Source organism: Misgurnus anguillicaudatus, chromosome 8, assembly GCF_027580225.2.
Source record: "Misgurnus anguillicaudatus chromosome 8, ASM2758022v2, whole genome shotgun sequence".
NCBI classification, from domain to species: Eukaryota; Metazoa; Chordata; class Actinopteri; order Cypriniformes; family Cobitidae; genus Misgurnus; species Misgurnus anguillicaudatus.
Genome location: NC_073344.2, coordinates 45,270,803 through 45,342,891, shown reverse-complemented (window position 1 = coordinate 45,342,891; position 72,089 = coordinate 45,270,803). Strand labels below are relative to the sequence as shown.

Below are 72,089 nucleotides of genomic sequence, written 5' to 3'. Positions count from 1 at the left end.
TAAACCAAAAAGGATTTTCATAATAAAGTTATCTGAAATTCTTAGTAAATCCTATGCTTTCCTATCAGGTTGTAAGAATTTGCTTTACAATTATAAATAATATTGTCACGGTGAAATCCGTGTCATGTTTTGTGTCTGTTCCGATTGTCGTCACCTGGACTCTTGTTAATCCTCTTGTTGCCTCATCACACCTGTGTATCGTTAGTCTGTTTGTATATATACCCCTGCCTGTTGTATGTGCACTTGCCGGATGATTGTCGCTGATGTCATGTTTGTTTCCAGTGTTCCTGTCATTGTTCTTACCTGCCCGTGTTGTTCCTCGTGTTTCATTTCATGTTATTAATATTAAATGTTACCCTTTCGTGTGAACTCTGCGTTTGTGTCCTTACTCGTGTTCCCGATTGTGACAAATATATGAAATAAAAACAATGAAAATGGAGTCAAATAAACTTTAATTCAACGAACGTAAAACTTTCAAAGAGGATAATTGTTGTCGGAGGAGCCTTGAATGTTTTATTTCTTCCAGTTCACAACACCTGGAACACACACAACAACAGAATTATTAGATATTTTATATGTTCATGAAAAGGTTACACAAGTTAGCATAAGCCATCTTTCCTACAGTACTAACACTTACCATCAAGCCATGCAAAGTGTGTCCTCTGCCTGTGAGAGACAAAGTAAACATGCGGTTACAAACTCAGAAACACAAACTAATGTGACAATGGGTGACACGACCCATAAAACACTAAAGCAGTTTAACTATGGTATTTTAAAAACCGTAGTAACCACGAATTTACCATGGCCCTACAGTTTAACCATAATTTTTGTAATGAAACAGTAATTCAAATGCTAATCAAATTTCTACTTATCTTGTCTGCGGCAAGTGTACTGCTAATAAAATCACTGCGTTGATTAGTCTCTTACTTCTTTAACTTGAGTAAACGTGTTCATTTAGTTAACTAAACGCCATTTTAACACTGCCGAATGAAAAGAAAACAATAATTTACACACACCGTAGATCCAGTCGCATGTCTCTTGTCTAATTCAGCTCCACCTCAGTCTGCGTCTGCGATTCAAGCTGATGACGCAACACACGCAGGCGAGTTGTATACGCCCCCAATCCCTTGACTCCATACAATAGTTTATAATTCATAATAAAAGTTTTTAGGCATATTTAAAAACTGCAGGATACCTTAACTTAACGCTACCGTACAAGTTAAAATGGTTCAGTTACACTCGTTCTCTCTCGCCCACACTCGGTCTCTTGAGGTGCACTACTGCCACCAACTGGACCGAAGACTTCAACCAGCTTCCGTTTCAACTGAAATGCTTTCACACAACATACTGAAATTCTTTCACACAGCATACTGAAAATGCTTTTACACAACATGCTGAAATGCTTTCACACAACATACTGAAATGCTTTCACACAACATACTGAAATACTTTTCAGTTGTGTGTGTGAGAGCGTTTCAGTTGTGTGTGTGAGAGCGTTTCAGTTGTGTGTGTGAAAGCATTTCAGTTGTATGTGTGAGAGCGTTTCATTTGTGTGTGTGTGAGAGCGTTTCAGTTGTGTGTGTGAGAGCGTTTCAGTTGTGTGTGTGAGAGCATTTCAGTTGTGTGTGTGAGAGCGTTTCAGTTGTGTGTGTGAGAGCGTTTCAGTTGTGTGTGTGAAAGCGTTTCAGTTGTATGTGTGAGAGCGTTTCAGTTGTGTGTGTGAGAGCGTTTCAGTTCTGTGTGTGAGAGCGTTTCAGTTGTGTGTGTGAGAGCGTTTCAGTTGTGTGTGTGAGAGCGTTTCAGTTGTGTGTGTGAGAGTGTTTCAGTTGTGTGTGTGAGAGCGTTTCAGTTGTGTGTGTGTGAGCGTTATATTTTCAATTGTATGTATGAGAGCATCTCAGTTGTGTGTGAGAGCATTTCAGTTGTGTTTGTGAGTGTAATATTTTCAGCTGTATGTGTGAGAGCGTTTCAGTTGTGTTTCGAAAAGCATTTCACTTGTATGTGTGTGAGCATTTCATTATAGTATGTGAATGAATTTGGTTTCATATGTGTATGTGAGAGGAAAAGTACATGTATATGCATGGTGATTCTGAAAAATGTCCCTAGGGGCACCTCATACAATGGCATCAGCTCCACTTACTAAGCGACCAAAGTTTGAAACGGATCATTTGGAAACCGTGGTCGGCTTTGTCCATAACGTGACGGAGCTGAAAACTTTGCGGTTAAAAGGGACGAAGTATTTCAATGCAATTCTGCAAGTGGATCGTGAGGAGTATCACGATGTTGCTATGTTTTCTCCGGAAAGACGAGTGCATTTGTTTCTCAGAACAGTAAACAGGCGGTGAAATTGACAAACCTCTCTAAGCGAATTGGTAAATATGTTAATCTTATTTAGTCACCTTTGCTCTGTTATAGAACTTTTAATTAATGTTTTTACTTTAACTAAATTTGTTAGTTAGGACGTGGAGGCGAAGGTTACGATGTGCTCTGCGGCCGAGGAACTGATGTTCTGGTAGTGGAAGAAGTCGCTTTCCCTCGAAGAGACCCACCAGCGAAAGCCCAAAAGACAGTTGCCGAAATACAGCAGATGGGCTTTAAAAATCTGGTAAGTTTTTTTCATAATAATCACATCAATGTTGTTGCTTGTTCCTCGTGCAGATTGTTAATGGCAACGATTTAATTGACTTTTTTTCTGGCTTTTGTGTATTCCAGGTTGGCGTCTTTGTAGGACGAGCGGTCTTTATAAGCGCGGCGACAGAATCTGTCCCATACTACGGCAAACTACTGGAAACCCAGGCGTGTTTTCTTGAAGATCAAACCGGAAAGATTAAAGTTCAGTTATGGGATACACATATCGGAGCTATTCATTTTGGAAAGACATACCGGCTTTCAAACCTGTCGACGCAAGACTTTAGAGGCAACATTTACCTAACCACAACTGGGGCACTAAGGTGGAAGAAGCGGCTACTTTGGAAGGCTTGAGCCCTGTCATCGGTAGACCTGCAGAAGAACTTTGTGTTGATGCCCTGTCCGGGACAGTGACCTGGGTAGAAGTAAAAATCTCACGGCGATGTGGACACTGTAAAGGTTGGCAACAGACTTTTCAAACCAAGTGTAAAAATCATCGGTGCGAGAGATGTAATATGTTACAGAGAGCGTCGATGTACGTGCCAACCGCAGCAGCCAGTTTATGCGTATTTGCAGGTGCCGAAGAGCGAAAACTTAACGTCTCTAATTCCGTACTGAAGAAGTTCTTGGAGTCGGAGCACCTGATGGACTTGCTACAAGACGCACAAAATGTTGAGGAACATTTTCTTGACTCTGAGTCTAACGTCTTGAAATGCAGAACGACGCTGTTGTGTCTCTGACTCTCTGATGAAAATGTCTAAATCCGAATCGAATTCTCACGATGAACAAGATATATAGTAAGTTTATATCAGAGTGGTAAAACTCAAAATGTTGCTTTCTGTTGTTTTTTATTCTTCATTTTTTGGGTGTAAAAACTGTGTTCTGATGTTATGATTAAGTTCTTTATTGTTGTAGTGTTTTGTTCTGTATTTGTTTATTATATTCCCTTTGTTTTTCAGAAAAATTGTTATTGTTCATGTTGTGTTAAACCGTATGTTCATACAATAAACATGGAAAATATTTTTTGTCGGGTCTAATTGAACAATTATTTGTTAATGGCTGAATGCGTTTAATTTTGTACAGAGCATTGTTTTAGGAAAAAAATTGTGTCTTATTAATGTTGAATTTGCCTATTTCGAAGAACTTGTAGAATTTGAAGTGAAAAGATTTGCGTTGTTGTTTTGTCGTTTATAGTTGAATTTGTCAAATTGATTGGATATTTACACATTTATGTATGTCCCTTTCTATATTTATAGATGGTTTAATATATTTTTATTATTGAAACAAAAATTTAAAAAATGCGACTTGGTCTACTCGGTATTTTGATGTTGCATTGCAACGAGTTGGGTGTCATTTGCTTACTTGAAAGATTTGTATTGGAATATTCCAAGCTTATTTTATAATTATTTTAATACACAATTATTTATCATAAGCAACCAAATGCTTTTACTACAGTTCGATGGAGATAATGTCATTCATTATGAGCGGCTATTTTTGAAAAACGTTGCAATACAGTGGTAGTAGCTCGTATAACTTATGCTAATTTTAACAAATTTCATAATACAAGAATATTTTGTTTAATATCTGAATAAGGCAAAAAAAGAATTTGGTTTTAAGAAATCAGGTTTTATTTTTGGTCGTTGGATAGTTTTTAAAAGTTGAATGTTGCCTTCATAAAAAGGTAAAGGGCTTGTACACTAATAGCACACACACATAGGGGCTTAGATTTGACGCTGGTGACACATTCAATATTCAGAAGACAGAATAGTCAATAATTTCAACCAAACATTTGATGTTCATTATATAACAACTAATGTCTGTCTGTTTCTTGTGTTTTTACAGTTTTACTTATTTTATTTAACATCAATTTTTTTATGAATCGTTTCAATGAGATTAAAGCTGTTTTATAATAGCATTCTGTAAAGAGAGCGATATTTCCGATAAACAAAGGGTTAACGGATGAGTCCCGCCTACATAACTCACATCGTTAATGATTCGCTTTGTCTTTACTCTCTAAACGTGATGTAGGCGTCTGAACAATACGCACTTGTGCATCATTATGCAAATACGTTACAGGTAAAGCAGTAAAGAAGAAAGTGTTCTTATAATAACAGTGTTATGCACAAAACACGGGACACATTGTTACATAATGATTCAGGGATCGTGTTTTCCATGAAGGTCTTATTTTAACCTGAACAGTTGCAAACTTTAAACTTTAAAAGTTTTTTGTGATGGCTGTTGAAGAAGTATAAGTGGTATATATTTTTCTGCTATAGAGCAGATTCGATGGACATATGATGGTTCAGTATTTTATTTGCACAGCCAGAATTTGACAAAAAAGCTAAATATAATATAAAAATAAAGTAGGCCTCTATATTTGTTGTTTTTGACATGTGTAACCTTAGTAAATTTGATGCCTAAGATTAATATAATGACACGTACATCCCTGAGATGTCTAATTGACTTCTGCGTTTACATCTGCAAGATTGGGTATTTGTGGGGCGGTTACCCCAGCTCTATTTTTTGTGTGATTTTAATATGATTCTGAGAATGACTTAACAAAAATCAGGCCTACTTTAATCAAAAATCAATGTTAAAACATCCTTGAAGCTTAAGGAGAATGACACATTTAATATTCTACAAATGTTTTTATTTACAACTCACGAAAAACGCCTGGAAGTGTTGTGAAGCATGACACTGAAAAAATAACAAGAGACAGACAGAAATAAAAAAATATATATTTTTTTTTGCCGATGTTCGCGAAAGCTTTGTGCGACAGAGCCACTTTGTCCTCAGCCGGCGTCTGTGCAAGGTTGACGATGACGGGCCATTGTGAATGGCAGTGAGTGCTCCACCAAAGTGCCCAGAACCATTGCCTGAAAGTAAATTAAAATCATTAAAATATAACCTTGCAAACTATCATACATAGGACTAATATGATAAAACAACGTGTCTCCATACTGTATGGCTGATATGCAGTGAATATCAACATCAACATACATTTCTGTTCGATAATTATAATAAGGCATTTTATATGTAGGGCTCCTTACATTGAATAAACAATCTCAAAGTGCTAGTGTTCATAATGTAAATTCAACTAACAACACAATGTAAAGATTTCATTAACAGACTTTGATGCAAAATGTAGCCCTTTATTATACAGAAATTTGCTGTTGGTGTATTAGCCTAGGACAACACGCTCGCCAGATTGTTTTGTCTAAACAGCCCTATGTTGTTAAAAATTACTGTTTACCAGGTATACAGCCACCAGGAATGAATGGGGCTAGGCTAAATCCTAACACATTCACAACGCGATGTACAAAGATTACGTGCATGCATTGAAAAAAGATAAGTATGTATTAATTAGTTTAAGTTGAGGTAAGAACATAGTAAAATATTGAAAAACGGTGGGTTTTCCTTTAAAATTACTCTCGCATCAGCTATAGAATGCCGAAGTCATGACGTCACTTTGTAGGCCAACCCGGAAGTTAGCGGCGCATGGGTTCCCTCGATCGAAAAGCCATTCATTTTCCCCATAGACTTTTGGAAAATCGCAAAAAATAAGATCTGTGTTTAACAAAGAGTTATGCACCTTACACGTTTTGTCTATCAAGATAATCTTTATAAGTTAATTGAAAATGTATACATTTTGAAACCTAAATAAAGCCGTCAGATATAAAATGCTAACGATATGCTATAAACGGACAACAGCGCACCGGTCGCGGATCAACATCATCAAGCTTCCTCAAACTTTATTTAAAAAACATGCTCGCTCGTTATGATCTGCGCTGTTTATGGACACTTATCCACTTTTTCATGAGAAATATTGCCCATTCGTTATTTCCAAAAATATTTATTTATTAGTTTATTATTTTATTAGTTTATAAACCTTAATATTATTTTCTTTGTGATTAAGGTTATTATGCCTGATCATTGTGCCCCAAATAAACTTTAAAGATTATCTTTCACTGTATTATGTTTGATTGTTTGCATACCATTTGCTAATTCGCCAGAAAAAAAACATCTCAGAAGCACTAGCTATTGAATTGTCCAATAGCATCAATGCTTAAATACAATATACTATAACTAAACCATATATGTTCCCTAAATAAACCATATATAATAATTTTGTTCACATTTTCTATATATTTTTACCTGGTAATCCACAAGCCCCAATGTGAGAGCCTGTGTAGTAAATTTTATCTCACATTACTGTGAGCTGACTGGTGTATAGTTACAATAGTATACAATAGTTTAACATTTAATTTTTGGTATTTGTTAGATAGGTGACTTACAATGCATTTAAGCTATAGATATTAGCGTGTTCTCTGGGAATTAAACAAAAGTTAACAAAATGCTCCAATCACTGATCCACAGAAACATTGCAGCAAGTTTTGTAGTAAACATCTTTATTTTCATAAAATAATTAACCTGAAAATAAACTATATTCTATATAAGTCACATGACAAGTCTCTACAGGGAAAGAAGGTATTTTTGCAACACAATGTGAATGCCCACATGGAAAATGCATGTGCAAGTGTGTATAGTTGTGGCGAATTTTAATCAAGGTCCTCAAGGATGATTTCTTTGGGTCTCCTCCATCCATCAAAGTACTTAATGGAATCCTCAAAATGAGCAACATATTCACACACAGCACTGAAAGTATCTCTATCTGGCAATCCTGTCTCCATTCGAATCACACTTTCACTCATCTGAAAGGCTGAATACCTGTCATGACAGTTACAATTGTTGGACTTTAAGGCGTCCATCTTTACTCGTTTCCCTTTGGAGTTAGTCTTTGAGAAGCTGAATCTCTGTTATGGAATGCTCTAACTCAATCTCAAGCTGGATTATTCTTCTTCATCCAGACTGCAGCTCTTCTTTAGTTGTGCTTTTATTTGGTTGTTCCTCAGAATTGATAGTGAGGGTTTGATCAGCCGGAGATGGTTCATCATCTTTGTCAGCCATAAATTGTAGCCATTTCCTCCTCTTTATCAATGGGTGGTGGAACATTTTCAGGCACATCAGCCCTATCCTGTCTCAGGGAGTATGAATGATCTTCCAAAATTTGTCCAGTGGGAACATCATTTGTGGATATAAACAAAACGGGGACATTTTATACCCTGCAGGAAAATGACAGCAGATGCGAGAATGGACACTGGCAGGATGAATTCAAAATAAGCAATGTTAGTTTTATGGAAGTTACACCTTTAGAAATTAAAATTACAAAAATCACACAATAAAATATTTGTATTAAATTAGGATGGAGTTTTTAAAACTGCAGCGGATCTAATCTATTAAACAGCAAAGTAAACAAGCTTTAAGATATTTTAAGAGAAAGACACAGGTATTTTAGATGTTGATTTTGTTATGAAAAACGTTTATTCACGCAGTAAATACGGTGTTCACATGGAAATCATCGTTGTGTGAGCACGAAGGGGAACATCGGACGGTAAACGAGCATCTTTCATCGACGACTTGTGGTTGCATCTCCGGACAAAACAAAACATGTCAAAGTACAGTCTCTTCACAGTACAACAACATTTGGAAAAACTACAATTTGAAAAGACTAAATATATAACGTTATGTATATTAACTGACAGGTAAACTTCTGAGAATGTGAGGCTGAAAGGCTAGTGACAGATTTCCTGTCATGATGACGTCTAAACTCCCCGCCAAGGATGTAGTCCCCTTGTGAAAAAAAGTGTGCTTAAGTGTACTTTTATAAAGTGTACTTATTACATAAATAATACACTTTAAGTATATACACTTAAGTGTGAATTAAATGCAATCTTTTCGGCACACTGAATGCACATTAAGTGTGATTAATTTCACATATATCATATATTAAGTTGAAATAAAATGTAATAAGTTGCCATTAAGAGTGATTTTTTTGGAACAACTTAATTGGTACTTTATTACAACTTTATATCTACTTTCATAATTGCTTCTAGTGTTTTTACAATATACTTAAAGTGCACTACACAATATTATAACATGCAATGAATGTGATTTAAAATGCACTTTAATGTCTGTTAACAATACTCTTAAGTGTGAATTGAATGCAATGGTTTCAGCGCACTGAATGCACATTAAATGCAATTAATTTCAAATACATGATATATTAAGTTGAAATAAAATGTAATAAGTTGCCATTAAGAGTGATTTTTTGGAACAACGTAATTGGTACTTTATTACAACTTTATATCGACTTTCATAATTGCTTCTAGTGTTTTTAAAATATACTTAAAGTGCACTGTTCAATCTACTGTCAAGCAATTAATGTGAAATTAAAAATAAGTTAATGTATATTAACAGTACATTTAATTACTCATTAAATGTAATGTTTCAAATACAAGTTTGCCAAATAAATTCAAATATATAAAATTAAATTAAATCAGTTGAACTGTGGTTTCAGTGCAGTGAAGTGATTTCAATGCATCTTTCTACAGTATGTACTTTAACTACTTCTATTGTATGTGAAATATGGTTATGTACTTCTCAAAATACTGAAAAACAAATCTAGTTAATTAAATATGTATTCATTTAAGTTTAATGCATTGCAAACAAACAAAAACCACAATGCTTACACTGACAATAAAACAGTTTGGTAGTCAAATTATGAATCAGATTTTTTGTTTTGCAAAAGTACATTTAATAAATTAATTATGAGTTGTGTATGTCCAAACAAAAAAAAACTCATTTTAATATTGTTAAATTGGAATCAAACAACTATCAATATTGAATAATTACATCCCTTAGAAAAAAATTAACTCAAAGTTATCATTTTTTAACATTTTAACAGACAACTAAAAAAGAACTGCATAAACTTTAAATTAACAAGTCTTTGGTAGGTCACATCAGTCTAATGATCATTTATTAAATGTGTTTAGAAATATTGCCATGAAAGTGTACTTTCTTTATGTAGCGGGAATTAACTCACTTACTTATGGACCAGGCATAATAATAAGATCAGAAGGGTGCACAGTTCAAAGGAGGAGGTAGCAGTGATGGTGAGCAACAAGCAGAGACAGAAGGTAAGTTGATTAATAAATTATTTTACTTTGAGTATTGAGAAACCTTTCTTTCTCTTTCCTTAATCACAAAAAATAGTAAACAACAATGAAAATACAATGAACTATATATACTATGGGTGCACCCTCTAAATTACTTCTCATTTACAGAAATCATAGTCACAATCAATGTACAAAGATGGTACAAATTATATATGCAACAAACTGAAATCAGTATTCAAGTTCAAAGTTCTTATCAATTGGAGTATTGATCAGTCTTAAATTATCAGAATTGTGCTTCTGAAATGTTTCAGTTCAATAAAGTAAACAAACAAAATAAGGAAACAGTTTCTGAAATGTATCCTCTTACTTGTCTGAAGAAAAATATTTAAAATAGAAAATTGTCCTTTCCTCTAGATTCGTGATCCAATCAGGTCGAAATGGGAGGCTCGCCATCAATTAGGTAAATCCAGCTCAAGGAATGTTCATACGAAAGGAAAAAACATTCAATATTGTCTATCAATAATGATTAACAATTGTACATAATACAGGAAACAAATAAAATACATACATAAGTGCCATCATCATAATAAATGACAATTTAGACAAATACCTGTCCATTCACGTGTTTCTCTCCCTTTTTGTCTTTCACAGGCACGTGCAACCAAAATGGCGTCAGCGAACAGCAGTGAACACAACGCACCATGTGGTTTTACATAATCACACTGCAATGAACAATCCAACCCATATAACATCACAATATAACACCATTTTGTCTCGTATGGATTAAACAAATAAAATGATATGACATTTAAAGGCGGAGTCCACAATGTTTGAAAAACGCGTTGGAAAAGGAGACGGGCCGACTACCAAAACACACTTACAGCCAATAAAATCAAATCAAATGCCGGTTTGCGTATGTGTGGGGCGGGTCTATCAACAGAAGGTCCAGATTCTATTGGGGTAGGGGCGTGTTTGTTTAGGTGATTTCAAATATCAACATTGGCTTTCAAACATCATGGACTCCGCCTTTAAAGTGTTGACATTCGTTTTTATGGCTAATTATAACATTGGTAATTATAACAAACTCACCAGGTCAAAATGAAAGCTCAAAAAGTGCTCAATCCACACAATCACGCTGTATCATTGAATATATGCAAGTTAAATTCTGATTTCTTCAGTTTATATGAACTTAGGAGTCATATTTAATCAAATTAAACACTCTCGCGTTAGATCGAGTGTCTCTGTCGCTCTCCATCTCTCCTCTGAAGTGAACTGAGACGCGATCCGAAAGCAAAAAGGGGCGGAGCTTACAATTAAACACTCCGATTGGTTTAGTCATTTCAGATTTAAAATTCAGATTGAATTATTCACATGTATTTCCTCATTTATAAAATAAATGTAGATGTATGAATAGTCTCTTTATATTTAAGCACACTTTTAAAATAATAATATTTAATTATTTAACCAGGGTTACATTTAAGTAAAAGTATATTAGACAAAGTGCATTTTTAAAAAGAGTACTTAAGTATGTTAAGAAATATTGTGATGAAAGTGTACTTACTATAAGTTAAGCTTAATTAGACATTATTAAAAAGTGCATTTTTAAAAGTGCACTTAAGTGTGTTTATAAATATTATGATGAAAGTGTACTTACTATAAGTTAAAATTGATGAGATATTATTACAAAGTGCATTTTTAAAAAGTGTCCTTAAGTGTGTTAGTGAAATATTGTGATGAAAGTGTACTTACTATAAGTTCAAATTAATTAGATATTATTACAAAGTGCATTTTTAAAAGTGCACTTAAGTGTGTTTATAAATATTATGATGGCAGTGTACTTACTATAAGTTAAAATTAATTAGATATTATTACAAAGTGCATTTTTAAAAAGTGTCCTTAAGTGTGTTAGTGAAATATTATGATGAAAGTGTACTTTCTTTAAGTTAAGCTTAATTAGACATTATTAAAAAGTGCATTTTTAAAAGTGCACTTAAGTGTGTTTATAAATATTATGATGAAAGTGTACTTACTATAAGTTAAAATTGAATACATATTATTACAAAGTGCAGTTGTAAAAAGTGCACTTAAGTGTGTTAATAAATAGTGTCATTAAAGTGTATTCCATTTAAGTACGCTTAAGTGGTCTTTAATTTATATTATATTATATTATCAGCAAGTGCACTTCTCAAAAAGTATACTTTTATTATTTTAAGCACACAAAAAAGTAAGCTTTCAATACACTTAAGTACGCTAATTTTTCACAAGGGTCCCTATTAGCAACTTGTTAGCAACCACCGTTTTTAAGACACAATAATGTTTAAAAAAATCACAAGCAGATTATAACTGGTGTATTTTATGTCATAGAACAAAACGTGAAAATATTTAGAGGCTGTGTTAACCACAGACCTTATTTCAGGCGATTTAGCAAAAACCCATTAAAAAACCCATAGACTTCAGGGCGAGGGAACCGGAAGTGCTAAAATGCTAACTCGCTTAGCCTACAAAGTGACGCCATTACTTCGGCACTCTATTGTGTAAACAGTCACATTTACCTACATCACGAATGACTGCCTGCGCAAGCGCGCACCACAGCCACCGTAATGAAGTTACTCAGGGTAACGTTAGCTCAGAATTCGAGTAGTAGCCGTATATCTTGGAACTCAGAGCAGAGCACCCGAGTAACGATAAGCCTAGCTAACAATCGTCCTGCTAAGTTTGTGGGATTTGATTTTGTTTTACTAATCGTGCTGTTTATAATCTTAATTCATGTGTATTGTTACAACAATGATTTCTGTGCTGAGTACAAGAAAGTTGTGTGTGTGTGTGTGTGTGTGTGTGTGTGTGTGTGTGTGTGTGTGTGTGTGTGTGTGTGTCTCAGCAATGCTTTCACAATGCGAGGATTTGATTTCCAATACAAGGATGCACAAGATTAAAAAAAATCTAAAATTTTACATTTCACAAATCACGTTAGTGACCGCACCAGAGCAAGCACACTTTTGCAGTTTGTCCCGAAATGCATTTTCTAGTTAAGTGTGCTTGCAAAAGCACACTTATTGTTCTTCTTAAGTTTTATTAAGTGTGCTTGCAAAAGCACACTTATTGTTCTTCTTAAGTTTTATTATTATTATTAAGTGTGCTTGCAAAAGCACACTTATTGTTCTTCTTAAGTTTTATTATTAAGTGTGCTTGCAAAAGCACACTTATTGTTCTTCTTAAGTTTTATTATTATTATTATTTTTCCCGGGTAGATTTTTTTGGCCAGCTCTAGCGACCAGACCGTTTGACGCAGAGACACCGTTCAAACTTTAAAATGTTCGGGCAGTACCGGTGTAAGTTGCTTGAGAAGATGAAGTCACAGATCCATGTCGTTCGGCCACCATATTGGATAGAACACAAAACCTTAAAAAAGTTTCACAGGTCACAAATTTTGTCCAAACTTCATGAAATTCCACGTACGCGATCCTTGGACCGAGCCTCACAAAAGTTACTAGAAGGATTTTTGATTTTCGGAAGCGTTTGCGCGCCACAGCCCAAACTAAATGTGCGTCAACGCCGCCAAAACAGGAAGTAGTTCAAATCTCAATATGTCTGTAACATTTATTAACCAAAATGTTTATATGAACTCTTTACTCCAATGTGAAGATGCCCAAGATAAAAAAAACATTGCAGAAACATGTCTATATTATGTTATTTTCACTTTAAAATGTCCAATTAAAACCTGTGTAAAATTAAAAAATGTCATTAGCCTTTACCAGTAGAGGGCAGCCTTTACGTTCAAACGTGTTTTTTTAGACAGAATGTAAAGATAGCGGCAGCCATCTTTAGAAGCTAAGCTAACAGGCTATTGCTCCGTGGAAAAGTTTGAATAACAATGGCGGGATGTAGTTTTAATGTTAAAATGGCAAAATGGAATTTAAAAGAGCTGTTGAGAGAATCATGTGTTCCTTTAAGAGCCACAATACAGCGAAGAGCTGAGGAAGAGAAAGCAGAGAAGCCCGGAGAAGAGGCGACAGCCTCAGACTCTGCTGCGAGCCCTGGAGGACTCAGTAACCTCGGCTGCCACTCAAGCTTCGTATCGTATATGGACAGATTCCTGGATACATATTTTTAGAATCGTAAACTTCATCTTATTCACTATACAGTATGCGGTTTCGGACGCAAAACTGCAAATGGATTTTATATTCTGAATGCTTGAATCAACGCGAGCTCTCTGGAGAACGTGCATTTTCACATACAGGTAGGAATTATATGATTCAGACATATTTTAATCCCTTTCTTTTATTTCAGTGATATATGGCACAACAAGTTTAATTCCCTTTTTCATCAATGTAATACATTGTAAACGTATTAGTTTGTAAAGACGTCAGTTTCGCGTCCTCGGGTAGCAGTGATCGTTTGGCATCGGTATTTTAATTAATTACGAAATTTGTATTTTATTTTTAAATTGCTATCTTGTGTTTCTGGCGCATTCGCGGATTAATGACTCATTTGAGTCGTTTTAATTACAAAGTGTTTCAAATAAATGAGTCATTTGATTCGACTCTTTACAAAGCGAATGGGCCAAATGTTTTAAAGTGGTTCGCGAATCAGTTTGAATGAATTGTTCAGATCGCTTCAAACACGGAATCGTCCGAAGCTGTTTTACTCGTAACCTATGTAGAAACACGCAGAATATAACCAGTGTTGGGTGACGTGGAAATGAATTTACCAATCTTTTAACTAAAAGCAAAACTTCACACATGTACCCGCCATTACATACGCGCGACCGCCGACCTGTTCGTCGTCAGACACAGTTAAACGCGTGCAACCTCCAGAAACACTGTAGCACAGATTGAAGAAAATCCATCGATGATTGACGTCTGATTCGCTGTTTAATGTACTGTATGATGTAAGTGATTCTCACAAAACACACGTGACATGACAACGTAAGAAAACATGAGTTTTGTCTAAGTGTAAACTGTCAATGTCCTCAGACCATCTTAGGAGATTCCAACTTTATACATATACAAAACTGTTGTCAGTTTACTTGTCTGATATTTCAGCTACAAGCTACATTTTTCTGTATACTGTTGGTGTATGTTGCAGTTTTACACATACTGTAGAAATGCCCTTCATAAGTATTCTTCTGTTTGCTGTGGAGTCAAGAAATGTCTAAACATTAAAAGATGAACATGAGACAAAAGTACAGAATCTGTCGCATTATTTTTTTTAATGGGCACTGAGCTGTGTCCTGATTGTTTACACATGAAAAGCATAAAATATGTAGGATCAGTTTGATTCACTTATGTGCATTTGTGTACAATACACATAAGTCAGCATTTAATGCTGTTGTTCTTTGTTGTTAAAGCATGTATGTGTTGAAACATAAACAAAGGTTAATAAAATGTGACATTCTAAACTTCTGGTATACTGATATTTATCTTACCAATTTCTGGTCTCCACATCAAACAGAAAAATCTTGTCTTTATTGTTCTGATACTTATGGAGGGCACTGCGTGTGTGTGTGTGTGCGTGTGTGTGTGTGTGTGTGCGTGTGTGTGCATATATCTAGATTTATTTTTTCATGAGTAACTACTAACTCGCTACTTGAGTATTATTTTCATTGCATACTTTTTACTTCTGCTTGAGTAATTATTTATTTAGTTACTTTAACTTCAGTAAAGTTTTTGGCTACTCTTTCCACCTCTGTTAAAATCTTCATGAATCTAGGCTGAGTTTGCCACGTTGAAGCCTAAATAATCAGACAGATAGTAAGTTAATCGCCCATCGCTCACAGCCCAGCACCTGCATCACTGCATGCGTATCGCGCTGACAAACATACACCTGATTTTACTGCCCTGACGAAATCTAAAAGTATAATTTCTCTTATTAGAAGCTAGCCTAATGTTTGCCAGCTATTAAAATGGCGGTTATAGTTTAAATAGAGGTCGTGAAATAATTAGCATTGACAAAAAACTGCATAAAACAATGTTATATTCCATATTATAAACTTTTGGTTATGTGTACTTAAGTGAGTAAATAAGTTAACCGCAAAAACTAAATGTGCGTCGACGCCGCCAAAACAGGAAGTAGTTTATCTCAGGAACGCTTTCACGTATTGAAACCAAACTTTGTACATGAACTTGGGACTCCAATGTGAGGATGCACAAACTAAATCGGCGGCACCAGAGCAAGCACACTTTTGCAGTTCGTCCCGAAATGCATTTTCTAGTTATTATTATTATTTTTATTATTTTTCCCGGGTAGATTTTTTTGGCCAGCTCTAGCGCCCAGACCGTTTGACGCAGAGACACCGTTCAAACTTTAAAATGTTCGGGCAGTACCGGTGTAAGTTGCTTGAGAAGATGAAGTCACAGATCCATGTCGTTCGGCCACCATATTGGATAGAACACAAAACCTTTAAAAAGTTTCACAGGTCACAAATTTTGTCCAAACTTCAAGAAATTCCACGTACACGATCCTTGGACCAAGCCTCAGAAAAGTTACTAGAAGGATTTTTGATTTTCGGAAGCATTTGCCCAAAACAGGTCAAAATATACCTATGGCGTAGGCCCCAAACAGGAAGTAGTTCATATCTCAGATTGTCTGTAACATATCTTTATAATTTTTTTAATATGAACTCGGAACTCCAATGTGAACATGGCCAAGATAAAAAAACATTGCAGTAACATGTCTATATTATGTTATTTTCACTTTAAAATGTCCAATAAAATCCTATGTAAAACTAAAAATGTCATATAGCTTTTACCACTAGAGGGCAGCCCAAGCGTGTTTAATTGCCTTGCCTTCACACGTGACTAGACCGAAACTTAGTCCGTGCCTATTGAAAACTATATATACTGAGGATTATTTGATACTAAATCCAATGGAATATTAATATGTCTCATATACATTTGTGTACAAAACTGCAAATGGATGTTATATTCTGAAGGCGTGAATCAACGCGAGCTCTCTGGAGAACGTGCAGTACAGGTAGGAATGTTTCGGGGATTCAGACGTAAAACCCTTTCTTTTATTTCAGTAATATATAACATGACAAGTTTAATTCCGTTTTTCATCAATGTAATACATTGTAAACGTATTAGTTTGTAAAGACGTCAATTTCGCGTCCTCGCGTAGCAGTGATCGTTTGGCATCGGCTCTATAACAGCTGCATGGTTTAAATCAGTGTTTCCCAACCCTGGTCCTCGGGCACCCCCTTCCAGAAAGTTTTAGATGTCTCCTTATTTAACACACCTGATTTAACTCATCAGCTTGTTAGGGACACGTTTACCATTTTGGAAGGAGGCTGATGAGTCGAATCAGGTGTTTTAAATAAGGAGACATCTAAAACTTTCTGGGAGGGGGTGCCCGAGGACCAGGATTGGGAAACACTGGTTTAAATGATTGTGAATTGACGCGAAAAAGTGTCACTTTACCTTAAATCATGCATGTTATGCCAAGTGTATTTAACGTAAACAGTCATGACTTTGAGAAATGTATGAGACATTAAAACACAGCTTGCCACAGCTAGAAGACTGCGTATATTTACATAATCTTCAGATAAGAAAGTTATATATCATCGTATGCTTAACTAACGGGAACACGATCGATTGCATTATGCTGTCAATCATTATGCTGTCAATCACTCAGCGAAGCATTGATTTCACATGGAAAGCAAGAGGACAGGGTCGCAATCTTGATGCGCGTGCATATGTTGTTGCATGAGATGCAGAGCGCGAGTCACCCCTTCACGTGTATTCGCGCTTTGGTCTGCCCGCGTCAAGATGCAGAGACCACGGACTCTATGGCTGTTTTAACTTTATTTATTGTATTTCCAGCTTACAACAACTCCTCTTCCGACAGTTGTTGTCTGATATGTCGGCTCAACGATCACAATGACATTAGATGTCTTAATAAAGGAAACGATTTTTGTGAACTAGATAAAAGATCCTGGCGTTTCTCCGAAGTTCAAAGCAGACAAAGGCTCAAATATTATGCGAGTCATCGTTCTCACACAAGAATGCAATTTAAACGTGTAAGTTAATCGCCCATCGCTCACAGCCCAGCACCTGCACCACTGCATGCGTATCGCGCTGACAAACATACACGTGATTTTACTGCCCTGATGAAATCTAAAAGTATAATTTCTCTTATTAGAAGCTAGCTTAATGTTTGCCAGTTATTAAGATGGCGGTTGTAGTTTAAATAGAGGTCGTGAAATAATTAGCATTGCCAAAAAGTGCATAAAACAATGTTATGTTCCATATTATAAACTTTTGGTTATGTGTACTTAAGTGAGTAAATAAGTTAAATTCTCAATGAGTGTGATATGGCTCTTATTTACCCCTTTAAATGAAGAATAAAGCTTACTCGGGTATCTTACAATGCACTTATGTTGTTATGCAGTTTTAAAATACAAAATACGAACGTCTGGATGTAGATAAAGCCTACTTGGTCATATTACAATGCACAAGTTTTGTTGTATGCAGTTTGAAAATACATGTTTGTAGAAAAAGTATATTGTACACTGCACTTATTTTGTTGTTATGCAGTTTCAAAATACAACATGAGTATGTTTAAATGTATATGTAGTCATCATCACTGATATATCTCTGGCCCTCATGACAAACTAATTGAATAGCCCTGTCGTAGACGCTCAACACACAATCATATTCATAAATAGTAAAGAAATGAAATGATATTAGGCTATCAGTGCTGCTGTCGCTCTTTCCTATCGCTTATTTTAAAAATGAGCTTATGATCAATAAAATGCAGCTTACATCTGCTGCTTTTGGTGACGTGAACTCTGGCCTACATTAAGTCTCATGTTTTTAAGATTATCTTAAGTACTAAAGAAGAATTTTTGGTATATTATGTACAAAACTAGTGTGTGAAAATAGGACACTTTAAAGGGATTGTTCACCCAAAAATTAAAATTATTTAAATTACAATTCTAAAAAAATTTAATAAGAAAACACTGAACATGTGCAGCATAGCTGTTATAGTTGGTTCTAGGCTAGCTAGAGCGGGTTATCTAGGCTTGTGATCCCTGTATTTACATAAAATGGTCTGTGCTAAACCTCGGATGTCCTTCAATGCTGGAAACACCCCTGGTTACAAGCCTGTATACATTTCTGTGTGTGTGTGTGTGCGCGTGTGTGCGTGCGTGCGTGCGTGTGTGTGTGTGTCAGGAATGCTTTCACGTAGAGGTCGAATGATATGGCTTTTTCTCTGGCCAATGCCGATATTTAGAAATCAGGGCAGCTGATGGCCGATATGTTAGGCCGATTTTCTATATGTACATAATTATCAAAATGTTCTCATCATTAGCAGATATTTAAGTGTGCTTGCAAAAGCACACTTATTGTTCTTCTTAAGTTTTATTATTATTATTATTTTTCCCGGGTAGATTTTTTTGGCCAGCTCTAGCGACCAGACCGTTTGACGCAGAGACACCGTTCAAACTTTAAAATGTTCGGGCAGTACCGGTGTAAGTTGCTTGAGAAGATGAAGTCACAGATCCATGTCGTTCGGCCACCATATTGGATAGAACACAAAACCTTAAAAAAGTTTCACAGGTCACAAATTTTGTCCAAACTTCATGAAATTCCACGTACGCGATCCTTGGACCGAGCCTCACAAAAGTTACTAGAAGGATTTTTGATTTTCGGAAGCGTTTGCGCGCCACAGCCCAAACTAAATGTGCGTCAACGCCGCCAAAACAGGAAGTAGTTCAAATCTCAATATGTCTGTAACATTTATTAACCAAAATGTTTATATGAACTCTTTACTCCAATGTGAAGATGCCCAAGATAAAAAAAACATTGCAGAAACATGTCTATATTATGTTATTTTCACTTTAAAATGTCCAATTAAAACCTGTGTAAAATTAAAAAATGTCATTAGCCTTTACCAGTAGAGGGCAGCCTTTACGTTCAAACGTGTTTTTTAGACAGAATGTAAAGATAGCGGCAGCCATCTTTAGAAGCTAAGCTAACAGGCTATTGCTCCGTGGAAAAGTTTGAATAACAATGGCGGGATGTAGTTTTAATGTTAAGATGGCAAAATGGAATTTAAAAGAGCTTTTGAGAGAATCATGTGTTCCTTTAAGAGCCACAATACAGCGAAGAGCTGAGGAAGAGAAAGCAGAGAAGCCCGGAGAAGAGGCGACAGCCTCAGACTCTGCTGCGAGCCCTGGAGGACTCAGTAACCTCGGCTGCCACTCAAGCTTCGTATCGTATATGGACAGATTCCTGGATACATATTTTTAGAATCGTAAACTTCATCTTATTCACTATACAGTATGCGGTTTCGGACGCAAAACTGCAAATGGATTTTATATTCTGAATGCTTGAATCAACGCGAGCTCTCTGGAGAACGTGCATTTTCACATACAGGTAGGAATTATATGATTCAGACATATTTTAATCCCTTTCTTTTATTTCAGTGATATATGGCACAACAAGTTTAATTCCCTTTTTCATCAATGTAATACATTGTAAACGTATTAGTTTGTAAAGACGTCAGTTTCGCGTCCTCGGGTAGCAGTGATCGTTTGGCATCGGTATTTTAATTAATTACGAAATTTGTATTTTATTTTTAAATTGCTATCTTGTGTTTCTGGCGCATTGGCGGATTATTGACTCATTTGAGTCGTTTTCATTACAAAGTGTTGCAAATAAATGAGTCTTTTGAGTCGACTCTTTACAAAGCGAATGGGCCAAATGTTTTAAAGTGGTTCGCGAATCAGTTTGAATGAATTGTTCAGATCGCTTCAAACACGGAATCGTCCGAAGCTGTTTTACTCGTAACCTATGTAGAAACACGCAGAATATAACCAGTGTTGGGTGACGTGGAAATGAATTTACCAATCTTTTAACTAAAAGCAAAACTTCACACATGTACCCGCCATTACATACGCGCGACCGCCGACCTGTTCGTCGTCAGACACAGTTAAACGCGTGCAACCTCCAGAAACACTGTAGCACAGATTGAAGAAAATCCATCGATGATTGACGTCTGATTCGCTGTTTAATGTACTGTATGATGTAAGTGATTCTCACAAAACACACGTGACATGACAACGTAAGAAAACATGAGTTTTGTCTAAGTGTAAACTGTCAATGTCCTCAGACCATCTTAGGAGATTCCAACTTTATACATATACAAAACTGTTGTCAGTTTACTTGTCTGATATTTCAGCTACAAGCTACATTTTTCTGTATACTGTTGGTGTATGTTGCAGTTTTACACATACTGTAGAAATGCCCTTCATAAGTATTCTTCTGTTTGCTGTGGAGTCAAGAAATGTCTAAACATTAAAAGATGAACATGAGACAAAAGTACAGAATCTGTCGCATTATTTTTTTTAATGGGCACTGAGCTGTGTCCTGATTGTTTACACATGAAAAGCATAAAATATGTAGGATCAGTTTGATTCACTTATGTGCATTTGTGTACAATACACATAAGTCAGCATTTAATGCTGTTGTTCTTTGTTGTTAAAGCATGTATGTGTTGAAACATAAACAAAGGTTAATAAAATGTGACATTCTAAACTTCTGGTATACTGATATTTATCTTACCAATTTCTGGTCTCCACATCAAACAGAAAAATCTTGTCTTTATTGTTCTGATACTTATGGAGGGCACTGCGTGTGTGTGTGTGTGTGCGTGTGTGTGTGTGTGTGCGTGTGTGTGCATATATCTAGATTTATTTTTTCATGAGTAACTACTAACTCGCTACTTGAGTATTATTTTCATTGCATACTTTTTACTTCTGCTTGAGTAATTATTTATTTAGTTACTTTAACTTCAGTAAAGTTTTTGGCTACTCTTTCCACCTCTGTTAAAATCTTCATGAATCTAGGCTGAGTTTGCCACGTTGAAGCCTAAATAATCAGACAGATAGTAAGTTAATCGCCCATCGCTCACAGCCCAGCACCTGCATCACTGCATGCGTATCGCGCTGACAAACATACACCTGATTTTACTGCCCTGACGAAATCTAAAAGTATAATTTCTCTTATTAGAAGCTAGCCTAATGTTTGCCAGCTATTAAAATGGCGGTTATAGTTTAAATAGAGGTCGTGAAATAATTAGCATTGACAAAAAACTGCATAAAACAATGTTATATTCCATATTATAAACTTTTGGTTATGTGTACTTAAGTGAGTAAATAAGTTAACCGCAAAAACTAAATGTGCGTCGACGCCGCCAAAACAGGAAGTAGTTTATCTCAGGAACGCTTTCACGTATTGAAACCAAACTTTGTACATGAACTTGGGACTCCAATGTGAGGATGCACAAACTAAATCGGCGGCACCAGAGCAAGCACACTTTTGCAGTTCGTCCCGAAATGCATTTTCTAGTTTAAATGTAAAAATGTCACTATTTAAGTCAAAGTCTTTAAAAAAAATTATGACTGGTCTTTCTGAAGAGTTTTACAACCTCCTCTGCACCATGCATTTATCAGACACAGATATTACCTGACACTCTTCTGTCATCATCTTTGATCAGTTTTTTACCATGGCTTTTATTGCTTTGTAGGATAAAATCCTTATTTGGTAGACCTGATAAAATATTTATTCATCATAAAGTTAACATAGTAATAAATGTCTATGTTTTTTAGTTGAGACTGTTATTTAGGGCAAATCTTTCTAAACAGATTTACATTCTCCTTTCTGAGGCGCTATAAGTGACTGATTGTGCTGACAGTGACGTCTTGTGAGTTTAGTGTTGGGACAGATCTGTTGTTTCAACCGTTCATTCAAACGAATCCGTTCAAAGGAGTCAGTTCGAATTTTTTTTTATGGTAAATTTTAGAGAAACAGTTGTTACAAGTCTGTATACATTTCTGTGTGTGTGTGTGTGTGTGTGTGTGTGTGTGTTTTTAAAATGTTCGGGCAGTTCCGGTGTAAGTTGCTTGAGAAGATGAAGTCACAGATCCATGTCGTTCGTCCGCCATATTGGAAACCTTAAAGTTTCACAGGTCACAAATTTTGTCCAAACTTCACGAAATTCCACGTACACGATCCTTGGACCAAGCCTCACAAAAGTTACTAGAAGGATTTTTGATTTTCGGAAGCGTTTGCCCGTCACAGGCCAAACTAAATGTGCGTGGACGCCGCCAAAACAGGAAGTAGTTTATATCTCAGGAATGATTTCACGTATTGAAACCAAACTTTGTACATGAATTTCGGTCTCCAATGTGAGGATGCACAAAATCAAAAGAAAAAAATTTTTCCTAAAATTTTACGCTGCCAAACAGGAAGTAGTTTATATCTCAGGAACGCTTTTACGTATTGAAACCAAACTTTGTACATGAACTTGGGACTCCAATGTGAGGATGCACAAACTAAATCGGCGGCACCAGAGCAAGCACACTTTTGCAGTTCGTCCCGAAATGCATTTTCTAGTTATTTTTATTATTTTTCCCGGGTAGATTTTTTTGGCCAGCTCTAGCGACCAGACCGTTTGACGCAGAGACACCGTTCAAACTTTAAAATGTTCGGGCAGTACCGGTGTAAGTTGCTTGAGAAGATGAAGTCACAGATCCATGTCGTTCGGCCACCATATTGGATAGAACACAAAACCTTTAAAAAGTTTCACAGGTCACAAATTTTGTCCAAACTTCAAGAAATTCCACGTACACGATCCTTGGACCAAGCCTCACAAAAGTTACTAGAAGGATTTTTGATTTTCGGAAGCATTTGCCCAAAACAGGTCAAAATATACCTATGGCGTAGTCCCCAAACAGGAAGTAGTTCATATCTCAGATTGTCTGTAACATATCTTTATAATTTTTTTAATATGAACTCGGAACTCCAATGTGAACATGGCCAAGATAAAAAAACATTGCAGTAACATGTCTATATTATGTTATTTTCACTTTAAAATGTCCAATAAAATCCTATGTAAAAATAAAAATGTCATATAGCTTTTACCACTAGAGGGCAGCCCAAGCGTGTTTAATTGCCTTGCCTTCACACGTGACTAGACCGAAACTTAGTCCGTGCCTATTGAAAACTATATATACTGAGGATTATTTGATACTAAATCCAATGGAATATTAATATTTCTCATATACATTTGTGTACAAAACTGTAAATGGATGTTATATTCTGAAGGCGTGAATCAACGCGAGCTCTCTGGAGAACGTGCAGTACAGGTAGGAATGTTTCGGGGATTCAGACGTAAAACCCTTTCTTTTATTTCAGTAATATATAACATGACAAGTTTAATTCCGTTTTTCATCAATGTAATACATTGTAAACGTATTAGTTTGTAAAGACGTCAATTTCGCGTCCTCGCGTAGCAGTGATCGTTTGGCATCGGCTCTATAACAGCTGCATGGTTTAAATGATTGTGAATTGACGCGAAAAAGTGTCACTTTACCTTAAATCATGCATGTTATGCCAAGTGTATTTAACGTAAACAGTCATGACTTTGAGAAATGTATGAGACATTAAAACACAGCTTGCCACAGCTAGAAGACTGCGTATATTTACATAATCTTCAGATAAGAAAGTTATATATCATCGTATGCTTAACTAACGGGAACACGATCGATTGCATTATGCTGTCAATCATTATGCTGTCAATCACTCAGCGAAGCATTGATTTCACATGGAAAGCAAGAGGACAGGGTCGCAATCTTGATGCGCGTGCATATGTTGTTGCATGAGATGCAGAGCGCGAGTCACCCCTTCACGTGTATTCGCGCTTTGGTCTGCCCGCGTCAAGATGCAGAGACCACGGACTCTATGGCTGTTTTAACTTTATTTATTGTATTTCCAGCTTACAACAACTCCTCTTCCGACAGTTGTTGTCTGATATGTCGGCTCAACGATCACAATGACATTAGATGTCTTAATAAAGGAAACGATTTTTGTGAACTAGATAAAAGATCCTGGCGTTTCTCCGAAGTTCAAAGCAGACAAAGGCTCAAATATTATGCGAGTCATCGTTCTCACACAAGAATGCAATTTAAACGTGTAAGTTAATCGCCCATCGCTCATAGCCCAGCACCTGCACCACTGTATGCGTATCGCGCTGACAAACATACACGTGATTTTACTGCCCTGATGAAATCTAAAAGTATAATTTCTCTTATTAGAAGCTAGCTTAATGTTTGCCAGTTATTAAGATGGCGGTTGTAGTTTAAATAGAGGTCGTGAAATAATTAGCATTGCCAAAAAGTGCATAAAACAATGTTATGTTCCATATTATAAACTTTTGGTTATGTGTACTTAAGTGAGTAAATAAGTTAAATTCTCAATGAGTGTGATATGGCTCTTATTTATCTTACAATGCACTTATGTTGTTATGCAGTTTTAAAATACAAAATACGAACGTCTGGATGTAGATAAAGCCTACTTGGTCATATTACAATGCACAAGTTTTGTTGTATGCGGTTTGAAAATACATGTTTGTAGAAAAAGTATATTGTACAATGCACTGATTTTGTTGTTATGCAGTTTCAAAATACAACATGAGAATGTTTAAATGTATATGTAGTCATCATCACTGATGTATCTCTGGCCCCCATGACAAACTAATTGAATAGCCCTGTCGTAGACGCTCAACACACAATCATATTCATAAATAGTAAAGAAATGAAATGATATTAGGCTATCAGTGCTGCTGTCGCTCTTTCCTATCGCTTATTTTAAAAATGAGCTTATGATCAATAAAATGCAGCTTACATCTGCTGCTTTTGGTGACGTGAACTCTGGCCTACATTAAGTCTCATGTTTTTAAGATTATCTTAAGTACTAAAGAAGAATTTTTGGTATATTATGTACAAAACTAGTGTGTGAAAATAGGACACTTTAAAGGGATTGTTCACCCAAAAATTAAAATTATTTAAATTACAATTCTAAAAAAATTTAATAAGAAAACACTGAACATGTGCAGCATAGCTGTTATAGTTGGTTCTAGGCTAGCTAGAGCGGGTTATCTAGGCTTGTGATCCCTGTATTTACATAAAATGGTCTGTGCTAAACCCCGGATGTCCTTCAATGCTGGAAACACCCCTGGTTACAAGCCTGTATACATTTCTGTGTGTGTGTGTGCGTGCGTGCGTGCGTGTGTGTGTGTGTCAGGAATGCTTTCACGTAGAGGTCGACCGATATGGCTTTTTCTCTGGCCAATGCCGATATTTAGAAATCAGGGCAGCTGATGGCCGATATGTTAGGCCGATTTTCTATATGTACATAATTATCAAAATGTTCTCATCATTAGCAGATATTTTAAATGTAAAAATGTCACTATTTAAGTCAAAGTCTTTTAAAAAAATTATGACTGGTCTTTCTGAAGAGTTTTACAACCTCCTCTGCACCATGCATTTATCAGACACAGATATTACCTGACACTCTTCTGTCATCATCTTTGATCAGTTTTTTACCATGGCTTTTATTGCTTTGTAGGATAAAATCCTTATTTGGTAGACCTGATAAAATATTTATTCATCATAAAGTTAACATAGTAATAAATGTCTATGTTTTTTAGTTGAGACTGTTATTTAGGGCAAATCTTTCTAAACAGATTTACATTCTCCTTTCTGAGGCGCTATAAGTGACTGATTGTGCTGACAGTGACGTCTTGTGAGTTTAGTGTTGGGACAGATCTGTTGTTTCAACCGTTCATTCAAACGAATCCGTTCAAAGGAGTCAGTTCGCGAATCGGACGCATTGTGTTGTAATCCAGGCTGAGCAGCGCAAAACTGTAAACAAAGTGTTACTGTAACAACACGAAAAACATTTCCTCGGTGGATATGATTTGGTCTTCCGACCTTTCGCCATCGAGTCAGTTTTGTTTTGAGTAATAAAAGCAGGGAGACAGTTTAAAGACAGAACTGTCTCCCTGCTCTCCAGTAACGCATAACTTATGTTGTTATGCAGTTTTAAAATTCAAAATACGAACATGTCTGGATGTAGCATTTTTTTGTGGAGGGAGGTGCCCTTTTTTTTTAGGTTAGAGCAACTGCCCCTTAAAATTCCTGTGCACGTCCCTGATGCTTAGTTACTGTTGAACGGGAACACAATTGATTGCATTATGCTGTCAATCACTGAGTGAAATATTTTTTTTTATGGTAAATTTTAGAGAAGCAGTTGTTACAAGTCTGTATACATTTCTGTGTGTGTGTGTGTGTGTGTGTGTGTGTGTGTGTGTGTGTGTGTGTGTGTGTGTGTGTGTGTGTGTGTGTGTGTGTGTGTGTGTGTGTGTGTGTGTTTTTAAAATGTTCGGGCAGTTCCGGTGTAAGTTGCTTGAGAAGATGAAGTCACAGATCCATGTCGTTCGTCCGCCATATTGGAAACCTTAAAGTTTCACAGGTCACAAATTTTGTCCAAACTTCACGAAATTCCACGTACACGATCCTTGGACCAAGCCTCACAAAAGTTACTAGAAGGATTTTTGATTTTCGGAAGCGTTTGCCCGTCACAGGCCAAACTAAATGTGCGTGGACGCCGCCAAAACAGGAAGTAGTTTATATCTCAGGAATGATTTCACGTATTGAAACCAAACTTTGTACATGAATTTCGGTCTCCAATGTGAGGATGCACAACATCAAAAGAACAATTTTTTTCCTAAAATTTTACGCTGCCAAACAGGAAGTAGTTTATATCTCAGGAACGCTTTTACGTATTGAAACCAAACTTTGTACATGAACTTGGGACTCCAATGTGAGGATGCACAAACTAAATCGGCGGCACCAGAGCAAGCACACTTTTGCAGTTCGTCCCGAAATGCATTTTCTAGTTATTATTATTTTTCCCGGGTAGATTTTTTTGGCCAGCTCTAGCGACCAGACCGTTTGACGCAGAGACACCGTTAAAACTTTAAAATGTTCGGGCAGTACCGGTGCAAGTTGCTTGAGAGGATGAAGTCACAGATCCATGTCGTTCGGCCGCCATATTGGATAGAACACAAAACCTTAAAAAAGTTTCACAGGTCACAAATTTTGTCCAAACCTCATGAAATTCCACGTACGCGATCCTTGGACCGAGCCTCACAAAAGTTACCAGAAGGATTTTTGATTTTCGGAAGCGTTTGCGCGCCACAGCCCAAACTAAATGTGCGTCAACGCCGCCAAAACAGGAAGTAGTTCAAATCTCAATATGTCTGTAACATTTATTAACCAAAATGTTTATATGAACTCTTTAATCCAATGTGAAGATGCCCAAGATAAAAAAAACATTGCAGAAACATGTCTATATTATGTTATTTTCACTTTAAAATGTCCAATTAAAACCTGTGTAAAATTAAAAAATGTCATTAGCCTTTACCAGTAGAGGGCAGCCTTTACGTTCAAACGTGTTTTTTAGACAGAATGTAAAGATAGCGGCAGCCATCTTTAGAAGCTAAGCTAACAGGCTATTGCTCCGTGGAAAAGTTTGAATAACAATGGCGGGATGTAGTTTTAATGTTAAAATGGCAAAATGGAATATAGAAGAGCTGTTGAGAGATTCGGGTGTTCCTTTAAGAGCCACAATACAGCGAAGAGCTGAGGAAGAGAAAGCAGAGAAGCCCGGAGAAGAGGCGACAGCCTCAGACTCTGCTGCGAGCCCGTGGAGGACTCAGTAACCTCGGCTGCCACTCAAGCTTCGTATCGTATATGGACAGATTCCTGGATACATATTTTTAGAATCGTAAACTTCATCTTATTCACTATACAGTATGCGGTTTCGGACGCAAAACTGCAAATGGATTTTATATTCTGAATGCTTGAATCAACGCGAGCTCTCTGGAGAACGTGCATTTTCACATACAGGTAGGAATTATATGATTCAGACATATTTTAATCCCTTTCTTTTATTTCAGTGATATATGGCACGACAAGTTTAATTCCCTTTTTCATCAATGTAATACATTGTAAACGTATTAGTTTGTAAAGACGTCAGTTTCGCGTCCTCGGGTAGCAGTGATCGTTTGGCATCGGTATTTTAATTAATTACGAAATTTGTATTTTATTTTTAAATTGCTATCTTGTGTTTCTGGCGCATTCGCGGATTAATGACTCATTTGAGTCGTTTTCATTACAAAGTGTTGCAAATAAATGAGTCTTTTGAGTCGACTCTTTACAAAGCGAATGGGCCAAATGTTTTAAAGTGGTTCGCGAATCAGTTTGAATGAATTGTTCAGATCGCTTCAAACACGGAATCGTCCGAAGCTGTTTTACTCGTAACCTATGTAGAAACACGCAGAATATAACCAGTGTTGGGTGACGTGGAAATGTATTTACCAATCTTTTAACTAAAAGCAAAACTTCACACATGTACCCGCCATTACATACGCGCGACCGCCGACCTGTTCGTCGTCAGACACAGTTAAACGCGTGCAACCTCCAGAAACACTGTAGCACAGATTGAAGAAAATCCATCGATGATTGACGTCTGATTCGCTGTTTAATGTACTGTATGATGTAAGTGATTCTCACAAAACACACGTGACATGACAACGTAAGAAAACATGAGTTTTGTCTAAGTGTAAACTGTCAATGTCCTCAGACCATCTTAGGAGATTCCAACTTTATACATTGACAACAGTTTTGTTTTGTATGTTTACTTGTCTGATATTTCAGCTACAAGCTACATTTTTCTGTATACTGTTGGTGTATGTTGCAGTTTTACACATACTGTAGAAATGCCCTTCATAAGTATTCTTCTGTTTGCTGTGGAGTCAAGAAATGTCTAAACATTAAAAGATGAACATGAGACAAAAGTACAGAATCTGTCGCATTATTTTTTTTAATGGGCACTGAGCTGTGTCCTGATTGTTTACACATGAAAAGCATAAAATATGTAGGATCAGTTTGATTCACTTATGTGCATTTGTGTACAATACACATAAGTCAGCATTTAATGCTGTTGTTCTTTGTTGTTAAAGCATGTATGTGTTGAAACATAAACAAAGGTTAATAAAATGTGACATTCTAAACTTCTGGTATACTGATATTTATCTTACCAATTTCTGGTCTCCACATCAAACAGAAAAATCTTGTCTTTATTGTTCTGATACTTATGGAGGGCACTGTGTGTGTGCGTGTGTGTGTGTGTGTGTGTGTGTGCGTGTGTGTGCATATATCTAGATTTATTTTTTCATGAGTAACTAGTAACTCGCTACTTGAGTATTATTTTCATTGCATACTTTTTACTTCTACTTGAGTAATTATTTATTTAGTTACTTTTACTTTAACTTAAGTAAAGTTTTTGGCTACTCTTTCCACCTCTGTTAAAATCTTCATGAATCTAGGCTGAGTTTGCCACGTTGAAGCCTAAATAATCAGACAGATAGTAAGTTAATCGCCCATCGCTCACAGCCCAGCACCTGCACCACTGCATGCGTATCGCGCTGACAAACATACACCTGATTTTACTGCCCTGACGAAATCTAAAAGTATAATTTCTCTTATTAGAAGCTAGCCTAATGTTTGCCAGTTATTAAAATGGCGGTTGTAGTTTAAATAGAGGTCGTGAAATAATTAGCATTGACAAAAAACTGCATAAAACAATGTTATATTCCATATTATAAACTTTTGGTTATGTGTACTTAAGTGAGTAAATAAGTTAAATTCTCAATAAGTGTGATATGGCTCTTATTTACCCCTTTAAATGTAGAATAAAGCTTACTCGGGTATCTTACAATGCACTTATGTTGTTATGCAGTTTTAAAATACAAAATACGAACATGTCTGGATGTAGATAAAGCCTACTTGGTCATATTACAATGCACAAGTTTTGTTGTATGCAGTTTGAAAATACATGTTTGTAGAAAAAGTATATTGTACAATGCACTGATTTTGTTGTTATGCAGTTTCAAAATACAACATGAGTATGTTTAAATGTATATGTAGTCATCATCACTGATATATCTCTGGCCCTCATGACAAACTAATTGAATAGCCCTGTCGTAGATGCTCAACACACAATCATATTCATAAATAGTAAAGAAATGCAATGATATTAGGCTATCAGTGCTGCTGTCGCTCTCTCCTATCGCTTATTTTAAAAATGAGCTTATGATCAATAAAATGCAGCTTATATCTGCTGCTTTTGGTGACGTGAACTCTGGCCTACATTAAAGGTGCAGTGTGTAATTTCTGGAAGGATCTCTTGACAGAAATGCAAAATAATATACAAAACTATATTATCAGTGGTGTATAAACACCTTTCATAATTAACCGTTATGTTTTTATTACTTTAGAATGAGACGTTTTTATCTACATACACCGAGGGTCCCCTTACATGGAAGTCGCCATTTTGTGCTCCCATGTTTCTACAGAAGCTCTTAATGGACAAACTTTTTTATTAAGTTGTCTCCAATCATGACATGTTTGTCCTGTGGTGGCTACCGTAGCTTCTCTATGCATTTCAAAAGCGAGGGGTGAGCTGTGAACTGAGCTGTTGGTTGCAATTTGGAACCTCACCACTAGATGCCGCTAAAATATACACACTGCACCTTTAAGTCTCATGTTTTTAAGATTATCTTAAGTACTAAAGGATTTTTGGTATATTATGTACAAAACTAGTGTGTGAAAATAGGGCACTTTAAAGGGATTGTTCACTCAAAAATTAAAATTATTTAAATTACAATTCTAAAAAAAAATGTAATAAGAAAACACTGAGGGCTTGACATTAACTTTTTGAGGAACTTGTCCTTCGGACAAGTAAATTTGTGTTTCACTTGTCCATGCACAAAAGTCACTTGTCCGGGTAAAGTTTTATAATATAATGTATTTTTTGTGTTTTGCTAATCAGTGGCAGAGCAAGGGATTTTTCATAGAGGAGTCGGACAACTAATTTTTTCTTACACTTGTCCTACAAAAAATCCACTTGTCCCGGACAAGCGGACAAGCCTTAATGTCGAACCCTGAACATGTGCAGCACAGCCGTTATAGTTGGTTCTAGGCTAGCTAGAGCGGGTTCTCTAGGCTTGTGATCCCTGTATTTACATAAAATGGTCTGTGCTAAGCCCCGGATGTCCTTAAATGCTGGAAACACCCCTGGTTACAAGCCTGTATACATTTCTGTGTGTGTGTGTGTGTGTGTGTGTGTGTGTGTGTGTGTGTCAGGAATGCTTTCACGTATTGAAACCAAACTTTGTACATGAACTTGGGACTCCAATGCGAGGATGCACAAGATAAAAAACATTCTAAAATTTTACATTTCACAAATCACGTTAGTGACCGCACCAGAGCAAGCACACTTTTGCGGTTCCTCTGGAAGTGCATTTTCTAGTTATTATTATTATTCCCGGGTAGATTTTTTGTGTCAGCTCTAGCGACCAGACCGTTTGACGCAGAGACACCGTTCAAACTTTAAAATGTTCGGGCAGTACCGGTGTAAGTTGCTTGAGAGGATGAAGTCACAGATCCATGTCGTTCGGCCGCCATATTGGAGAGAACACAAAACCTTAAAAAAGTTTCACAGGTCACAAATTTTGTCCAAACTTCATGAAATTCCACGTACGCGATCCTTGGACCGAGCCTCACAAAATTTACTAGAAGGATTTTTGATTTTCGGAAGCGTTTGCGCGCCACAGCCCAAACTAACTGTGCGTCAACGCCGCCAAAACAGGAAGTAGTTCAAATCTCAATATGTCTGTAACATTTATTAACCAAAATTTTTATATGAACTCTTTACTCCAATGTGAAGATGCCCAAGATAAAAAAACATTGCAGTAACATGTCTATATTATGTTATTTTCACTTTAAAATGTCCAATTAAAACCTGTGTAAAAATAAAAATGTCATTAGCCTTTACCAGTAGAGGGCAGCCTTTACGTTCAAACGTGTTTTTTAGACAGAATGTAAAGATAGCGGCAGCCATCTTTAGAAGCTAAGCTAACAGGCTATTGCTCCGTGGAAAAGTTTGAATAACAATGGCGGGATGTAGTTTTAAGGTTTAAATGGCAAAATGGAATAGAGAAGAGCTGTTGAGAGAATCGAGTGTTCCTTTAAGAGCCATAATACAGCGAAGAGCTGAGGAAGAGAAAGCAGAGAAGCCCGGAGAAGAGGCGGCAGCCTCAGACTCTGCTGCGAGCCCATGGAGGACTCGGTAACCTCGGCTGCCACCCAAGCTTCGTATCGTATATGGACAGATTCCTGGATACATATTTTTAGAATCGTAAACTTCATCTTATTCACTATACAGTATGCGGTTTCGGACGCAAAACTGCAAATGGATTTTATATTCTGAATGCTTGAATCAACGCGAGCTCTCTGGAGAACGTGCATTTTTACATACAGGTAGGAATTATATGATTCAGACATATTTTAATCCCTTTCTTTTATTTCAGTGATATATGGCACGACAAGTTTAATTCCCTTTTTCATCAATGTAATACATTGTAAACGTATTAGTTTGTAAAGACGTCAGTTTCGCGTCCTCGCGTAACGTTAGCAGTGATCGTTTTTCATCGGCTCTATAACAGCTGCATGGTTTAAATGATTGTGAATTGACGCGAAAAAGTGTCACTTTACCTTAAATCATGCATGTTATGCCAAGTGTATTTAAACAGTCATGCCTTTGAGAAATGTATGACACATTAAAACACAGCTTGCCACAGCTAGAAGACTGCGTATATTTACATAATCTTCAGATAAGAAAGTTATATATCTAAATCGTATGCTTGACTAACGGGAACACGATCGATTGCATTATGCTGTCAATCATTATGCTGTCAATCACTCAGCGAAGCATTGATTTCACATGGAAAGCAAGAGGACAGGGTCGCAATCTTGATGCGCGTGCATATGTTGCATGAGATGCAGAGCGCGAGTCACCCCTTCACGTGTATTCGCGCTTTGGTCTGCCCGCGTCAAGATGCGAAGACTGACAGTGGTGCGTTAAGAGAACACGGACTCTACGGCTGTTTTAACTTTATTTATTGTATTTCCAGCTTACAACAACTCTTCTTCCGACAGTTGTTGTCTGATATGTCGGCTCAATGATCACAATGACATTAGATGTCTTAATAAAGGAAACGATTTTTGTGAACTGGATAAAAGATCCTGGCGTTTCTCCGAAGTTCAAAGCAGACAAAGGCTCAAATATTATGCGAGTCATCGTTCTCAAACAAGAATGCAATTTAAACGAGTAAGTCAATCGCCCATCGCTCACAGCCCAGCACCTGCACCACTGTATGCGTATCGCGCTGACAAACATACACCTGATTTTACTGCCCTGACGAAATCTAAAAGTATAATTTCTCTTATTAGAAGCTAGCCTTATGTTTGCCAGTTATTAAGATGGCGGTTGTAGTTTAAATAGAGGTCGTGAAATAATTAGCATTGACAAAAAACTGCATAAAACAATGTTATGTTCCATATTATAAACTTTTGGTTATGTGTACTTAAGTGAGTAAATAAGTTAAATTCTCAATGAGTGTGATATGGCTCTTATTTACCCCTTTAAATGTAGAATAAAGCTTACTCGGGTATCTTACAATGCACTTATGTTGTTATGCAGTTTTAAAATTAGGGCTGAGCGATGGATCGCATGTGTTTGTCGCGCGCATCACGTCAGTAGTGCCGGTTCCTTGATTGGTATTGAATCGCCATCAGCTTTTTTCAGATGGAGCAGCTTTAACTGCACAGAGCCGTAGTTCCCTGACAATCGGGGCAATTTCGCATTAATTATCGCGGACGTATCGCCTACGATATGGGCCAAATTGTCAGGGAACTACGGCTCTGTGCAGTTAATGTCGCGCTATATGAAAACAGCTGATGGCGATTTAATACTAATCAAGGAACCGGTGTTGTGTCGAACTCAGTTCCCCCTATGTTTCCCTTTAGTGTAGTTCTTTTATAGCGTTTTCATCACGTAACATTTAGAAAGATTAAAGATTTTAATTGGTTATACTAAAAGGGCATAATATCATGTATTTTATAATACAATTTATTAAATATTTCATACATTTGACAGTTTTCTATTAGGGTATTTCTTTTAAAATATAGCCTGTCTTTTTCTTTTTTTTCCTTTACTGGTTGTTTTAAAAATGTAATGTTTGCATACATAATTAAATAAATATTATACATATAATATGATTCATACTGTAAAAATAATTGACTTACCATTAAGAACAATACAGATACATTACAGAAATGCACACATATACATCTCAATAGCCATTAAAACTTTAAATATATAAATAATAAAACCTATAACGTGATAAAAACACCATAAAAACACTGCACTGAAGGGAAAAATAGGGGGAACAGACTTCGACACAACACCGGCATTACTGACGTGATGCGCGTGGTATCGCATGCGATTTATCGTGCAGCCCTATTTAAAATACAAAATACGAACATGTCTGGATGTAGATAAAGCCTACTTGGTCATATTACAATGCACAAGTTTTGTTGTATGCAGTTTGAAAATACATGTTTGTAGAAAAAGTATATTGTACAATGCACTGATTTTGTTGTTATGCAGTTTCAAAATACAACATGAGTATGTTTAAATGTATATGTAGTCATCATCACTGATATATCTCTGGCCCTCATGACAAACTAATTGAATAGCCCTGTCGTAGACGCTCAACACACAATCATATTCATAAATAGTAAAGAAATGCAATGATATTAGGCTATCAGTGCTGCTGTCGCTCTTTCCTATCGCTTATTTTAAAAATGAGCTTATGATCAATAAAATGCAGCTTTTATCTGCTGCTTTTGGTGACGTGAACTCTGGCCTACTTTAAAGGTGCAGTGTGTAATTTTTAGAAGGATCTCTTGACAGAAATGCAAAATAATATACAAAACTATATTATCAGGGGTGTATAAACACCTTTCATAATTAACCGTTATGTTTTTATTACTTTAGAATGAGACGTTTTTATCTACATGCAAAATAATATACAAACTATATTATCAGGGGTGTATAAAGACCTTATATAATGAACCGTTATGTTTTCATTACTTTAGAATGAGATGTTTTTATCTACATACACAGAGGGTCCCCTTACATGGAAGTTGCCATTTTGTGCCACCATGTTTCTACAATCTTAAAGGAATAATCTACTCATTTTCAATATTAAAATATGGTATTACCTTAACTAAGAACTGTTGATACATCCCTCTATCATCTGTGTGCGTGCACGTAAGCGCTGGAGCGTGCTGCGATGCTTCGATAGCATTTAGCTTAGCCCCATTCATTCAATTGTACCACTCAGAGATAAAGTTAGAAGTGACTAAACACATCAACGTTTTTCCTATTTAAGACGAGTAGTTATACGAGCAAGTTTGGTGGTACAAAATAAAACATAGCGCTTTTCTAAGCGGACTTAAAACAGGAACTATATTTTATAGCGTAATAGCACTTTTGGGAGTACTTCGACTCGGCGCAGTAACACCCTCCCTCTCCCATTATGAGAGTGAGAAGGGGAGCGGACTTTTCAGGCGAGTCGAAGTACTCCCAAAGGTGCTATTCACAAATCATGTTAATGACCGCACCAGAGCAAGCACACTTTTGCGGTTCCTCCGGAAGTGCATTTTCTAGTTATTATTATTCCCGGGTAGATTTTTTGTGTCAGCTCTAGCGACCAGACCGTTTGACGCAGAGACACCGTTCAAACTTTAAAATGTTCGGGCAGTGCCGGTGTAAGTTGCTTGAGAGGATGAAGTCACAGATCCATGTCGTTTGGCCGCCATATTGGAGAGAACACAAAACCTTAAAAAAGTTTCACAGGTCACAAATTTTGTCCAAACTTCATGAAATTCCACGTACGTGATCCTTGGACCGAACCTCACAAAAGTTACTAGAAGGATTTTTGATTTTCGGAAGCGTTTGCTCGCCACAGCCCAAACTAAATGTGCGTCAACGCCGCCAAAACAGGAAGTAGTTCAAATCTCAATATGTCTGTAACATTTATTAACCAAAATTTTTATATGAGCTCTTTACTCCAATGTGAAGATGCCCAAGATAAAAAAAACATTGCAGTAACATGTCTATATTATGTTATTTTCACTTTAAAATGTCCAATTAAAACCTGTGTAAAAATAAAAATGTCATTAGCCTTTACCAGTAGAGGGCAGCCTTTACGTTCAAACGTGTTTTTTAGACAGAATGTAAAGATAGCGGCAGCCATCTTTAGAAGCTAAGCTAAAAGGCTATTGCTCCGTGGAAAAGTTTGAATAACAATGGCGGGATGTAGTTTTAAGGTTAAAATGGCAAAATGGAATTTAGAAGAGCTGTTGAGAGGATCGGGTGTTCCTTTAAGAGCCACAATACAGCGAAGAGCTGAGGAAGAGAATGCAGAGAAGCCCGGAGAAGAGGCGGCAGCCTCAGACTCTGCTGCGAGCCCGTGGAGGACTCAGTAACCTCGGCTGCCACCCAAGCTTCGTATCGTATATGGACAGATTCCTGTATACATATTTTTAGAATCATAAACTTCATCTTATTCACTATACAGTATGCGGTTTCGGACGCAAAACTGCAAATGGATTTTATATTCTGAATGCTTGAATCAACGCAAGCTCTCTGGAGAACGTGCATTTTCACATACAGGTAGGAATTATATGATTCAGACATATTTTAATCCCTTTCTTTTATTTCAGTGATATATGGCACGACAAGTTTAATTCCCTTTTTCATCAATGTTATACATTGTAAACGTATTAGTTTGTAAAGACGTCAGTATCGCATCCTCGCTCGCGTGATCGTTTGGCGTCGGCTCTATGACAGCTGCATGATTTAAATGATTGTGAATTGACGCGAAAAAGTGTCACTTTACCTTAAATCATGCATGTGATGCCAAGTGTATTTAAACAGTCATGACTTTCAGAAATGTATGACACATTTAAAAACACAACTTTTGCCAGAAGACTGCGTATATGCCATTTACATAATCTTCAGGTAAGAAGATACATATATCTAAATCGTATGCTTAGCTACTGTTGAACGGGAACACGATTGATTGCATTATGCTGTCAATCACTGAGGGAAATATTTTTTTTATCATTAATTTCACAGTCTGGGTCGACAGAGGCGCGGGCGCCGCAAAATCTTTATTTTTCAATCACTCCGCAAAGAGACTTAGATAACTCTGCTGATTTTGGACTTACAGATATGATTTATACATCATTTAAAACGTTAAAGTGTCTAGTGTTTTTTCTGTCCACTCCCATTAAAAACAGAATGTTGTGCTTTTTGCAAAATTAAGAAAATAAACATAATGCGCGTTTGTTCTCTCTCTTTGTGACGTCCTTTCAGAAACGCGTCAGAAAAATGAGCTGTAATTTAACGAATTGTTGTCATAGAAACAAAAGATAAATGTCTACATAATGCTTGGAATGTCTGCTTTTAAATGGTGTAAGTGAAATCGAAAACAAATATTGTAATTCGTTGTTAACTGTATTAAAAGAGGGAGATGTACCGTCTCTCATGTTCCCAGATAGCAAAAGATAGCAATGAGTCGGCGGACCACCGGCGGTGCTCTGGAGACAGTAGAAGCGTCATAAAGGCGTAATCGCAAACACGTCTGACGGCGCACCGCCGGCGGCAGCCGCTTTTTAAAAGCGGCAGCCGGCTGTCTACCGCCTTCATTCCGCGGCTGGGCCGCCGGACAACCGCCGTTCGGCCGCCGTTATATTAAAGGCGGCTGTTCCGCGGCCCGCCGGAGGCAAATGCTTTTTTTCCACCGCTTATTGTGTGTGTGTATATTGATATATATATATATATATATATATATATATATATATATATATATATATATATATATATATTTAATATAAACATTTTATTAAGAGCATGCAGTTTATCAAGAATAATGATTGATCAAACCAGACAAATTCCCATTTGACGTTTTTTATTGCACATTTCAAAGTACTGTAACCGTCATTGACACAGGATGTGTAAGAGCACTGAAATATAAATAATAATAAAAAAGTACTAAAGAACATTCAGTTTTCCAAATAAAATTTGGTTAAAAAACAACACATTACAAGCAAATTAATAACTTACAATGTTTTTTAATAATGTACAGAGGCTACCAGTAAACATTATATCAAGTAATGAGGATATTTGGTACCAAAGAATGTGCAGGATACCAAATAAATGGAGGTATAACATCACATTTATAAGTAATTTATAACAATAGGATAAGTGGTACTTTTTTGATCCCCAAGGGGAAATGAAAGGTCCCAGTAGCTAATAACACCACACACATTAACAAACAGAATAAAAAAAAATCCACACAACTAAAATTAACAGTAAAAACACACTAAAATATTAAAACAAGGATCCAAATGAATGTAATGTATAAGGCACTTGCAGTGACTGACCCTGTGGTTCAGTATGCCGTGGTGAGGTGCTAAGTAGGTACGTATCAGTGGTAGTAAAGTGCAAAAGTGCAAAGTTAAAGTGTAACAGTGCAAGGTTAAAGTGTAGTGAACAACAATAAATATGGACAATATAAGAGACCAGTATTAAATATGGACAATAAGAGAAAAGGGTAAACGTAGTAATAAGAGTTATAGCTGCAGTGCAAGGATAGCTTTAGGGTATCAACCATTGGTCAAATATGATGTTAGACCATATCCAGATTGGGAGATGGAGGGAGGGGTGGTACATATGGGCAAGTATAGCCAGTAATCAGTGTAGACATTTTGTATCTGTGATAAACAAAACTTGACGTGTACTTAACAACAGAAAATTAGTTAAGCAGGATAGAGAAAGGGTTCCAGTTTAAGGGGTCAGCTCTGGGTCTCTCTCAGCTGTGCGCCGCCTTTTTCCACCTTCACGGTCCGATGCACCTTTCAGGTAACGCATAACATTAACCTGAACAGCCTCATCCGTGGCATCCTGGGTTGCCGGGTTCTTCCGGATAGCTCCTGTAGAAAACACAGATTTGTCAATCCATTTGAATAGCATAAGGCCATAAACATCTAGTTAAATATAAAAAAACAACTTACTTTGAACAATGGTCTTCAGGAACAGGTCTCTAAAACACGCTTTATTCCCTACACCAGTCCAGGTTGTATTGATAGAAAGGTGATTAGTAAAGATGCTCTGAAGCATTCGCCACACGGTTGTTTTTAAGTCCCTCCCACATTTGATTGCCAAAAACCGAAGCTGAAAATTATAAAAAAAAGTGTTACAAATTAAATTTATCTCAAGTTTCTCATACATAAATGTGACAGGCTGTGGATTCAAACTCTATATGCAGTGTACAATTTTAATTTTACTTTTTGGATTAGCCTACGGTGAAATTGCACACTTACAAATCGTTCCTGGAGCTCTATATCCTGCCTCAAAGTGTTGTCAAGCAACACCAAATCTTCCTGGGTGTCTAGGGGAAGTAACAGATCCCCTGGGAGACATAACTCTCCATCAGACACATTGGCACTGAAATGTTGCAGCATAGTGTCCATTTTGTTGTCCATGGTACGCACAACATCACCAAACTCTCCAAGACGTCGCAACATTAGGGTCTGATCTGCACCTACAGGGGTTCCCAGAAAAAAAAGTCAGCCCTGGTCCCTCAACTACTAAACTATGACATATCTAGGTCTACTACATGTACAGGTGGCCCCACTGGGAATTAAACAATTACACTACAGGTGTTGTTTGAAAGTCATACCTGATTGCCCAGTGCGAGTAAACGTCTTTAACATTGCCCCAACCTGCTTCACCTGCTCTTGAAGTGAGCCACTGTCATCCGAAGCTACAAAATGAAAGGCATATGGTAAATTTGGACCAACATCACAGACAAAATGGTAAAATTTAAGAAAGATTGCATGTTCTTACCTGCTTGTGCATTTCGTTCCCTCAGAGCTTGGTTCTCCCCCCTGAGGGCTTGGTTGTCACACCTCAGGGCTTGGCTCTCCCCCCTCAGGGCTTGGTTCTCCCCCCTCAGGGCTTGGATATCCCCCCTCAGGGCTTGGATATCCCCCCTCAGGGCTTGATTCTCATTTTGTAGTCTCTGGAAATCTACAAACATGTTTTTTTTTTAATAAAAACTAAAGGCACCATTTTCAATACTGTTAAAACACTGCACACTAAGACATAGGCCTGGAATATACCTTCTAAGCTGAAAACTTCATGCTGTACACGGGATGCCAGGGGAGTCCAAGGGCCTGTATCGGAGCGATGACTTTCTCCTATTGATAATCATTGACATGTAAATATGTTTGAAGTTATAGCATACAGTTAATGAATTGGACTTAAGTGTAACACTTAGTTTAACACAAGGTTTTACATACCTCCAACGTTTTCACCCATATACTGGTAGGGTAAGTTTGCTGCTGGGGATGTAAAGCTTAATACTTGACAAGCTGGGGGAGCAAACATAACAGCTTTAATTTCACTGCATATTCAGTAATGAAACAATAATTGAACTGTGAAAATAACATCACTTACTTGTACTCAAACTCTTGGCTCTTTGAAGTGGACTCTGGATTACTGGGGAGAAACCTGGTTATGTGAAAGTGAAAACAGAAATTTTAGAAGCTGGGGAGCAAACATAACAGCTTTAGTTTCACTGCAGTGCATCGCCTTTTAAGTAATGATAAAGGGAACAGATGCGCTCAACTCCCTAGTAATTAATGGGTGCGAGTGATAAAGAAGTATCAAAATAAAGATGAAAAACCGCACTCTCAAAGAATAGTTTCAACGATTTATTTAACACGTCCACACAGACGCGTCTGCCAATGTGTTAAATAAATCTTTTAAGTAATGAAACAATAATTGAACTGAAAATAACATCACTTACTTGTACTCAAACTATTGGCTCTGTGTAGTGGACTCTTGATTAATGGAGAGAAACCTGGTTATGAGAAAGTGGAAACAGAAATGTTAAAATTTAACAGTTTAGTGCCAGGATTACAAATGAAGCATTACATTTTACATACCAGCTCTGAAGTCTAAAGATGGGTCAACATTTTCCTGGTTTTCAGGAATTGATGCAACTTCAGGAGCATCGGGCAGCACCAAAACCTGGTTACCGGGAACAGTGTTTTCAACACTCATAGGTTGTCTAAAAGACAGCACGGCTGGTGCGTCTGGAAGACATGACTCGTCTTCATCGGAAGAGGGCTGGGGTCTGAACTTTGAATTTGAGAATCTCTTTCGTTTCCCCTTTTTGTCATCATCTGTCGTTTCAACGCTGGAACCTGTTTGGAAGCGTTCCAAATACTTCTTTGCCTCTTGCCAAGATTCTAGAGCAGTGAATAATGAATGTTAGGGTCAGTTATCCACCAAAAACAGACCAAGAAATTACACAAATGAAATGTAGTAAAATAAAATGTCAGACCCATTTACCTGCTCCCTTCATAAACTTAAAATTATATTTCTCCCAGGTGCTTTGAGGAGGCGTGCAGCGGATGGCTAAATTGTTGCCTTTGTCTTTTTTGCGAAGGTTAAATGGAGGCCAATAGCATATGCCCTTGCTGAGCCACACTTGTGGAACCACTGCAAATGGCAGATCCTTCTCATCAATAAACTGGACGATGGCAAACAGCATCTAAAATATAATAAAAATTTATTTCCTGGCAAAAATCAACAACATTAAAATTCCCCCCTTCAAAAAAAAAAAAAAAAGTTTCATTTTTCCAAGTGGATCAACGGAAAACCGACCTTTCCATCTGGGAAAGGAAGAAGAAAATATTTCTTCTGCACATTTGCTGTAAGCGTAAAGCGGAGTGTATCTGATAAGCCAGATAAATGAAAAATGCCTAGCTTGGAAGATTCCACAGGGTAAGTAAAAAAATCAGTCATGTTCCGGAACCTCTTGTAGATGACAAGACTGTTGTCCATTTCATCAACAACAATATTCTGTATAACAACTATGTCCTTATTTTCCAACAGGACACAGTTGTCCCCCTCCGAACGTTTCACAACAAAGTCTTGGAAATAATACTCCTCATACTGCTTTTTCACTGAAAGAACGTCGAGGAGTGGTCCATGGTTGTGCTCTCTCAGGGACCTTGTTTTAGAGAGGTTTGTTCTTCTGTGCTGACTTCTCTCTGACAATCGGCGAACAACCTGCTCCAGTGGTTGTGTGGGCTTGCGCAGCAATTTCTTCAGGCCCCCAAGAAAGTTTTCAAATGGAAAGCATGAGATGTTATCAAGGACACCATACTTTTTGGCATCTTGGCTGAGGTGCACCAACCCATGCATGTTGTATGTCACATGTTGTTTTCCATACAGCTTGCTGCAGTGATCAACAAAGTGAACCAATATTCCGTGGGCATAGTCTGCAAGGTCAGCACACAGGGACACATTCAGTAGGATGGTGATGCCAACTGAAAGCAGCATGAAGTTGTTGTACACCTGAATTGATACAATGCCTTTTAAGCCAACTGGCCCAGTGTACAAGAGGAACTGTCTGAATTCTGTAGCTTTCCAACGCTCAACATCTTCCATGGATCGTTGCTTCCTGTTGAACTCGCACGGAACATGAGGTGTGAAGGTCAGGAGTACTCTGGAGAGCTCTTTTACCATGCTGCTAGAAAACCTTGTCGGCCGTTGTCCCTTTAGCCAAAGATGCAACAACTTTCTTGTTACTCCAAGGCATACCAGATGCATATAATCCAGTGGGAACTGTGACACCAAACCAACAGACAACAATGCCAATGGGGTTTCTCCAGACTGATGACTGTCGTCAGAAAGTTCATCACGAACAGCACCGTCGACTCTTAGAGTAGCATCTGTTTGAGGAAAGGTCATCCTGTTCTCGTAGTGGACTCCCTTTTGAACACATCTATCACACCCATAATATCCACTGTGACCTTTCACATTTCTAATAAGTGCACGAGCAGGGGCGTCACAGATAAATGTTGATATTTTGAAAGGAAGTCTTCTACCTTCAAACAAAACTCCTTCAGTTTCTAGTCGCTTTGCCTCTTCTACAAAAGGATTCAAAAAGTGAAGGCTGGTTGGCTTCTTCTTCCCAAAGTAAAGACCAATGACAAATGGAAGTTTGTTTTGTTGGACAGTACCCACATATTGCTCAATTAAACCAAGAACTGGCCAGAACTGGGCATTTGAGCTTTTGAAAAGTGGAAGTCCATCAACATTAACTTGCATTGAAACTGACGTCAACATCTGCAATTCAGGAGACACTAAAAACTGCGATACTATTCCACTTTCAATTCCAGAGTGATTGTATACACCACCTGAGAGTTCTGTTGTTTTAACATGAGTCACTGTTTTCAGAAGGGTTCTTGGGTCTTTAGGAAGGGTTGGATGATCCTTGGACAAAATGGTTAAAAGCTTACCAAGTGCCACATGGGGGATCATGTTGTCAATTGCCCACGCTGCTAATTGTGTCCTTAAACAATCATCTTCCTCTTCACTATCTTCTGTGCTTGAGGAAAAGATTTCACAAGGTTCGAATACCTCATCAATAGTTATTTCATGTTCTTCAGGGGTAACAGTTTGTCCATGACTTGTTGTAGCCATGGCATGTTGATGCTCATCAACAGGAGGATTTACTTGGTCATAGTCAAGAATAACAGCAAGTAGAGCAGCGTTAGCCGCTGCAATTTCCTGTTTGTCCCTCTCAACTCCTTTCAATATTCTTCTTCTTTTGGCCCAGTAACTAGACATTGTGACTAAAATGTATTTACCTTTAAAGCCAAAAGATTGTCCCAACAGTAGGTGTCGATGAAGAAGTAGGTGAAGATAACTGGTTATGTGCTGGTCAAGTTGTCTGCAAGAAAGTGTGAAGAAAACATTGTTAATGCTACTTTAGCTAGTGGATTACAGCAAACATAATCTTGCTATTTACAGCTTAAACACAATGTTTATCTGAGAAATGGCCAACCATTATTTTGATAAAAGGCAAATGGCAAACCATTATTTTGATTGGTTAGCAATTGATAACCATTATTTTGATAGGTGAGAAATTGCTAACCAATCAAAATAATGATTAGCCATACAGAACTGATAAAAAGGCTACAACAGTTATCATACAGACCTATCCCCAATAACACTGAGTTTATTTTTTTATTTGCTATGACTTTTCTTAAAAACATACACTAACAACATAAATTATATTGTATAAGGCTAACACTTGCTAGCCACTTTAGGTACTTGATTAACATACCGCAAACAAAGTCTTACTAACAACATTGCTTAACCTCAAGTGTGTAATGTAACAATTGCAAAACAGCATGTCTAAGCAAACACTTGCTAGCCACTTTAACAACTGGATAAGTAACATACAGTAAACATAGTTTTACTACCAACATTGTTTAACCTTAGTGTGTTCTGTAACACACACAAAACAGACTTTGTGACTAAAAATGCACTTACCTTTAAAGTCAAAAGATTGTCCCAACAGTCCGGTAATGGCAGATAACTGGTTATGCTCTGGTCAAGTTATCTGCAAGAAAGTGTGAACAAAACAACATTGTTAATGCCACTTTAGCTGTTGGCTTAGCAGCATACAGCAAACATAGCCTTGCTATTTACAACATAAACAATGTTAATCAGAGAAATGGCCAACCATTATTTTGATAACTGGTAAATGGCCAACCATTATTTTGATAACTGGTAAATGGCCAACCATTATTTTGATAACTGGTAAATGGCCAACCATTACTTTGATAACTGGTAAGTGGCCAAACATTATTTTGATAACTGGTAAATGGCCAAACATTATTTTGATAGGTGAGAAACTGCTAACCATTATTTTCTTTTTTTTATTTGCTACATTATAGCTTCCTATAAAACACACACTAACAAAATACGTTATATTGTATACGGCTATTGTTAGCAACTTTAGCTACTTAACAACATACAGCAAACACTGTCTTACTAACAACTTTGTTACAGTAGGCTACACACTGAGGTTATGCAAAGGCAAAACAGCATGTATTATCCAACACTTGCTAGCCACTTAAGCTAGTGGAATAGTAGCATTCTTGTTCAGACCAAGGTTATTTTCGTAAACGAAAACTGAAACTAAGACTAAAACTATCAGCTAAAAAACATTTTCGTTAACTGAAATAAAATTAAAAATTCATAAGAAATGAAAAACTAAAACTAAACGAAACGAGCAAAAGTTATTGAAAAACTAACTGAAATAAAATAATAAGTATCAAAAATAAATATTCGTTTTCGTAATTAATAAGCTCTCATCCAGTGGCGGAAAATCTGAACAGGCTTTATAATAGACCCCTTAATCGCCTATGTCACTGTGACGTCACCGCTCTAGCTGGAGGCAAAACATAAGGAAGAACTCATAACAGGCGCGCTAAAAGTTGAGGTTTTGACTTTAAAATGTCGTCGTCTTGTGTTTTTGGCAACCAAAATAGAAGGAACAGCACTTTTGGTTCAAAGCAAAAGTTTAACCGGGTCCCGGCAGACATTCCTTCAGAGAAATAAAAAGGACAATTGTGGTTGAATGGACGGAGACGATCGCAAATAATGCTCGTGTTTGCAGTGCACACTTCATATCAGGTAAATTAATCTATGCATCTGTGTTGGTGTGTTGGTCTTATCTAGTACAAATCAGAAAGTTTCTGTTTTATATGTGATGATAAGTCAACCGTCAGTGCACTAGCTAGCTTAAATGTTAAACAAACATACAGCGATAGATGTGTGTGCCATCCTTTGAATGATCTCTTAAAATAATCCCCATTGCTAATCATAGTTAGCCCAGTGATAGGTTACATTAGACAATAAGCCTTGACAAAATTCCACAAACCAGCCGAAAATACTTCATATGTAGGAAATATCCAAAACCTGGTTAAAATGTTTCCAATGAGAACAAGATACAAGAACTAATTGTTACAGCGTTAATTTACAAAAATAGCTGTTACGCAGAGTAAGTAACGTTAACTTTACATATTCAGACAGTTCCGAACCTTCTTATGCATCTATGTTTAATAAATCCCTTCTAAAATGTCCTAGCTTACGCTTGTCAGCATTGCGTCCGCGCCTCTTTTTGCCTCAAACTAATCCCCACCCACCCGGAGACATTGCAATGTTTACAAACTTTTAAGGAGTCTTTACTTGTAGATGGTGCTTTATGCATGTGAGATTAGCTGAGGCTGACAGCAACCTCAGTTAACTGATAAATATGTCAGACAGTCTAGCTGCTGTTAGCTGCTAAACTATAATTACTAAAACTATAACTGAAACTAAATAAAATAAAAACTAAATAGAAATGTGTTTGCAAAATAAAAACTAAACTAAAACTAACAAAACCATTCATGAAACTAACTAAAACTAAACTTAAATTTAAAGCAAAATTGAAAACGATACTAAAATAAAAACTAATTTAAAAAAGCAAAACTATAATAACCTTGGTTCAGACTAACAAAATATTTGAAACAACCGAACGTTAGAAGTCTAACAACTTTGCTTCACCTCAGTGTGTACTGTAAAAACGCAAAACAGCACGTGTAAGCGAACACAAGCCACTTTAGCTACTGGATTAACAACATACAGAAAACAAAGTCTTACTAACAGCATTGCTTAACGTCAGCGTGTGCTGTAACAAACGCAAAACATCGTGTGCTGTAACAAACGCAAAACAGCATGTGTATGGGAAGACTTGCTAACCACTTTAGCTACTGGATTAACAACATACAGAAAAAAGTCTTACAAACAACATTGCTTAACATCAGCGTGTACTGTAACAAACGCAAAACAGCGTGTGTAAGCGAACACTTGCTAACTGTTAGCCACTTTAGCTACTGGATTAACAACATACCGAAAACAAAGTCTTACTAACAACATTGCTTAACATCAGCGTGTACTGTAACAAACGCAAAACAGCGCGTGTAAGCGAACACTTGCTAATTGTTAGCCACTTTAGCTACTGGATTAACAACATACCGAAAACAAAGTCTTACTAACAACATTGCTTAACATCAGCGTGTACTGTAACAAACGCAAAACAGCGTGTGTAAGCGAACACTTGCTAACTGTTAGCCACTTTAGCTTCTGGATTAACAACATACAGACAAAAAAGTCTTACAAACAACATTGCTTAACATCAGCGTGTACTGTAACAAACACAAAACAGACTTTGTGACTAAAACTGCACTTACCTTTAAAGCCAAAAAGATTGTCCCAAAAGTAGGTATCTTGTGTAAAGATAACGCTCTGGTCAAGTTATCTGCAAGAAAGTGTGAACAAAACAACGTTATTAATGCCACTTAAGCTAGTGGTTTAGCAGCATATTTTTTTTCAGACAAACAAAATCATTTAAAAAACCTATATACATCGCCGTTACGTTTGTTAGTGTAATGATACAATAAAGTGGAGGAGGCAAGCGCAGACGATCAACACAGTTTTATTAATAATGATGGTAAATATAATGAAACAACAGAGTAAATGACTGAGTCCAGGATGTTGGCAATGGTGAACGAAGGTCTACGGTGGTGTGAAGAGTGTTGAATGGTGAAGTCGGTGATGAGTGTGATGATGGCCAGTGGATAGAACCAGGAACAAACCAAACACTCACACGGAGACGACAACACGAACACAAATCCAACACGACGATGAGAGACGATAATCCAAATGATGCAGCAACATGAAATGAGGATCTGACAACAGGGAGAGAACAGGGTGAGTATTTGTAGCTGATGGGTGATGAGGATCAGCTGGAGCGAGGCAATCATACACAGGTGACAACACTTAATCAAACGAGCACATGGCAGAGGTGAGTGAACAAACAAACATACACACACACATGACACGGAGGAAACAGAGGATTTCCTACCGTGACAGTACCCCCTCCCCTAGGAACGCCCCTTGGCGTTCCCAGCCTGCTTTACCTGAAGATTGTAATCATCAATAAGGCGGTGATCCAGTATGTCCCGAGCAGGAACCCACCTTCTCTCCTCCGGACCGTAACCTTCCCAATCCACCAAGTACTGAAAACCGCGTCCCCTCCGTCTAGAGTCCAGAATACGATTGACCGAATACGTGGTTTCCCCATTAACGATACGAGGCGGGGGGGGAACTGGGGCAGGCGGATTAAGACGGGAAAAAATCACCGGTTTAATTTTGGACACATGAAAGACGGGGTGAACCCTCCTGTACGCAGGAGGAAGGCTAAGACGCACTGTTCCCGGATTAATGATTTTGGTAACAGAAAACGGGCCAATAAATTTGGGCGCAAGCTTATTCGAAACGGAACGCATCGGAATGTTCTGAGTTGAAAGCCACACTCTTTGACCGACGACGTAACGGGGAGGCTTCGACCGGTGGCGATCGGCCTTAGCCTTGGTGCGCGACCTTGCCTGGAGTAGAGCTCTACGAGCTCTGGTCCAGGTGCGGTGACACCTCTGGACTAGTGCGTTTGCGGAGGGGACCGACACCTCGGATTCAGTACTAACAAAATTAGGTGGTTGGTACCCTAAACTACACTTAAATGGAGACATGCCCGTAGATGACACTGGCAGAGAATTGTGTGCGTACTCCACAATTGAGAGTTGTTGACACCAGGATGAAGGATTGTTGGATGCCAAACACCGCAATGCCCTTTCGACATCCTGATTGGCTCGCTCGGTTTGACCATTGCTCTGGGGATGGAACCCGGAAGAAAGACTAACAGTCGCTCCTAACAATTTACAAAACTCTCGCCAGAATTTGGACACAAATTGGGGACCCCTGTCAGAAACCACGTCTGTCGGAAGGCCATGTATACGGAAGACGTGGTCAATGACAGTTACCGCTGTTTCCTTGGCTGATGGCAATTTGGGCAAGGGGATGAAATGAGCCGCCTTCGAGAACCGGTCCACTACGGTTAAAATCACTGTATTACCCTTGGAGGGTTGGAGGGCGTTAATAAAATCTAGCGAGATGTGGGACCAGGGTCTCGAAGGGACAGACAGCGGTAAGAGTAACCCATCTGGAGGTCGATTGGAAGTCTTACCAACAGCACAAACCGAGCAAGCCAAGACGAAGTCGTGGACATCACGAGCCATACCAGGCCACCAAAATCGTTGCTTGACTAGAAATCTAGTTCTACTAACCCCTGGGTGACAAGCAACACTGGAACAATGACCCCACTGGAGAACGTCTGACCGTAACCCCTCCGGCACAAATAAACGGTTCGGTGGGCAACGAGCCGGGGGCGTTACCCCTTCTAAGGCAGTCAACACCTTCGATTCGACTTTCCATCTGAGCGCGGAGATAATGATGGTCTCCGGTAAAATGGGCTCGGGAGTAGCAGTACGATCGGAACGCTCAAAAAGACGGGATAAAGCATCGGGTTTGATGTTTTTGGAACCCGGCCGGTAAGAAAGTGTAAAATCGAAACGACCGAAAAACAATGCCCACCGAGCCTGCCTGGAGTTAAGTCTTTTAGCAGTTCTAATGTATTCGAGATTCTTATGGTCCGTCCATACAATGAAGGGGACACCCGACCCTTCAAGCCAGTGACGCCACTCCTCCAGTGCTAATTTGACGGCCAACAACTCCCGATTGCCAATGTCATAGTTAACTTCCGCAGGAGATAAACGATGAGAATAATATGCGCAAGGATGAACCTTTCCGTCTGAGGATGCGCGCTGGGATAACACTGCTCCTACCCCCACCTCTGACGCGTCGACCTCCACTATGAATTGACGTGAGCGATCAGGGGTGACAAGAATAGGAGCTGAAACAAAGCAGCTTTTCAGTTTGGCAAACGCAGCCTCAGCTGCGTCTGACCACCTGAACGTCAAACTAGGGGAGGTCAAAGCGGTCAGAGGCGCGGCTAGTTGGCTGAAATTGCGAATAAAACGCCGATAAAAATTGGCGAACCCCAGAAATCTCTGCAGGGCCTTGCGAGACTCTGGGGATGGCCAATCTACCACAGCCTTAACCTTCTCAGGATCCATGCGAACACCCTCAGTCGAAATGATGTGTCCTAGAAAAGAAACAGACTGTGCATGAAAAATGCATTTCTCCGCCTTGACAAACAATCCATTCTCTAGCAACCACAGAAGCACTCGTCGTTTGTGTTGCACGTGTTCCTGGAGAGACGAAGAAAAAATCAATATGTCATCAAGGTAAACATATATGAACTGATCGACCATGTCTCGCAACACGTCATTAACGAGTGCTTGGAAGACTGCCGGCGAGTTAGATAGACCGAAAGGCATCACGCAGTACTCAAAATGGCCACGAGGGGTGTTAAAAGCAGTCTTCCATTCGTCCCCCTCCCTAATGCGGACCAAATGATAAGCGTTACGTAAGTCCAATTTAGTGAAAACGGCCGCTCTCTGCAACCTCTCAAAAGCTGAAGACATAAGCAGCAAAGGATAAGTATTCTTTTCCGTTATGTTGTTCAACCCTCGGTAGTCAATACAAGGTCGCAGAGATCCGTCCTTCTTTCCCACAAAAAAGAACCCCGCCCCCGCTGGAGAAGAGGAAGGGCGAATGAACCCCGTTGCTAGAGAACTGGATATATATTTCTCCATGGCCGCCGTCTCTGGAATAGACAAGGAATATAACTTGCCCTTAGGCGGAGAGGTACCTGGCAATAACTCTATGGCACAGTCATAGGGACGATGAGGAGGAAGAGAATCAGCCCGCGACTTACTGAACACCTCCTTCAGGTCGTGGTACTCCGCGGGCACGTTAGTCAAATCCACTGCTTCCCCCTGAAACACAGACTCAGAAACATTAACACCAGCAGACAAAAGACAAGACAAATGACACTCCTCGCTCCAGCTAACCACAGATCCGAGACGCCAATCGATCCTGGGGTTGTGTTTATGGAGCCAAGTGTGACCGAGAACAATGGGAGTCTGAGGTGAGTCTGTGATGAGGAATGAAATCTTCTCCGTATGGTTACCAGATGTGATGAGTGAAACAGGAATGGTGGTCTGAGTGATGACTGGAAACTTGTGTCCATCAAGTGCAAAAGGTGCAATGGGGTGTTTGAGAGAGGTGAGAGGAATCTTGGTCTTACATGCGAAATTAAAGTCCATAAAACTGCCCTCGGCCCCAGAATCCACCAAAGCGTGTTGATCTAGTGTGTGAGTAGACCACCGTAGTCTCACCGGAAGGAGTGTCGATGTAGATGAGGTCTTCCTGGCAGAGATCCCACCCGATAGTAGCCTCAGATTTACTATCGGGCTTGATCTTTTACTGGGCAGCGCTGGATGTGATGTTCTGGACTGCCACAGTATAAACACAGTCCATGGGATCTCCGCCTGTTCCTCTCCTCCCGGGAGAGCCGAGCTCGCCCCACCTGCATGGGTTCCAGATCTCCAGGTGGGCTGACCGCAACCTCTGGCCGCCGATGCTGAACCTCGGGACTGGTTGTGCGAGTGGTTCTCCCCCTCCGTCTGGCGGCTTGGTCTAGCCGGTTGTCAATACGGATAGTGAGATCGATTAATCCATTGAGTGAAGATGGAAGTTCCACAGCTCGAATCTCCTGTTGGATGCGGTCAGCCAACCCATGCAGGAAATGATCCCACTGCGCCTCTTCGTTCCACTTACACTCCGCCGCCAGGGTGCGGAACTCGATGGAGTAATCAGATACGGACCTCTCTTCCTGACGTAGGTCCGCTAACAGTCTGGCCGCCTCTCTCCTGGCGACGGAGCGGTCGAAGACCCGTTTCATCTCCTCCGAGAGGGCGTGGAACGAAGAACAGCAGCTGTCGTGGTTCTCCCACACCGCTGTCCCCCAGAGGGCAGCCTTCCCCGTGAGCAAGGAGAGCACGAACGCCACCTTCACTTCCTCGGTGGTGAACGTGCGGGGCTGCAATGCGAAATGCAAAGAACAATGAGAGAGAAATGATCGACAAAATTTCGGCTCACCCGCATACTTCTCCGGAATCGGAAGGCGTGGTTCGGACTGGGGAATACCCCCGGTGGCGATCGGCGGTGTGGGTGGCGTGGGGGGCGCAATGGGTGGCGATGGATGTTGTTGTTGAGCCTGAAGGGCGAGCTCGGAAACCTTCGTCACCATTGCTTGGAAGGCTCGACCCATCTCATCTATCGCCTTGTCCTGGCGATCCATACGACCCACAGCTCTCTGTAAAAACTCTTCTAGATGAGATGGGGAGCGATCGCCTGCTGCCTCCATGATGGTCAGATCCTTCTGTAATGATACAATAAAGTGGAGGAGGCAAGCGCAGACGATCAACACAGTTTTATTAATAATGATGGTAAATATAATGAAACAACAGAGTAAATGACTGAGTCCAGGATGTTGGCAATGGTGAACGAAGGTCTACGGTGGTGTGAAGAGTGTTGAATGGTGAAGTCGGTGATGAGTGTGATGATGGCCAGTGGATAGAACCAGGAACAAACCAAACACTCACACGGAGACGACAACACGAACACAAATCCAACACGACGACGAGAGACGATAATCCAAATGATGCAGCAACATGAAATGAGGATCTGACAACAGGGAGAGAACAGGGTGAGTATTTGTAGCTGATGGGTGATGAGGATCAGCTGGAGCGAGGCAATCATACACAGGTGACAACACTTAATCAAACGAGCACATGGCAGAGGTGAGTGAACAAACAAACATACACACACACATGACACGGAGGAAACAGAGGATTTCCTACCGTGACAGTTAGAAAACACCAAAGGTTAAAAACTTAGTCTTTCTAGATACCTAGTCTAAGATAGATAGTAACGTAGCTAGCATGTAACGTTAGGACATGATTAAACAACTCGGGGTGTACAAAAAAGAAACTACTTGAAAACCCACTCGTAAAAACATTTAATTATCTTAGAAGAAAACAAAACTCAATGCCTGTAAGAAACTAAGTAGCTATTTCAGAAAGTTAATAACGGCAACTTTGTAAACAACGCTAATTTAGCTTGGCAAGAACAAGGATAACTAAAGACTTTAAACTGATAAACCAAAACCATGTAAAAAAAGGAACATGTACTTACTCAAAAGATCGTAGTCGATGACTATTGTTCGAAATCTCCAATATGTTATCAAGATTACTCTCCGAAAACAATGTGACGACTCTCTGCCAGGATCTGTTTCATATCCGAACTCACGCACGGTAACTTCCGGTTTCCACTTTGTCTTCCGGATTTTTTAGGTGCCGCCCCTGTCTTTGGGGGAGGTACTTCTCTGTTTGTGCTTTAACACTTTAAACATTTATTTGTACAGGTCGCATGTAATTGCAAATGATTAATCCCTTAAACATGTAAAAGCTAAAATATATTAAAAATCGAGGTTGGAAAAAAATGAAAGACATAAACGAAATTTCCAGTCAAGTGCTTAAATAAAAATAAATGTACAAATGTTTACCTAAGTGCATAAAATAACTCGATATATTCTACATATATTACTGTATAATCGCTTCAGAGTTTCAAAGTAATTTAAATTTAATTCCCTAAACCTTACTTTAATGAAATCAAGAGTGAAGAATCTGTAAACCCTACTGGCTTAGGAATTTGATATAATTCACATAGGGTATTATGATTTTATAACCGCTTCAGATGTGAAAGGCAGTTAAAATGCTGCCAGATAATGCCCTGCGTGGCCGATTTTGAGAAACTTTAAAAGCGGCTTGCCGCCAGCCTGCCGCGGTCCGTTAGACGAAGGCAACCGCCAGAGAATCTCGAAAGAAATGGGAGTGACGTATTCGGCGGCAAACGTTTCATCCCCGCCAGCGGGACGCACCTATAGCCGACAGCTTAGGGCTGGCGGCAAAAAGAAGTCAGGCGGATATTTTTTGCTATCTGGGTTACTCCATTATTTATAAAGAGCCACGCCCCGCTCCATTGAAGAGAAGAACAGAGATCATCCATATTCATTAGTCAACGCCACAGTCAATGGATACTCCGTCTCTGCAGCCATTCAGTGTTGAGTTTTAATCCGAGTGCTGAAAACATCACATCTACTTGTTTACTCGGGACTATAACTACAGTTATCTCCAGACGTGAATGTTTTCTCTGTGCTTGCTCATACAGCAAAGGCTCAAATATTATGCGAGTCATCGTTCTCACAAAAGAATGCAATTTAAACAAGTAAGTTAATCGGCCATCGCTCACAGCCCAGCACCTGCACCATTGTATGCGTATCACGCTGACAAACATACACGTGATTTTACTGCCCTGATGAAATCTAAAAGTATAATTTCTCTTATTAGAAGCTAGCCTAATGTTTGCCAGTTATTAAGATGGCGGTTGTAGTTTAAATAAAGGGTTGTGAAATAATAAGCTTTGACAAAAAACTGCATAAAACAATTTTATGTTCCATATTATAAACTTTTGGTTATGTGTACTTAAGTGAGTAGATATGGCTCTTATTTACACCTTTAAATGTAGAATAAAGCTTACTCGGGTATCTTACAATGCACTTATGTTGTTATGCAGTTTTAAAATACAAAATACAAACATGTCTGGATGTAAATAAAGCCTACTTGGTCATATTACAATGCACAAGTTTTGTTGTATGCAGTTTGAAAATACATGTTTGTAGAAAAAGTATATTGTACAATGCACTTATTTTGTTGTTATGCAGTTTCAAAATACAACATGAGTATGTTTAAATGTATATGTAGTCATCATCACTGATATATCTCTGGCCCTCATGACAAACTAATTGAATAGCCCTGTCGTAGACGCTCAACACACAATCATATTCATAAATAGTAAAGAAAAGAAACGATATTAGGCTATCAGTGCTGCTGTCGCTCTTTCCTATCGCTTATTTTAAAAATGAGCTTATGATAAATAAAATGCAGCTTATATCTGCTGCTTTTTGTGACGTGAACTCTGGCCTACATTAAAGGTGCAGTGTGTAATTTTTAGAAGGATCTCTTGACAGAAATGCAAAATAATATACAAAACTATATTATCAGGGGTGTATAAAGACCTTTCATATGGCTCTTATATGGCCGTTATGTTTTTATTACTTTAGAATGAGATGTTTTTATCTATATACACAGAGGGTCCCCTTACATGGAAGTCGGCATTTTGTGCCACCATGTTTTTACAGTCTTAATAGACAAAATCATGACATGTTTGTCCTGTGGTGGCTACCGTAGCTTCTCTATGCATTTCAAAAGCGAGGGGTGAGCTGTGAACTGAGCTTTTGGTTGCAATTTGGAACCTCACCACTAGATGCCGCTAAAATTTACACACTGCACCTTTAAGTCTCATGTTTTTAAGATTATCTTAAGTACTAAAGGATTTTTGGTATATTATGTACAAAATTAGTGTGTGAAAATATGGCACTTTAAAGGGATTGTTCACTCAAAAATTAAAATTATTTAAATTACAATTCTAAAAAAAATTTAATAAGAAAACACTAAGGGCTTGACATTAACTTTTTGAGGAACTTGTCCTTCAGACAAGTAAATTTGTGTTTCACTTGTCCATGCACAAAAGTCACTTGTCCAGGTAAAGTTTTATAATATTGTAACAGATTTAACCAGTAAGTTGGAGTTCATTGAGTTTTACACGAGACTGAGTGCATTGGCATTGTGATTTGTGTGCAATACCTTTTCCCCTCGGGGCTCGCCGTAGATGGCGTGTGGGCATGCGCACTGGAGGACGGTGTGTGTGTACAATGTGAGTTTCGGGTTGAGCACCACGTTGGATGGGGTGCAATAATAATAATAAAGTAAAATAGTTAATGATCAGACGACAAGCCTCCGTTTCTTATTTTCTTATATTTCAGTTTAGGCGAACCCGAAGTTAAACGCTCGGTTACACTGGTGGCAGCGGTTTTGTTTATTTGTTGCGCTCGCGTGGTACAGTGTTGCGACGGATGTTTTAATAGTTAGCGTAGCTTTCAAAGTTCTAGAAAGTTAGGGTGCGCGTGCAAGTTCATACCACCGAAAACATTATGTGGTGCAAGGAGGAGTTTGATATTTATCCGAGACGTGACCGTGACAAGAGCAGCAGACACGTTCGGATTGAGTTACCGCCGCCGTTCTCCGGTGATGAAAAGCAGAGTTTTCTATGCTGGGCTCGTCAGTTTGAGGTTGCGGTCAGAGCGCTCACTGAGGATGATGGCACTGCATCCTACAATTATGAACTGGCGAGAATTCTACCGACACGTTTGACCAGTGCGGCATTTCTGCTGTGGGACAGCCTCCCTGGTGCTGTTCAGTCGGATTATACAGCTGTTAAAGATAAACTCAAAGAGGCATTCGGGCAAAGACAGTTTATGGATCGCTTCAGAGCCAGTCTTTCAGCTCGGCCCCAAGCTCCGCGAGAAAGTTTGGAAGTGTATGCGGCTGAGATTAGCAGGCTGGTTGACGATGCTTTTCCCGAATATGGTGAGAAAGCTCAAAAGGAAGAAAAATTTCGTCGTTTCTTGGTTGGCCTGGATCCGGTGCTCAGAACTAAATGCCATGAACAAGGAGCTACGGATTTAGAGGAGGCCGTCATAATTGCAGGTCGGTGTGAAAATGATAGAGATGTAATTAAGACTGATTATATGGCCGTAAATGCCGCTCATAGTGATGGTGACGAAGGGGCAGTGGCTGCTATTAATTCTGGATCTGGAAGAGACAATGCTGGACTATACAGAGCAGTAGAAAGATTGGCAGACGAAATGAGGGACATGAGGATACAATTGAGGCGTTTAGGAGATGAGAACCAAAAACTGAATGCCAAAGTGAATTCTAAAACAATGGAGGACTGGCAATGGAGCCGCTCTCAATCTAATGGACTGTGTCAGTGCTGCTGTGGGGGCCGTGGATGCCAGTCACAAAGAGGTCGTTCACCTGAGAGACAGTGGGTAAAACACAGCGACAGGTATAAGTCAGGTACGGATTATGGTGATGTTAACGACTCATACTCTATGCGGTACCCTCCTAGACGCAGTCCAAGCCCTAGTCCTCGCAGACGGAACAGCTATGAGGATGACTCGAGAAAGCGCGGAGTACGTTTCATGTCTCCCGGTGCAGGAGAGCGACATAATGGGCCGGGAAACGGACTGTAGCTGATGTTACGGCCCAAACACCAGCTATGTTGATTAAGGGCCCTCAAATAGACAACACAAATGTCAGTAACTCTATTTTCAAAGATTCTAATGAAGCCACGAACACTGGCCCAGGCCTGATGGTGTCATACGTGAAGGGAGTGATTGAGGGTGTAGAGGTTCAAATTTTAGTGGTTCCAGCGTGTCTCTCATTAGTGCTGATTTTCGCATGTCCATCCCAGCACTACGCAATCGCCCATTGAAGAAGGATTATGTGGTGGCTCGTGCCGTTAATGGACAGATGCTGGATACGCTAGGCACCATTACAATGACATTTCAGCTAGGAGTCATGGCAACATATATTTCATGTAGTAAGAGAAACCACTCAGACAATGCTGTTGGGGTGGGACTTTCTGTTGAAGAATCATGCCTTACTGGACCTCAGTAGGGCAAAGTTACAACTGTGGGACATTTCAGTTCCTCTCCTTACCAGCAAAGACTTTGTTCCCTTCTGCTGCAATGTGTCCATGGCAACTACAATTTCCTTACCTCCCCTCAGTGAGTCAGTTGTACCTGTTAAAGTTTCTTCACCTTATGTGGCTCAAATGCTGAATGACTTTGATGGCTATTTGGAACCTAATGTGGCAGATTCATCCAATTTAGTGGTGGCTCATACAGTGACCACGGTTAAAAATGGACTAACAAAAGCTCGGATTTTGAATCCTACTGGACAGGACATTTCATTGAAACAAGGTATGCACTTGGGCGAGTTTTACTCTGTTGATGGCGCTGATATTCAGTTGCTTATGACTCCGGTCGATGTAGCTGCGACATCAACAACAGGAGTGACACCCCCTGTATCACTGGATAAGTCACCAATTTCAGAGTTTGAAAGAATGGCACTTTCTGAATTACTGCTAAACTACAATGACATCTTCAGCTCCTCCGAGAAAAATTCTGGAAAGTGCAAACTGATTAAACATCACATCAGAACAGGTGAGCAGGCTCCTATCAAACAGCGCCCATACCGTGTGTCCCCTGAGAAACGTGCTGAGATAGAGAGACAAGTGGCGGGTCTGCTAGCAGATGGTGTCATCGAGGAGAGCTGCAGCCCTTGGGCATCACCAGTAGTTTTAGTTAAAAAGAAATGTGGCTCCTGGCGTTTCTGTATTGACTACAGACGCTTAAATAGTGTGACGGTGAAAGACTCTCATCCCCTACCTCGTGTAGACGATACCCTGGACGCGTTGGCAGGAGCTGTGTGGTTCAGCACTTTAGACTTTTCTAACGGATACTGGCAGGTAAAGGTTGCTGAGGAAGACAGGGAAAAAACTGCATTTACCACAGGACAGGGACTCTATCAATGGCGATCCATGCCAATGGGCCTCTCGAACTCTCCTGCTACATTCCAACGTTTGATGGAGTTAGTCCTCAGGGGGCTCTCATGGCACGTCTGCATGGTGTATCTGGATGATATTCTGATTTACAACAAAACTTTTGACGAACACTTGTCCAGTTTACAAGAAGTGTTTTCGAGAATTCAGTCTGCCGGCCTAAGACTTAACCCAAAAAAATGCCACCTGGCCAGAGATCATGTAATTTTTCTGGGTCATGTTATTTCTCAAAAGGGACTCCAGCCTGATCCTAGGAACACAGAAAAGGTTCGCAACTGGCCAGTTCCTCAATCTCCGTCTGAGGTCAGGGCGTTTGTGGGACTGTGTTCCTATTACAGACGTTTTGTCAGAGACTTTTCAAAATATGCTGCTCCACTGAATCAGCTTGTTGGTAAGAATGTGCCCTTTGTGTGGTCTTCCGAATGTGACAAATCTTTTAATTTCTTGAAAAATGTGTTGTCATCTGAGCCTATTGTGATTCTGCCTGACTTCAATGTGCCATTTAAAATCCACACAGATGCATCCAATCTGGCTGTCGGTGCTGTGCTCGCACAGGATAGAGACGGCTTGGAGCATGTTGTAGCCTATGCTAGCCGGGCATTGAACGCCGCACAGAGGCGCTGGTCTACTTTCGATCGGGAGCTGTGGGCCATTGTGTGGGCAGTAAGAGAATTCAGGCATTACATTGGACTTTCTTCTTTTACCATTATCACAGACCATCAACCCCTGTTGGCCCTGGGCCGTATGTCTATTGAGGACGACCCAACAGGACGGAGAGGACGATGGATTATGGAACTCGACCCACTGAACTGGGTCATCATTCACAAGGAAGGGAATCAACACAAGAATGCGGACGCACTGTCTCGTCGCCCGGAAACACCCGACCCGGTGGGCACAAAGTCGATTAGTAATGGGATGTCAGAAGTCAATGTGGTGATGTCCCTCTACAGTTGTTAGGTCTCCAAGGGAAAAGACTGCCGCACACCTACCTGACTTTCCTGATTCAGATACTGTTTCCATGAACGCTCTGTCTTTCAATACACTGGACATTAGGGCCTCGCAGCAGGCTGATCCTGACATTGGAATTGTTTTGAATTGGGCAGAGCAGTCACAAAGGCCTCCCAGGAGACAGTTAAGAGGTGCCTCTCAGTGTTTGAAAAAACTTTGGACGGAGTTCAGTCGCCTCTCAATTATTGATGGATTGTTGTGTCGCTCTGTAATCTGTTCGCTCACTGGTGATACTATATTGCAAATTGTTGTACCCAGTGCTATGACTCCTGATATTCTGTTACAGCTGCATGGGACCCCAGCCTCTGCCCATTTCTCTTCTGAACGTGTGTGGGAACAGGCGAGAAAATTCTGTTACTGGCCTTCCATGTACAGGAACATCAAGGCATGGTGCGAGCAGTGCACAGCCTGTCAGACACGTCGAGGTCCTGTTCCATCCCATCGAGCACCTATGGGCGGTTCCCAAACAGTCCGTCCTTTTGAGAGGGTGGCTATGGACATTCTAGAGCTGCCGGTGAACACTAAGGGAAATCGGTATGTGTTAGTGGTTGAGGACTATTTCACAAAATTTGTCAATTTGTATGCATTGCCTAACCAGACAGCCGTAACTGTTGCGCGCTGCCTCTTTGAGGATTATATTTTGATTCATGGTATTCCAGAAACGTTGCATTCCGATCAGGGCCGGCAGTTCGAGGCAGAGGTGATTCAGAGCCTCTGCCAATGGCTAAACATCAAAAAGACCCGCACCACTCCCTACCACCCGAAGTCGGACGGTATGGTTGAGCGCTTTAACAGGACATTGATTGACCAGTTGGCTAAGACACTGCTAACCCATGGAGGAGAATGGGATGAGTATGTGAAACATGTCGCTTTTGCTTACAACACATCGCCTCACTCCAGCACTCATTTCACACCTTACTTTTTGACCCATGGCCGGGAGGCATGAGTACCTGCTGATGTTATATTACCGACTCGTGCACTTGACCCACAAATGACTGGATCCCATACTGATTTTGTCTTTTCGTTGAAAAAAAAGCTGGACTCTGCCTTCAGCAGTGCACGCATGCATAGCGAGGCTGCTCATGAGCGTCAGAAAATGTATCATGACGAAGGAGTGCGTCACCAGCCTTATGTTGTGGGTGCCATGGTGTGGCTCAACAACCCTGTGGAGAGCCGCATGAAACTGGCGCCCCATTGGAAGGGACCTTATAAAATTGTTCAAGTCATGGACTCATGTGGTGAACTTGGATTGACTTATAAGATTGTCAATCCTTTGGACTCTGATGAGAGAGCGCAGGTTGTGCACTATGATAGGTTACGGCCTTACACATTGCCTATTCCTTCTCTGTCACAAAACCAGACATTGGAAAATGTGTTTGATTCTTTCCCAACATCCTCCTCATCGGAGGTAGATATGCCAGATAGAGAAGAATGTGTTTTTCCTCAGAGTGACCTGAGTGTTTTACCTGATAAACAGTGTTTTGATAACAAGCCAGAACCAAATGTGAGCAGAACAGGAAGGCTTTTGAAACCTCCTGTCCATTTGAAGAATTTTGTCATGTATTGATATAACTGTTAGCCCTGTTGGGTAGTGTGGTGGTATGCTCCTGGTTTACAATTATTTGGGAGTTTGTTCAATGCACTGTACTGTTTAAAAAGTGTTTGAAGAAAACAAAAATCAAAGTATGGATAGATGCCTTACAATTTACTCATTTTGCACTTTACACAGCTGTATATGGTTTATGTAAGGTGTTTTGTTTATGTAATTTGTACTGCTCATATGTTTATGTGGTTTATGTTTCATTTATGTAAACGTGGACGTTTATTTTGTCAGGGGGGGACATATGTAACAGATTTAACCAGTAAGTTGGAGTTGATTGAGTTTTACACAAGACTGAGTGCATTGGCATTGTGATTTGTGTGCAATACCTTTTCCCCTCGGGGCTCGCCGTAGATGGCGTGTGGGCATGCGCACTGGAGGACGGTGTGTGTGTACAATGTGAGTTTCGGGTTGAGCACCACGTTGGATGGGGTGCAATAATAATAATAAAGTAAAAGAGTTAATGATCAGACGACAAGCCTCCGTTTCTTATTTTCTTATATTTCAGTTTAGGCGAACCCGAAGTTAAACGCTCGGTTACAATATAATGTATTTTTTGTGTTTTGCTAATCAGTGGCGGAGCAAGGGATTTTTCATAGAGGAGTCGGACAACAAATTTTTTCTTACACTTGTCCTACAAAAAATCCACTTGTCCCGGACAAGCGGACAAGCCTTAATGTCGAACCCTGAACATGTGCAGCACAGCCGTTATAGTTGGTTCTAGGCTAGCTAGCTATCCCTGTATTTACATAAAATGGTCTGTGCTAAGCCCCGGATGTCCTTAAATGCTGGAAGCACCCCTGGTTACAAGCCTGTATACATTTCTGTGTGTGTGTGTGTGTATGTGTGTCAGGAATGCTTTCACGTATTGAAACCAAACTTTGTACATGAACTTGGGACTCCAATGCGAGGATGCACAAGATAAAAAACATTCTAAAATTTTACATTTCACAAATCACGTTAGTGACCGCACCAGAGCAAGCACACTTTTGCGGTTCCTCCGGAAGCGCATTTTCTAGTTATTATTATTCCCGGGTAGATTTTTTGTGTCAGCTCTAGCGACCAGACCGTTTGACGCAGAGACACTGTTCAAACTTTAAAATGTTCGGGCAGTACCGGTGTAAGTTGCTTGAGAAGATGAAGTCACAGATCCATGTCGTTCTTCCACCATATTGGATAGAACACAAAACCTTAAAAAAGTTTCACAGGTCACAAATTTTGTCGAAACTTCATGAAATTCCACGTACACGATCCTTGGACCAAGCCTCACAAAAGTTACTAGAAGGATTTTTGATTTTCGGAAGCATTTGCCCATAACATCCCAAAATATACCTCTGGCGTACTCGCCAAACAGGAAGTAGTTCATATCTCAATATGTCTGTAACATTTATTAACCATTTTTTTTATATTAAAGGTAGGGTAACACATTTTGAAAAATGCTAACGGTAGCCGCCTAGCAATGAAATCCCGATCCCACCCTCAAGTCAAATCGCCATCCAAAGTCACACCTCTTTCAAAACACATGAACACGCACAGATCAGACGGTCACATCTCATGTCTCATTCAGCAGTGAGAAAACTTTGCAGTACAAAGACGAATAACACTTCCAAAATAACCAAACAACTGGTTTACATCAGAATTAGTTTAAGCACACGTTCGGTTGTGTAGACGTAGTAACTATAATTCAATTCAATTCAATTTTATTTATATAGCGCTTTTCACAAGTGTTAATTGTTGCAAAGCAGCTTTACATGAGAAGATGTAGAGGAGAACACAGAAAATCAATAGATAATATAAGAAGTAGAGAAAGCGGTTAAACCGTACAAGCGAGCATATTAATAATGTAACGTATACTGTAAAGTGCTAAGTTAAGCCAAAGTTGGCTGACTCTCCCTGGGATTAAAAACCCTCTAGGAAAAAAAACCCAATGGGAAAAAGTCCTAGAAGGACAAAAACCCTTGGAAGGAATTAATATATATTTATATATATATATAGAAACGGTAGGGATAGGAGGCGGGTAAGCGAATTAAACTGGTTTAGCCGGTGGTCGTTGGTCGGGCATCAGCTGGTCATCACGTTGAAGGACAGCCAGTGGATCAGTGATGCAATGATCTTCACAGCAACCGGAACTGGGTCTGTTTGTCTCATGGTCCTTGTGGTTGAGGACGAGACAGGGAGAGAAAAACAGAATTCTATTAGCGTAGGGGCCGTTCGCATGCAATGCAAGTGTCAAACATTATAGTGGTTCAAGTCAGCTCGGTTCCAGACAGGCTAACTATTGGGGCAATAGTATATTACCCATATGAGGTATGTGAGTGCTTTGTTCTAGACAAACTAACTACTGCGGGAAATGTACATTTACTGGACATTTTATGTGAATGCTTTGTTAAAGAAGAATGTCTTAAGTTTAGATTTAAATTGATCGACTGTGTCTGATACTCGAACATTATTTGGTAAATCATTCCAGAGCTTAGGGGCTAAGTAGGAAAAGGATCTACCACCTTTAGACACTTTTGATATTCTAGGGATAATTAAGTGACCAGAATTTTGTGAGCGCAGTTTACGTGATGGATTGTATTCTGATAGTAGTTCTTTAATATACGAAGGCGCTAGGCCATTTAAGGCTTTGTAGGTGATTAGTAATCTTTTAAATTGTATACGATATTTAACTGGTAGCCAGTGTAAAGATGCCAGAATTGGACTGATGTGGTCATACTTTTTAGATCGAGTAAGCACTCTTGCGGCTGCGTTTTGAACCAGCTGTAGCTTGTTTACCTGATTTGCATGGCATCCCCCGAGTAACGAGTTACAATAGTCTATTCTAGAGGTCATAAAAGCATGTATAAGCTTTTCTGCATCTGATGCAGACAGCATATGGCGTATTTTTGAGATATTTCTAAGATGGAAGAATGCTGTGCGGCAGATGTTGGCGATATGACTATCAAAAGATAGATTGCTGTCGAACATTACGCCTAAATTCTTAACCGTGGAAGATGGCACCACCGTGCAGCCATCTATGGGCAACTTGTAATCTGACATATTATGTTTGTAGCTTTTGTGTTCAATAATAAGTATCTCTGTTTTATTGGAGTTTAGCATAAGAAAGTTTTGTGCCATCCAGTCCCTAATATCACTAATGCAGTCTGTTAGCTTAGAAAACTGGTGGGTTTCGCTAGGATGCGACGAGATGTAAAGCTGGGTATCATCCGCATAGCAGTGAAAACTTATGTTATGTTTCCTGATAATGTCTCCTAGAGGTAACATATATAACGAGAATAGGATAGGGCCTAGAACTGATCCCTGAGGTATGCCGTATTTAACGGGGGAGTGATATGACTCTTCCTCATTTACATAAACAAAGTGATATCGATTGGTTAGATACGATCTGAACCAGGCTAACGCCTGACCACTGATGCCAACATAGTTTTCTAGTCTATTGAGTAAGATTGTGTGATCTATTGTGTCAAAGGCTGCACTAAGGTCTAGTAATATAAGGATTGAGATTTCACCACGATCGGATGTTAATAGGAGGTCATTTGTAAATCTAAGCAGCGCTGTCTCTGTGCTATGGTGGGGCCTGAATCCTGATTGGAACTTTTCATATGTATTATTATTTTCTACGAATGTGCGTAGCTGGCTTGCCACTACTTTTTCTAATATTTTAGAAAGAAAAGGTAGATTTGAGATTGGTCTAAAGTTATTAAGATCTCCCTGGTCAAGGTTTTGCTTTTTAATGAGCGGTCTAATAACTGCTAGTTTGAAAGCTGTTGGAACGTATCCTAATTCTAGAGATGAGTTAAAGATATTAAGTACCGTGTCTGACACTACATGAAATACCTCTTTTAGTAATTTTGTGGGAACGGGGTCTAGTATACAGGACGATGATTTGGATGACGTTACTAGTTTAGAGAGCTCTTCTATTGTAGTAGGATTAAATGACTCAAGATGTTCGTTTGGAAATCTAGTGGAAAATGTACTATTGGGTAGAGTGATGGCTGCTTGCGTAGTTTCTATGTTTTCCCTAATAAACATAATTTTGTTAGTAAAGAAGTTCATGAAGTCATCACTATTGTGTTGGAGTTTACTATTGGTTTCTGTTTGTTCTTTGTTTCTAGTCAGTTTCGCAACTGTGCTAAATAGAAAACGAGGGTTGTTATGATTTTCTTTAATAAGCGTACTGAGATAGGTAGATCTGGCAGTTTTAATAGCCTGTCTGTAGTGTTGAACACTCTCTTTCCATGCTGAACGCCATACCTCTAACTTTGTGCTTCGGTAGTTTCTTTCCATTTTTCTAGCTAATTTTTTAAGGGCTGCAGTATGATGGTCATACCATGGAGCTGGCGGTTTTTCTTTGATTCTCTTTTTTCGAATGGGAGCAACGGCATCCAACGTGCTAGAGCAGACGTTGTTCAGGTTTTCTATTATAATATCTAGATCTTCACGATTATCTGCTACATGTTTCATTTGAGTGACAGAATTAAGTCTAGTGTGTGATTACGAGTATGCATGGGCCCTGACACGTTTTGTTTAATGCCGAGAGAATTTAGAACATCCATAAACGCACGTCCTAATGCATTATTTGGATTATCCACATGGATATTAAAATCACCAACGATAAGAGCTTTATCTACAGTGACTGTAAGCTCAGATAGGAAGTCTGCTATTTCTTTAAGAAAATCTGTGTGGTGGCCTGGAGGCCTATATATGGTAGCTAAAATGAACGAAAGTCGTTTGTTGTTGCGATCAGTTATTTCCATATTTAACAGTATTATTTCAAACGAATTAAATTTTAGGTTGGATTTATGGTTTACTTTGAATATTTTATTGTATATTGTAGCTACACCACCCCCTCTCCCTATTAGACGAGGAACATGTTTATAATAATAGTCTTGTGGGGTGGATTCGTTTAAACTGGTGTAATCGTCTGCTTTAAGCCAGGTTTCTGTTAAACAGAGTGCATCTAAGTTTTGGTCAGTAATTATTTCATTGATAATTGGTTCTTTGTTGGTAAGTGATCTAATGTTAAGAAGGCCGAATTTTAACATTTGAGTTTCATCTGTTAATGTATTATGTTCTAGTTTTATGTTAATAAGATTTGTACGAGACGAGGTAAACGGTGCTCTGTATTTATTTGTTCGAGGAACAGACACAGTCGAGATGTGTTGGTACTCTGTTAAAAAAGGCTCTATGTGCTGGGATATATGTGATCTTGACATGTCAAGGCAGCTAACAGACTGATGGGTAAGCCGATCTGTCTGTTTCCTGACCTGGGCCCTGGATAGTCAGACAATATCAAAAGTAAGACTATTGGTCAGATTTCTAGAGAGTACAGCACTTCCTTCCGGAGACGGATGGAGGCCATCTCTCTTTAGCAGGTCAGGTCGTCCCCGGAAATGCTTCCAATTGTCTATAAACCCTACGTTATGCTGAGGGCACCACTTTGACATCCAGCCATGAAGAGACACTAATCTACTGTAAGTTTCATCCCCCCGGTAGGCGGGGAGGGGACCAGAGCAAATTACATTGTCTGACATTGTTTTTGCAATTTCACACACCTCTTTAATAGTATCTTTGGTGATCTCCGACTGGCGGAGTCTGGTGTCATTCGTGCCGGCGTGAATAACAATCTTAGAAAACTTACGGTTAGCATTAGCCAGCACTTTAAGTTTGGATCTAATGTCAGACGCTCTGGCTCCCGGTATACAATCGACTATGGTGGCTGGTGCCTCAATGCCAACGTTCCTGAGTATAGAATCTCCAATAACCAGGGCACCTTTAACAGATGTCTCAGCCGGTGTATTGCTGAGTGGAGAAAATCTGTTTGATATTAAAACAGGAACGTGATTTGGATGCCGAATGCGACTAGGCCGCCTGACAGTCACCCAGTTAGTCAGCCGCCTTGACTCTGAAGTCGGAACCGAGCCAAGTGTATTACGCTTAACACTAGGCGCACCCGAAACAGTGTTTGTAACATTAACATTAGCGGTCTTACTGTCCTCAACTAGCGTTCGGATGCGCGCTTCTAGTTCTGCAACCTTCTCCGTCAGCCTTACTACTTCAATACACTTAGCACATGTAAACCCCTCTATGCTGACGGAAGAAGCTAAACTGTACATGTGGCAAGCAGTGCAGGTTACAATGACAAGCGGAGTCTTACCGTTTTCATGCTGGGCGATGGCGTCTCCGTTCGCCAGACCGCGGTCCGTGAAGCTGCATCGAGATGGGTGCTCGCTCGTTGCGTGCCTCGGTCGTCTCCGGGTGCCTGGAGCCAGGGTGATGTGAGGCACGCTGTACCGCCTGGTGCTAATGCCGGGACACAACTCCTCCACAGCTTCCCGCTCTGGTGAGAAAAGGTCAGTGATAAATCGTTTCACTTATTGAAACTGTTGAATAATCGTCACGGTAAGGTATTCCTAAGATGAACTAGTACGTTATATTATATAGATAGGAACAAGATAGTAAGAAAGTAAGATTTAGATGATGAACTCGGCGGAGCTCCGATAACAGTGTTTCCACTCTCTTGCGTCTCTCTCTTGCGTCTCTCTCTTGCGTCTCTCTCTTTTATATATATAGGGATGTCCCGATCCGATCACGTGATCGGAAATCGGCCCCGATCAGAATCGGACGTTACCTAATGTCATTGAAACACACCAGTGGCTTTGCTGTGTTGGAAACTTTTTTAGCGAAGACCAGGAGACATGGATTTCCTCGAGCAGTAGTCTTTATTGCAGAAAGCGTTCTTGGAATCAGAGCACAGAGCTCGGGGTGCTGCAGTAACCAAGTCTGACTTTGGGTATACTTGCATTAAATTTAAAGCCATTCGAAGGGGGCAGTCCCTTCAGATGGAAACAATGCCTTTAGATTACAATATAAACATGAAAGAGAGGTTACAGTCAGGCAAGAAAGGACAGCTGTAAACGCATTCCTGATCATCCCCCTTTGGTCAGATAACCATTACAGCAGGAAGGGGTCTGTGTAAACGCATCCCAGATCATCCCCCCTTGAGTAGATGACAAATGGTCAGTATGCCCTATTGAAACAAAGGCATGCATTCCAGCTAAATAGCTTCCATTAACTTGCTGTTTCTTTCATATTTAGGTGAACATATACATATGATAATAATTAATAAAACAAAAACAACGACTTCAAATTATATTTCAACAATTCCCCCTTTGAGAGTTCTAAATAATTCTCACATAATTTAATTCTAAACCTTCAAGTCCATTCTTTGACATATGTTGGTTAACATAATGTCCCATCTTCTAGTCTTGTAACATTGGAAGTTACAGGCACATTTGACGTGTGTGAATTGGCACAGAATATCTAGATTCTGTTTTCCCGGAACCAAAACTGTACTGGAAGTTCTGTAGTCCTTGAATGTAGATTAGCTGTGTTCCACTGTTAACTGTTTCAGCAGTTTGATGTGGATTGAATGGCAAACTTCAGGATCCCTCAAGAGATGCCTTATTTTTCCAATGTGGCAGTTTTCCATATACATGTCTGTATATGCTTTACACTAGGATGTTGATGTGGAGGTGACAGTCATGCATTTGGCATTGTCCTGTATCTGCAACACAAACAGAAAGACAAAAAAGAGCAGTGTTCTATTCAAAATTTTTAAGTTGTGATTGTATAGTTTTAACTTCCTTGTGATCGTATAGCATTAACATAATTGTGATCGTATAGATTTTATAACCTTGCATTAAAATGTCATTGATCGTATAGTGTGTTTTTACCTTAGTCTGTTTTAGTTTGACACCTAAGGACCAGGTGAGGTGAGGATGAACTACATGAGGGGAAAAACCTATGAGGGAATCTTCACCACAGGGTTTGGCCCCCAACGCTTATTGCATTCGGTTCTGCCCTGGGCTCCTCACTGGTCCGTGTGTCCTAGTCTGCCCCTATCAACTATCAAAATCTTAAATTCTAAATAAACTCATCCCCCTTTTAAACTGTAAAATAAAAAATCTTAAACAACAACAACAAAATCCTCTAAAGAAACATCAGTCATAGTAGACATCATCCAGATTTCATCCTTGTAAAATTGAATACAACAATAACCTCTCACAGCCTTAATGATTAGACCCTTAGCAAGCTGCCCCACAGATTAGGTGTAGACGGGAGGGGCTGCTTCAGTATTGTAAGCAGGCTCTGTAAGAGCTGAGAAACACTGTTAATTTCTCCAAGTATCTTTTTGCCTCTCCTACACTCTTTTAAATAATGCCCTTGCTTCCCGCAGTAGTGACATTTGATTTCCTTCCTAAGACATTTATTTGGCCCACTTTCTTTGTTAGCCTTATTCAGCAATGCTGCTGCTATTCTGACATTCGTCTTAACATCAGAATCTCGTTCCCAAGTGGTTACTCTGTCCCAATTGCCTCTCAGAGTTGCATTAGACCATGTTAGGTCTAGGAAGGGCAGAGCATTTCTGTATTCAGATGAAAGGCCATCAAACCATGTGCGGACTAGTGGTCCCTTATTATTTAATACATCCTCTGGATTATTTGCTATCCCACTGTATGCTGCAGCTGACTGACAAAACCTTTCTGTGTATTCACTCACAGTTTCATTCTTTCTTTGCACACAACTAGTGATCTTAGTCCAATCAACCTTTTGTCCAACAATGTCCCTCAGTATGGCTAAAACTCCTTCTCTTAACCCATCTTTATTTGCATCCTGTAACTCATAACTTTTAACAGCAGTTTCAAAAGTACTGAATTCTGATTCAGACAAAATTTGTGACATAAGCTGCAGTATGTTAGCTAAAGACAAGTCATACAAGCGGATTTTTCTGGACAATGCTCCTCTGAACTCAGAAAAATTAGCATATGCTGATGGCAAACTCTCAGCAAGTCTATCTATTGTTTCTGGAGCTACATCTTGTAGCTGAACTACTGACATTGAAGGAAATGCAGTTCCAACATTTTCACTTTGAGCCCTTTTCCTTGCTCCACACACCTTAACTGAATCACATGCTTTGTCACTTGTATTATTTCTGTGATTAACACAAACACTGTGTTCCTGTCTAACAGATTGTAAGTCAGGATGGACATCTGAGTGTTGTTTCTGATTGTCTTCTGGTGAAGACATGTTATGGCCTATCTTCTCATTAGGAGATATGGCATGAGAATACAAATCTGGAATTTTCTTCTCTAGTTTTGCAATACACTCAGTTTGCTTTGCAGCTAAAGCCAAACTGTACTCTCTGTAACAGTAGATAATGAGTCCATGTCCTATCTGGATCAATACCAAATTTCTGTGTTAAATTCTGTCTAACGGATTCTGTCACAATAGAATCCATGTGATTATTCAGGACTGAGCTAAACTCATTGTCTGACCATAAAGGGGTTGCAAGTCCCAAATTCTTTTCTTAAACAGAGGATAACCTATTTGCTCTTATTCATCTGTAGCCTTCTCTGATACACAAAAGATACACCAAGCTTCTTCTCTGACCAAGCAGAGGATAACCAAATTCTTCTATGTCTGAACAGAGGATAACCAAACTTCTTCTCTGCCTGAAACAGAGGATAATCAAAATTTCTTCTCTGATAAACAGAGGATAAACAAATTCTTCTCTGCCTAAACAGATGGTAAACCAACATTTGTTAACAGAACCCTGCAGCTGTTGGTTAACACTTAACCACATGTACTGGTCTGTAGAGGTTCTTTTGATAGAGTGACACTCACCAAATCAAAGTTGAGCTAAAACAATCAGTCTGGAGTGATGTTTGTAGATATTTGGTGAAATGAGAAGCTCTATCCGGGTAGTCTTTATTGCAGAAAGCGTTCTTGGAATCAGAGCATAGAGCTCGGGGTGCTGCAGTAACCAAGTCTGACTTTGGGTATACATGCATTACATTTAAAGCCATTCGAAGGGGGCAGTCCCTTCAGATGGAAACAATGCCTTTAGATTACAATATAAACATGAAAGAGGTTACAGTCAGGCAAGAAAGGACAGCTGTAAACGCATTCCTGATCATCCCCCTATGGTCAGATAACCATTACAGCAGGAAGGGGTCTGTGTAAACGCATCCCAGATCATCCCCCCTTGAGTAGATAACAAATGGTCCATATGCCCTATTGAAACAAAGGCATGCATTCCAGCTAAATAGCTTCCATTAACTTGCTGTTTCTTTCATATTTAGGTGAACATATACATATGATAATAATTAATAAAACAAAAACAACGACTTCAAATTATATTTCAACAGCTGTCATCAGGATTAAACATGTTACCCCTTGAACCCTCCCTCCCAACAGAGCCTCCCCACAAAACAAATCCCAATTTAACCCCTGTATATATACTATATATATTCTCATAATTTTTTAACACATCTATAGTTATGCGCTGGCACAGAGTTAGACTCTTTTGACTCCACACAGAAACAGCAATGCGTGGGGCATGACATAAGGAACATCCTGGTTCTGTTTTTTCGCTCTTCTTTATTCTTTTTTTATATATTATAGAAGTATCGGATCGGGACTCGGTATCGGCAGATACTCAAAATCAAATGACTCGGACTCTAGGGCAAAAAAACCTGATCGGGACATCCCTATATATATAGTTTTTTTATAAATATGAATTCAGTGGGCCTATTTATTTATTTGTAAATGCAGAATGAGGAGCAATGTAAAACGCAA

The 72,089-nt window shown here is 39.1% G+C and overlaps 1 protein-coding gene and 1 long non-coding RNA gene across 2 annotated transcripts; both read right to left on the bottom strand.

Moving 5' to 3' along the window:
- Positions 1-9,666: 9,666 nt before the first annotated feature.
- LOC129431234 (uncharacterized) lies at positions 9,667-11,223 on the bottom strand. The gene is made up of 2 exons (XR_012370673.1): positions 10,734-11,223; positions 9,667-10,366 (listed from the first exon to the last, which is right to left on the bottom strand). It is a non-coding gene; the product is annotated as an uncharacterized lncRNA (long non-coding RNA).
- A 27,242-nt stretch (positions 11,224-38,465) lies between these two features.
- On the bottom strand, positions 38,466-53,807 carry LOC141365938 (uncharacterized). The gene is made up of 15 exons (XM_073870947.1): positions 53,447-53,807; positions 47,638-47,705; positions 44,891-44,960; positions 44,203-44,285; positions 41,894-42,095; positions 41,485-41,790; positions 41,346-41,399; positions 40,994-41,047; positions 40,837-40,908; positions 40,657-40,734; positions 40,382-40,564; positions 40,215-40,298; positions 39,856-40,076; positions 39,547-39,706; positions 38,466-39,465 (listed from the first exon to the last, which is right to left on the bottom strand). Exons 5-15 carry the CDS (start codon positions 42,093-42,095, stop codon positions 39,320-39,322), a joined length of 1,560 nt encoding a protein of 519 aa, XP_073727048.1. The 5' UTR covers positions 44,203-44,285; positions 44,891-44,960; positions 47,638-47,705; positions 53,447-53,807; the 3' UTR covers positions 38,466-39,319.
- Positions 53,808-72,089: the final 18,282 nt, after the last annotated feature.

Excerpts from the sequence above, each read along its gene's own strand:
- LOC141365938 (XM_073870947.1), bottom strand. The coding sequence starts at position 42,095 with ATGCTGTTTGCCATCGTCCAGTTTATTGATGAGAAGGATCTGCCATTT. Across the intron at positions 41,048-41,345 it reads AGCCAATAGTTTGAGTACAA|GTTTCTCCCCAGTAATCCAG; the intron begins GTAAGTGATGTT and ends TCACATAACCAG. Across the intron at positions 39,466-39,546 it reads CCTGAAGACCATTGTTCAAA|GAGCTATCCGGAAGAACCCG; the intron begins GTAAGTTGTTTT and ends TGTTTTCTACAG.